Source organism: Hippocampus bargibanti, linkage group LG04 (assembly GCF_051943395.1).
Source record: "Hippocampus bargibanti isolate YZ-2025 linkage group LG04, ASM5194339v1, whole genome shotgun sequence".
NCBI lineage: Eukaryota > Metazoa > Chordata > Actinopteri > Syngnathiformes > Syngnathidae > Hippocampus > Hippocampus bargibanti.
This window is the reverse complement of record NC_142737.1, coordinates 3,579,318-3,651,406: the sequence shown is the minus strand read 5'-3', so window position 1 is coordinate 3,651,406 and position 72,089 is coordinate 3,579,318. Positions and strand designations below refer to the sequence as shown.

At 38.4% G+C, this 72,089-nt stretch overlaps 1 long non-coding RNA gene across 1 annotated transcript; it reads right to left on the bottom strand.

Moving 5' to 3' along the window:
* Positions 1–33,754: 33,754 nt before the first annotated feature.
* On the bottom strand, positions 33,755–64,110 carry LOC148898745 (uncharacterized). Its single transcript, XR_016114838.1, has 3 exons — positions 63,977–64,110; positions 34,397–34,463; positions 33,755–33,979 (listed from the first exon to the last, which is right to left on the bottom strand). It is a non-coding gene; the product is annotated as an uncharacterized LOC148898745 (long non-coding RNA).
* Between the last annotated feature and the right edge of the window lie 7,979 nt (positions 64,111–72,089).

Sequence of the window (72,089 nt, the reverse complement as noted above, 5' to 3'; positions counted from 1 at the left end):
TTTCAAGATCATACGCAAATGAAGCCAAGAGCGTGTATGGTACATAATTGTCATTTTTACTTCACTGCATTTTTCCCGCAACCCCCCCGCCAAATAAATAAATAAACAGCAACCAATCGCCTCACTCAAGCTAGCCGTATCTCACATCACAACCACTCTCATTACGCCGTGCATCCCACCCAAGATCAGTAACAAATCTAACCTTTTTTTTTTTTTTTTTTTTCTGGCGCTCTCACACCGCCGCAAACTGTTTCTATGACAACGCCGGCCGGGCTCCCGTTGCAACTTTCAAAGCCAGATGAACGCAGCACATTTTGATTAATTTAGCTTTTCTCCAAAGTAGCGATATCGATGTGCGAACCTTGGCGAAGATGGCAAGATGGTCGCGGGCGGTTTGAAAGGCTAAGTTGGGATGTTTTGAGGAAACAAATTATCATTGGGATTTGTATTTTTTCGATACATTTTTTTTTAAGATTTACGGTGTGAGGCGAAAGTCCGCTTGCTTAGGCATCAGCTCTCACGTATGAACCCAATAAGGACAAGCGCGCTAAAAAAGTGATGGCTGGATTTGACGAGGCACGCAATTATTCTGTCTCGTCACCATGGAGGTTATTAAAACATTTCGAGCAATATACGGACAAATCATTTGTCCGTGGAAGGCCCGAAGCAGGTATAGGCTACGTGACTTTTATGAAACTTGGGTCAGAAACAGCGCTAGCCTAGCCCAGACTCGACTTCTAGACTCAACATCCAGATTGGACTTCCAGACTCGACGTCCGGACTCGATGTCCAGACTCGACTCCCAGATTCGACTCCCAGACTTGACTCCCAGATTCGACTCCCAGATTCGAATGTCAGACTCACTTCTGGACTCGAATCTCAGACTCAGCTTCCAGACTCGACTCTCGGACTCGACTCCCAGACTTGACTCCCAGATTCGACTTCCAGACTCAACCCCCGGACTCAACTTCCAGACTCGACTCCCAGATTCGACTCACAGATTCGACTCCCAGAAGTGACTCCCAGATTCGACTCACAGATTCGAATGCCAGACTCAGTTCCAGGACTCATCTCCCAGACTCAACTTCCAGACTCGACTTCCAGACTCGACTCCCAGACTTGACTCACAAATTCGACTTCCAGACTCACTTCTGGACTCGAATCTCAGACTCGACTTCCAGACTCGACTTCTGGACTGGACTCCCGGACTGGACTCCCAGACTTGTCTCCCAGACTTGTCTCCCATATTAAACTTCCAGACTCAACTTCCGGACTCGACTACTTGACTCGACTCCCAGACTTGACTCCCAGACATGACGTCCAGACTCAGCTTCCAGACTCGACATCCAGACTCGACTTCCAGACCCGACTCCAAGACCCGACTATCAGACCCGACTCCCAGATCCGACTCCAAGACTGGACTCCCAGACCCGACCTCCCAGATTCAACTCCCAGACTTGACTTCGCGCTCCTTCTTGCAATCGACAGGACGATCGACTGACCACTGCGCTTGCTAAAATCTCGTCGGTCAGCCATGTTGCACATCCTTGAGAAGGCGATCCAAATTTTTGATGTTGCGTTTATCTGGAAATTAATGGCGCAAACAGATCCTGCCTGCTGTTTGGCATCGGTCAATGAGACGTTTGGTCTTGGAAGCCCATGTCAGTCATTTGGCAGTGACAGTCCAGTCCCTTTCATTACTTCAGCCCTCGGCATGTCTGCCAGGAGAGCGGCTCGGTTCAGACGCGGTGACAGATTGATGGTGCTCCTCTGCCGTAATTCCGTGGCCTTCAAACTTGACAATGATTAGGCACGCGCCGGGGAAAGTCAATCGGGATGAATGGCACTTTCCCAAATGTGATGGTACAGCTCGTGTAAATCATTGTTTGGATGCTTGTACTGAGGCAGGATACAAAAGCCTGATATAGAGTTGCTTGCCATCGGAGGCTCGTTATTGTCATCATATCAACTTTGACGTGCCTCAAACGAACAAAGTTCTTCTCGGCAAATAGCCAGAAACCCCTTTATTTATTTATTTGTCATTTATTAATTCATTTATTTATCTATTTATTTATTGATTTGTCAGTGTATCCACTTGGTTATGTATTTATCAATCTATCCGAATGTATCCTAATTTCTTTCTTTGTTTCTTTCTGTTTATTTATGTATCTATTTATTTATTAATTAATTTGTTTATCCACCTACTTATTTATGTATTCATTCATTCATTTGTTCATTCACTTGTTCATTCATTGATCCATTCATTCATGCACTGATTTATTTATCATTTATTTATGTATTTGTTTATTTTTGTATCAGTTTATCCACTTCTTTATTTATTAATTCATTGATCCAACTATTTATTTATGTATTTGTTTATTTTTGTATCAGTTTATCCACTTCTTTATTTATTAATTCATTGATCCAACTATTTATTTATGTATTCATTCACTCATTCATTGCTACATTTTTTTCATGCACATATTTATTCATGTATTCGTTTATCTTTTTATGTATTTATCCGTCCATTCACTTGTTTATTTATTAATTTGTTTATCCACCTACTTATTTATGTATTCATTCATTCATTTGTTCATTCACTTGTTCATTCATTGATCCATTCATTCATGCACTGATTTATTTATCATTTATTTATGTATTTGATTTTATTTATGTATCAGTTTATCCACTTCTTTATTTATTAATTCGTTGATCCACCTATTTATTTATGTATTCATTCACTCATTCATTGCTACATTTTTTTCATGCACATATTTATTCATGTATTCGTTTATCTTTTTATGTATTTATCCGTCCATTCACTTGTTTATTTATTAATTTGTTTATCCACCTATTTATTTATGTATTCATTCATTCATTTGTTCATTCACTTGTTCATTCATTGATCCATTCATTCATGCACTGATTTATTTATCATTTATTTATGTATTTGATTTTATTTATGTATCAGTTTAGCCACTTCTTTATTTATTAATTCGTTGATCCACCTATTTATTTATGTATTCATTCACTCATTCATTGCTACATTTTTTCATGCACATATTTATTCATCATTTATTCATGTATTTGTTTATCTTTTTATGTATTTATCAGTCTATTCACTCGTTTATTCATTAATTTGTTTATCCACCGACTTATTTATGTATTCATTCATTCATTTGTTCATTCACTTGTTCATTCATTGATCCATTCATTCATGCACTGATTTATTTATCATTTATTTATGTATTTGATTTTATTTATGTATCAGTTTATCCACTTCATTTATTAATTCGTTGATCCACCTATTTATTTATGTATTCATTCACTCATTCATTGCTACATTTTTTCATGCACATATTTATTCATCATTTATTCATGTATTTATTTATCTTTTTATGTATTTATCAGTCTATTCACTTGTTTATTCATTAATTTGTTTATCCACCAACTTATTTATGTATTCATTCATTCATTTGTTCATTCACTTGTTCATTCATTGATCCATTCATTCATGCACTGATTTATTTATCATTTATTTATGTATTTGATTTTATTTATGTATCAGTTTATCCACTTCTTTATTTATTAATTCGTTGATCCACCTATTTATTTATGTATTCATTCACTCATTCCTTGCTACATTTTTTCATGCACATATTTATTCATCATTTATTCATGTATTCGTTTCTCTTTTTATGTATTTAGCAGTCTATTCACTTGTTCATTTATTAATTTGTTTATCCACCTACTTATTTATGTATTCATTCATTCATTTGTTCATTCACTTGTTCATTCATTGATCCATTCATTCATGCACTGATTTATTTATCATTTATTTATGTATTTGATTTTATTTATGTATAAGTTTATCCACTTCATTTATTAATTTGTTGATCCACCTATTTATTTATGTATTCATTCACTCATTCATTGCTACATTTTTTCATGCACATATTTATTCATCATTTATTCATGTATTCGTTTATCTTTTTATGTACGTATTTATCAGTCTATTCACTCGTTTATTCATTAATTTGTTTATCCACCTACTTATTTATGTATTCATTCATTCATTTGTTCATTCACTTGTTCATTCATTGATCCATTCATTCATGCACTGATTTATTTATCATTTATTTATGTATTTGATTTTATTTATGTATAAGTTTATCCACTTCATTTATTAATTCGTTGATCCACCTATTTATTTATGTATTCATTCACTCATTCATTATTCACTATTCATTCATTGCTACATTTTTTCATGCACATATTTATTCATCATTTATTCATGTATTGTTTATCTTGTATGTATTTTATGTTTATGTATTTATCAGTCCAATCACTTGTTCATTTATTAATTTGCTTATCCACCTATTTATATGTGTATTCATTCACTCATTTATTGATACACTTTTTCATGCAGTTACTTATTCATCATTTATTCATGTATGTTTATCTGTTTATTTATCAGTTTATCCAGTTGTTTATTTATTAATTTGTTTACCCACCTATCTATTCATTCATTGATATTTTTATTTATTTATTTATTCATTCATTCATTCATTTACTTACTTATTTATTAATTAATTTATTTAGTTATTTATTTAAGGGTACACTCAAGGTTCTTTTAAGTGCAGTAAAACTCCGGGTTGATTCTTTTTTTTTTTTTTTTTTAACTGGCACCTCGGCAGCCACTCAAAGCACGAAATAATAATTAACGCTCGTTATTTTCAGCGCGGTTCCATCTATTCGAGTGACAAGAAACATTAGGAGCCTATTATGGGTGTGGCGGTGTTATCATTTCAATGCGGAGAGACGTCAAGATGAAAAATGACCTGGGTTACCTTGTTCAAAGGGCACGCACTGAAAATACATTTTCATTTCGCTTTCGGGCCTGTTTAATCCAGAACAATCCACATTCATTTTACGTATTGGTTATGAACAAGTTTGGATCGTTATAGATGCGCAGTTCTGTCACGCTCTGTGTTCAGAAATGCTGTTTGGCGATATACAGTAAAGTCTCGTTATATCGATATTCAAGGGAGTCCGAAAAAATATCGATATAACCGGGACTATCGATATATCCAACCCTGTTTGCATGTAATTTTCTCCGTGCGTGCATAGAAATAGTATCGATATAACCGGGACTATCGATATATCCGATATCGATATAACGAGACTTTACTGTATATTTTATGGACACCCGGGAACGGATTATTCCCATTTTAATGATTTCCTATGGGATTTTTTTTTTGAGATACACACTTTTCGCCTTACACACTCTGTCTGGGAACCAATTAAGTTCGTAAGTTGAGGTCTCACTGTATATATATATACATATATATGTATATACATATATATACATGTATATATACATGTATATATGTGAGACTAATAAAGGCATATCCAATCCAATATATCTGTTAGTTTCAGTAGAATGAATGAATGAATACATAAATAAGTCGGTGGATAAACAAATTAATGAATAAACGAGTGAATAGACTTATAAATACATAAAAAGATGAACGAATACATGAATAAATGATGATTAAATATGTGCATAAAAAATGTAGCAATGAATGAGTGAATGAATACATAAATAAATAGGTGGATCAACGAATTAATAAATAAAGAAGTGGATAAACTGATACATAAATAAAATCAAATACATAAATAAATGATAAATAAATCAGTGCATGAATGAATGGATCAATGAATGAACAAGTGAATGAACAAATGAATGAATGAATACATAAATAAGTCGCTCTGTAGATAACTAGTGAGGTAGCCAGCAACGGTGTCCACGTTCAACCGGGAATAACTCAAATAGATCAAGTTAGCTAGCTAATAGATGACTAATAGCTAGCTAGTTAGACAGCTAATAGATAGCAATGTGTACCGCGGCAAAATAAATGACTTTGACACCCCCGAATTACACAATCAAGCACCCGGAAATTGTGGCATTTTAGCCCAAATGTGCGTTGAATAGACAAGAGGCAGCAGCTTCTTTGATTTGAAAATTGACTTGTTGTTCTTTTTTTTTTCCTCTCAATTCAGTTTTGGCATCTGTCTTGTTTTTTTCTTTCAATGCGTTTTCCGTCGACAGTAAACTGCAGTGTTTTTGACAGCGCCACTCATGGGAAATATGAGTTTTCAAGCAGATGGTCTCAATGGCTTATCGGAGTTCCCCCCCCCACTTCACTTTCCTTATCTTGTTTTCACCATTTTTTCATCTTCCACACATCAGGAAGCTTTCATCTTCATTTATTTTATTTTTTACCGGCTTACTTCTAGCATATTTTGGATCTGATATCATCCGATCCAATAAGCAGTTTTGTGCATTTAACTCATATCTTCTCACATGACCAGGACTTCCCAGTTGATGGTTTATTAAGTCTCGAATTTTGTGTGGCACGCGTGGGGTTATTATATACCACTTTAGCTTTCATTTCATGTCGGTTTTTGGATTGTAACCATGGCAACGTGGAGGCACCAGGAACAATTCACAACCCCCCCCCCCCCTCCCACTAATACCTAATTAAAGGAACATTTTGAAATTTCATGTAATGGAATAGCTGTAATGGGATTAGACCCGCCATGAAAGCCATTAGCCTTATCTGCACTGTTCGGAGTATTTATTTATTTGTTTGTTTATTTATTTATTGATGTATTCATTAATGTATTTATTGATGTATTATTTTATTTATTTTGCAACACTGGGTGCCCCTTTGTGTACCCACTCTCGCGGAACAGAGTGGCTGCAAAATCTTTTATTGAAACATGAAAAGACTTAAATAAATAAATAAGTAAATAAATAAATACATAAATAAATGCATGAATGAATAAATAAAATAATAATAATAATAATAATATAATACAATAAATACATAAATAATACTAACTAAATAAATACATATATATACATGAATAAATAAATAAAATGTAAATAAAATAATAATGAAAATAAATAAATAGTAATAACTAAATAAAAAATTGCATGAATAAATAAATAAAATAAAACTAATAATACAATAAATAAACTAATAAACAAATAAATAAATACATAAAAATATCTTACAATAAATAAATAATAACTAAATAAATAAATGCATGAATGAATAAATACAATAATAATATAATACAATAAACAAATAATACCAGCTAAATAAATAAATGCATGAATAAATAAAATAAAAAGAAAATAATAATGTAAATAAATAAATAGTAATAACTAAATAAATAAATGCATGAATAAATAAATAAAATAATAATAATAATACAATAAATAAGCAAATAAACATATAAAATACATAAAAAATAATAATATAATACAGTAAATAAATAACTAAATAAATACATGCATAAATAAATAAATAACATAAAAAGAAAATAATAATATAATACAATAAATAAATAATAATACCTACATAAATAAATAAAATAATAATATAATACAATAGATATATAATAACTAAATAAACAAATGCATGAATAAATAAACAAACAAAATGAAAAGAAAATAATAATATAAAAACATAAATAAATACATTTTAACAAGGTCTTGATGTACTAACAAGAGAGAAATAAATGTGTTGAATATTTACATTTGGAGTTCTTTTCAGACAAAATAAATACTATATTAAGTCATTCACTGCCATTCCCGAATTTATTTGGGTATTGTTTTATCATGTGGGGGATGCCGATAAAGCACTGGTCAGACCTCCCCCTTTTTCCATGTTAGTTCTTTGTTCCTTCCAGCTTCAGCTGTAGTTAAAGCACTATATAAACCAATATTCGATTGGATTAGATTGGATGTACCTTTATTCATCTCGCAGTGGAGAAATTTACATTTCACAGCAGCAAGGTGATGAAAGGAAGAGGAAAGGAAAGAAAGAAGTAGAATAAAATACAGGAGCTGCTGGAAAGGCAGCCACTCTCGCGGCGCCATCTTGAAGTAAAAAAACTAAACTAAAAACAAATAATATGTATGTATTGCATTGTATATTGGACAGCCACCCCCATTTCAAGCTCAGATAACTCCAGACCCATATAACTTAGGAATTAACTTTTTTTTTGATGAACGAAAAGCGTCAAAGGTTTCTTATGCTGACTAGAATGTTTATGTAGTCCAAAAACTCAATATTCTGTGGGTACTGCAATTTGAGTGACAATGACAACAACCCTGGCACTGGAGTGGACACATTTTTGCACATCGTCTGGTAGTGAATGAGTTAAGGAAACCGCCTATGCCTCGTTTAAAATATAGATAATTGAAAATGTGTTTTTGTCAAAGCTTTTCAGCTTTGTAAACGGCTGGAAATCCCTCCAATGTGAAACTTTACTATGAGTCTGGACTCTGGATTTTATGACGTGATTACATACGTCCACTTAAGGCGCATCATTGCGTTTAATCTAGGCTTTAATGACTTCTGTAATTGAGCGCAGTTGCCGCACAGGGAGCGAAACATTTGTTTTGATCAGACTTATGGCCGAGCTGCCTCTTTTACAAGGCCCATGTGACTGTTTTTCATTAAAGGACAACCGACACCTCCGGAGAAGTTGTGTCCATAATTTGTAAAATCAATTCAAATGACTTCTACTGAGTGTATTTTACAAAGGTTCCATCGCATATAGCTATATTTTACGTTTTAAGACTCGCGCTGAATATTCAGGAAGTCTTGTTTTCGAGTTGGTGACGAGTCCGTACGTGACGTCACTAAAGGAACGCCCCTGACCGAGAAAGTGACACACAATGCATTTTGGATACTTTGTTTGGTCTGAAAAATTCGTGTTTATCCATGTTGATGGCGAAATTAGAAGGAAAACAAATAAATAACATGATGGTGAATCGTTGTGTGTTGCACCAAGACTACTATTTGATAGTAGTCCACACAAATTCCCAGCAGACAAATCAGCCCATTTCCAACAGAGCTTGGGCGCCATCTTGTGCATTTTCTGGGATGCTACATTTCAGTCCAGATGCCTCAAAATAACACGGAAGGACTTCTTTAATCGATTGCATACATTTATGCTTTCCTCTTCAGAACTATTTGAATCATATTCATAACTGGATGAGTAACAAGAAAGCATCTTCTCAGAATCTGAAGCCATTGTTTTGATTCTGGAGCAAGGCAGTTTGTGAAGGAGATTCCTGGCGTGACGTCACGAACAAGGGGGCGGGACCTTCTGAAACCCGCCATTTCCGACGTCATTTTGAAGTAGTTTTGGGACACTTTAAGTCATTTTTATTGGTGTTTTGCATTTGACTAAAAATATCAGCCTGCGTGTTTTGGGTATTTTAGGTGCCATAAAACGTTTTTCTGATGTCAGTTCGGAAGCAAAAAAATGGTGTCGGTTGTCCTTAAATAGTGTATACAAAAAAAGGTAGGCAATTCCCCGGTATGATTACATTTTAACGGTCTTACACAAATAAATAAATAACACTTCAAAAATAAATAAATATTTTTTTTAACCAAAACCCACTTAAAATGTTAATAGTAATTCAATATTAAATGAATAAATAGCAGAATAACATGTCAAGAGATTTTTTTTTAGTGCACATTTTCTCAGAAAATTGAATGAATGAATATTTTTATGTCTATTTTTATGTCTATTTTTTCCCTTTCAGAAAAAAAAGAAAATAAAAACCTATTTTTCTGAAATAAAAATGAAACATACACGTGTGTTTATTTGTCCGTAAGTGACACAGCTTCATTTTTCCCCCCCCTTTTGACATCGTCTTCATTGTGTTAGCGATGCGTCAGCGCTGTTGCAATATCTTGAGGCGCTCTGGCTGGTGATTCACACGAGTGGGCCATTAGGAAATTGATGTTTTCATGACCCCGCGAGGCGGGCAGAGCGGGTGGGTTGAAAGTCCAGGCTGTCGCTCCTACGTTGCCACCGAGCGCTAATCACGCAACAAGACAGCCAAGGATCTTTCTTTTAGTTAAACCGCGTTTGCTATCGGAAAGTTACCTTTTTGCGCGAGTTGAATAAATTAATCAATATATAAACAAACAATGAATGAAGGGGGGGGGATAAGACATGCATTTGCAGTGATACCTTGGCTTACGAACTTAATTGGTTCCCAGACAGAGTGTGTAAGGCGGAAAGTGTGTATCCCAAAAAATAATTTCCCATAGGAAACCATAATAATGTGAATAATCCGTTCCCAGGTCCCCATAAAACAGAATTTTCTACTTTCTAATTTTGTAAGCCTTAAAACTACACAAAATATACTTTATTTTATGTATAATAAATGTACTATGGTATTATAATTAAAGAAATAAACTGTACTGTATAATAAATTTGTTTTATTTACCTTTGTGATGGTCGTTGATGGCTTGATGGAATGGAGTGGTCGGTTTCATCAGCATTAAACACTTGATGAGTAACGTAGCCTTCTTCTTTCACCATCTTGAGGAATGAGCCCTTGTAGGTGCCTTCTCTGCGCTAATTTTACCTAGTTCCTCATCAATTGTGTTCTGTTTAGCTGGGTTGATAGCCTTTTGCATCAAGTGTACAGATGGCTTGTGCGGGTTATTTGTGGAGCCTGATTGATGGGAATTTTAACCTTGCAGTCTACACTCTGCCTTTGAACTATCAAAGTTGAAACTAGTCCAAATTTCACTGTTTTCCATCCATTTTGTCACTCTCTCTCTCTGTCATCTGCCTGTCTCTTTAATGTTTAAACCACCTCCCCCTCACTGCTGCATTCTTGACCAATCACGTGGCTTTAACCGAAGACTGGGGGCGGGGAATAGAGGACCAAAAACAAGCCGGCTGCCATTTTCTTTTAGGAGAACGGGCTCGTTCGCGAACAACACATCACTCATTGTGGCAGCTCCGTGTGTATCCCGAAAAATAGTTCGTATGCCAAGGTAAAATTTTCATAAATTTAACGTTCGTAAACCGAACGGGTCGTAAGCAAAGGGGTTTGTAAACCGAGGTATCACTGTATAATAAATATGACAACGGACTGCTTAGAGGCTTCTCTTTACATGACTAAACGCTGTGACAAGGATTTGATTCTACATGGCGTGTTTGTCCACCGCTTTTAGGCATTCAGCCCGTTAAGAGCTCCCAGAAAAAAAAAACACTTAGACCTTGTGAGGGAGGATGTGCTGTTGACAAAACGCCTCGGCTTTTAAGGATTTATTTATTTATTTGTTTTTTTTTTGGGTCTGTTCGCCTCAAGTCAAAAGAGCACGGGAACACTCTGAACGTCAGGTTCACAATGAACCAAGTGATGTTTTTGAGATTTCAAAAACCACAGGCTCGGATAAAGTCACATTTGCAAAGGCCAAAAACGACCAAAATAAAAATCACAGGTAATAATTGAATAAAGTTTCAGAGAGGTCAAGGTCAACACGGTCAATAACATGACATGAGAAGGCAGGTTAAATACACAGCAAGGCTTGATGGGGAGGAAACGCGGTGCAGGTGTGCCTGCTGGAGGGAATCGCCCTGTGCTCCACTGATCTTTGACATTTCAGCCTCTCCAAAGAGCATTCTTTAGCTTTGCGGAGTGTCTGTAGCTTGTTATCAAGCTGATGGCAACATTTGATATCAGCACCGCTTTTGAGTGAACGATAAAGATTAGCTATTTCACCATCCAAAATGGCAAGAAAATGGCAGCCGGCTTGTTTTGGTCCTCTATTCCCCGCCGCCAGTCGTCAGTTAAAGCCACATGATTGGTCAAGAACGCAGCAGTGAGGAGGAGGTGGTTTAAACATTAAAGAGACGGGCAGATGATAGAGAGCGAGAGTGACAAAATGGATAGAAAACGGTGAAATTTCGACTCGTTTCAACTTTGATAGTTCAAAGGCAGAATGTAGACTGCAAGGTTAAAATTCCCATCAATCAGGCTCCACAAAGCCATCTGTAAACTTGATGCAAAAATCTATCAACCCAGATAAACAGAACACAACTGATGAGGAACTAGGTAAAATTATCGCAGAGAAAGCACCTACATGGGATCATTCCTCAAGATCGTGAAAGAAGAAGGCTACGTTCCTCATCAAGTGTTTAATGCTGACGAAACCGGCCACTCCGTTCCATCAAGCCATCAACGACCATCACAAAGGTAAATAAAACGACTTTATTATATAGTACAGTTAATTTCTTTAATTATATTACCATAGAACATTAATTATACATACACTGTAAAACCCAACAAGTTGAAAGTACTCAATTTTTTTATGGCAACTGATTACGTCAAAATTTTTGAGTACAGTTTACTTAAAAGTTTTGAGTAACCTGTAACCTGTTTTGAGTAACCTGTACAGGTTACTCAAAACTTTTGAGTAAACTGTACTCAAAAATTTTGACGTAATCAGTTGCCATAAAAAATGTGAGTACTTTCAACTTGTTGGGTTTTACAGTGTAAAATAAGGTATAATAAGGTATATCTTGTGTAGTTTTAAGGCTTAGAAAATTAGAAAGTAGAAAATTATGTTTTATGGGGACCTGGGAACGGATTATTCTCATTTTAATGGTTTCCGATGGGAAAATAATTTTTGGGATACACGCTTTTCGCCTTACACACTCTGTTTGGGAACGAATTAAGTTCATAAGCCAAGGTATCACTGTACACCGCTCAACCGTTCGGTTTTATGCTAACGTAAAGGTTGCTTCGGGGTAAAAATAAAATAAAATATGGATCAACTGCAAATACGAGTGCACGTAGGCAATGATTGAGAGCAGAGCTGCCTGAATCGATACTTATACGACGACGCAAGACAAGTCCTGATGCAGCAATTAAATCTGGGGTGTCATATTTTCTTTCATAGGCGGCCAAGCTGGCATGCAAATCAACCAGAAGGCCTTATTTTATTTCTTTATTTTTTATTCCCGCTTTTCATTGCTTTCTCGGCAGTCTAGAGAATAGAGCGGGGGAGGGAAACACGTTCAAACATTTCTTCAGTATTCATGAGCTTATTGTCAGGAACTTGGGCAGAATTACAGCGTTATTCAGCAGCCCGGCGAGAGTGTGCGAGGGACAGATAGCCCGTCTCCGAGGCGCTACAGCCGTTCAACACTATGCGGGGTATTGGGGGCGGGGGGCTATCAATCAAATTGGAATAATGATCTGAGAAATGAGACGCCGTATTGTCCCGCCCACTCGTCGGTTTGGGTTGTCGGCGAGAAGAAGTGTCGCGTTTGAGGTTGGACTGAATGAAATGCATCCATCTTATTTTTTTTTTTTTACTGCATAATCTTTATTCTCAACTCAAAAACGGTGCTGATATAATAATCCAAAGCGTGTGTTGCCTCTTTGGCGAATTGTATTGGATTGGATGTACCTTTATTCGTCTCGCAGTAGGAAAAATTTACATTTCACAGCAGCAAAGTTATGAAAGGAAGAGGAAAGGAAAGAAAGAAGTAGAAAAACAAAATACAGGAGCTCCTGGAAAGGCAGCCACTCTCGCGGCGCCATCTTGAAGTAAAATAAACAACAACAAAATAACTAAATAACGAATAACATGACAACACAAAGACACAGAGAGTCATTTATTAACTATCTAGCTATCTATTAGCAATATAGCTTATCTGACTGGCTAGCTATCTAGCCTGCTATCTATTAGCTATGTTCTTGAGAGTTTTGAAAGTCGCTTATAAATAGATTATTATTATTATTATTATTATTATTATTATTATTATTATTATTATTACACGTTGAACAAAAGCCCAGGCGGGTTGGCTTCATTACACGGCGAATGGAAAGGATACCTTTGTAAGCTTGTAAATCCTTCGATTGTAAATATTCACCTTGGCGGATGGAGATTGGTCGCCGGACAACAAAGCGCATCTGTTCTCCGCAGGGCCAATTAAAGGTTTCCCTTGCATATATTTCGCCTTTCACTGCGGCTTCCCCTTTGTCCGTTTTTAACGCATTCATTGCCAGACGATGTGTAAAAATGTGTCCACTCCAGTGCCAGGGTTTTTGTCATTGTTTCTCCAAATCAAGGACACACAGGATATTGAGTTTTAGGACTACATAAACATTCAAGACAGCATTAAAAACCTGAGACTGTCTTCTTTCATCAGAAATAAATAGCTAATTCCGAATTTAAAAGGATCTGGAGTTATATGAGCTTGAAATGAGGGTGGCTGTCAAAAATACAATGCAAGACAGTGATACATTGGCTTACAAACTTAATTGGTTCCCAGAAAGTGTGTGAAAGGCGAAAAGTGTGTATTCCAAACATTAATTTCCCATAGGAAACCATTAAAATGAGAATAATCCGTCCCAAGGTCCCCACAAAACATAATTTTCAAATAAATAAGCCTTAAAACTACACACTATATACTTTATGTTATGTATAATAAATGTACTATGGTACTGTAATTAAAGAAATAAACTGTACTCTATAATAACGTTGTTTTATTTACCTTTGTGATGGTCGTTAATGGCTTGATGGAATGGATAGATTTTTGGATAAAGTGTCTCAATGAGCTCTGGGTTGTACATCTTAGAAGTTGTGATATTGCAACAGATGCAGGCAGACACATGAGAAACTCCATTAATAGCTGGTTCTCTTGCTTGTCTTTCTGTTCAAATTGTACAGATGGCTTGTGTGGGTTATTTGTGGAGCTTGGTTGATAGGATATTTTAACCTTGCAGTGTACACTTTGCCTTTGAACTATCAATGAAGTTGAAACAAGTCCAAATTTCACTGTTTTCTATCCATTTTCTCACCCTTCCACTTTTGTTTTTTTTTTGTTTCAAGCTCTGTCGTCTCCCTTTCGTGTGTGTGTGTGTTTCTGTTTCTGTAACCCCTCCCGCCGCTCACTGCTGCGTGTGCCCCCTCCCTCCTCTACCACGGATCTTGACCAATCACGTGCGGGAGAAAAAAAGGCTGGCTGCCATTTCCAGCTTCGTACCCTTCAGAAATCCAGCTCCAAGAACCGGCTCGTTCGCAAACGACCCATCACTCATTGTGGCGGTGCGTGTGTTTCTCGAAAAATAGTTTGTATGTCAAGATTATATTCTCGCGAATTTAACCTTCGTAAAACGAAAAGTTCGTTAGCTAAAGCGTTCGTAAGCCGCGGTATCACTGTACATACATATTGATTTATATAGCGCTTTAACAACTGCTTAAGCTGTGTCTGTGGAACTGTCGCGGCTTGGAATTGAAGCGGATTTACGTGGGACAGGAGATGTGAGCCGATCTCTTTTCGTCAATGGATGGTACGGCGTCATGTTTGCTTTCAACATTTAGCTTGTAGCAGACGTGCTGAAGCTGTAACAAAGCGCTTAAAAATGGAAGACTATCATATATGGGAAAATGAAGCAGTCACAAAGATAGGTGAAAGCACCACGGAGTAAAACTAAGTCTGAATCACGCTGAGTCAATTCACAACCTTAATTTTCACAGATGATAGTTCAACAATGGAACGATGGATATGGCGGAAAACCCAAAACGCACAGTGAACTTTGACCTACAGAAATTTTGACGTGACATATAAGTAGAAAGGGCACAGCGGGTTGAAAAATAATAACATCAGCGTTATGTGAAAATATTTCCTCCTCACAAATAATTTGGGCGAGACAGCGAAAGCGGCGCAGGGACACGAGCAGAGGCGTCTGTTGGCCTTTAAATGGCAACCGGGGAAAAAAAAAGCACATTTGTTTGACATCACTAATGTAGAGAGAAAGAGAGAGAAAATGACTCAACTTGTTGAGTGGACCTTGCTTGTCCACCCTTCAAGCTCACAATGACACCATTAAAACACACATTCACACAGTTTTATCACTTAACCTCTTGTGGATGTTTCTGCAGACCATCCCTAGATGGCACTGGAGACCCAGCGTAATATTTCCCCAGTGTGTGTGTGTTTGTATGACTAGTCTTGTGAGGACCACTAACATTTTATACCATACGTAGTGAGGACATTTTTGACAAGTGATGACCTTTTGGCCGGTCCTCATAAGTTTTTCATTCTAAAGTCTTCTAGAGGGGAATATATATATATATATATATATATATATATATATATATATATATATATATATATATATATATATATATATATATATATATATATATATATATATACACAGTGAGACCTCAACTTACAAACACCTTATCGTACAAACTTTTCGTCTTACAAACGTCAAATTTATGAAAATTAAACCTTATAATAAGCACTATTTTCATAATACACACCCACCACGGCTGACGGAGTGATCTTCAGCGGAAGCACACGACCGAACAGCGACCATCAAAAAGGTAAATAAAACTTTATTTTACAGCACAGTTTATTTCTTTAATTACAGTCCTCATGTAATGCGCCTGTCTTTCCAAACAGTAATTCCCTTTGATCTTCGACCTCCAACGCCATTCCATCAAGCCATAAATGACCATCACAAATGTAAATAAATACAATGATACAATGCAGTGTATTTCTTTCATTACAATACAATAGCACATTTATTATACATAGATTAAGGTATGCTGTGTGTAGTTTTTTAGGCTTATTTAGTTGAAAAGTATATTTTATGGAAACCCGGGAACGGATTATTCCCATTTTAATGGTTTCCTATGGGATTTTTTTTTTTTTGAGATACACACTTTTCGCCTTACACATTCTGTCTGGGAACCAATTAAGTTTGTAAATTGAGGTCTCACTGTATATATCTGTTAGTTTCAGAGAGGTCCTCACAAATTCACCCAAAATGATTTTTTGGTGTGTATTTTCATTTCACTTGGATACACACACTTTTTACTCACTGTGTGTGTGTGTGTGTGTGTGTGTGTGTGTGTGTGTGTGTGTGTGTGTGGTTCATGAGTGGAACAAGTTCATCCCACAAAAAGTAAAACAATATTTTAACCAAATTCACAACAGGGGTGAGGACTTTGAATGTACCCATTCAGAAACCTCACTCCTGTTGTTATTTCAGTTTCAAGTCCACTTTTTATTTGTTTGTTTTTAAAGAAGTTGAAGTGGGAAATGGGGTGACATTTAGTGTTCAAATGTAACACTAGTTCTTCTGTAAACATATCATCAACGGTAGTCCTCACTCCTTATCTGGAGTCATCCGGACCTCACAAAACCATTGAAACAGGAATGTGTGTGTGTGTGCATGTGTGTGTGTGTGTGTGTGCCTGATAGATTCAATTATTCAACACCTGCAGACCAAATACGGTTAAGCTCTTCAATGTGGTCTTCCTCCCATTTTCCCGGTTTTGTTTATTTTTTATTGTGCAACGACTTACAATGTTTGCATGGACAAAGCGGTTGCGCTCGCAAACGTGTCACCGCGCAGGCGTCGTAATCAAGTCCGGATTGGAAAAAACAAAAGATGGATGCATTGGCTGGTGTGTGGTGGATGTTTTTTGTTGTTGTTGTTGTTGTTGTTGTTTTTGATAGCCACGGTGTGCAGATGGTATTATTTCACCTCAGACTGACATGAATCTTAAATCAGTTGCCTTCCTGTCCGTGGAAGAGAAGAACTTAGTTTGTGTGTGTGTCTGTGTATATAATCCGATTATATTGTGTATATAAAGTGTATATACTGTATATATACTGTGAATACATATACAAATATACACAGTATATAGAGTGTAGTATATGTGTGTATTTATGTATGTATATACGCATATACTATTTATTTATAGATAGATAGATAGATAGATAGATAGATAGATAGATAGATAGATAGATAGATAGATAGATAGATAGATAGATAGATAGATAGATAGATAGATAGATAGATAGATAGATAGATAGATAAAACCACATTCATAGAGACAAAATATCCACTGTTGGAGTCTAATTTCTGTAGATAGATAGATAGATAGATAGATAGATAGATAGATAGATAGATAGATAGATAGATAGATAGATAGATAGATAGATAGATAGATAGATAGATAGTAGGTAGGTAGGTAGGTAGGTAGGTAGGTAGGTAGATAGAAAGATAGATAGATAGGTAGGTAGGTAGGTAGGTAGGTAGGTAGGTAGGTAGGTAGGTAGGTAGGTAGGTAGGTAGGTAGGTAGATAGATAGATAGATAGATAGATAGATAGATAGATAGATAGATAGATAGATAGATAGATAGATAGATAGATAGATAGATAGATAGATAGATAGATAGATAGATAGATAGATAGATAGATAAAACCACATTCATAGAGACAAAAATATCCACTGTTGGAGTCTAATTTCTGTTTCTCTTCTGGTTCGGAGTTCAACGGATTTTTATGATGAAATACCAGCGGGGACGATAGATGGTGAACAGAAAAAACTACTTTACTCTAGTAGAACAAAAAGGAGGACACGTTTCGTCGGAGCGGGAAGCCAAGAGCACAAAGCCCGCCTCCTCCAACTAGTTTAAACTCACACAGCAGCGATCTGTTGTCCAATCAGCTACGGACATGTGTTGGGAGAACATTAGACTGAAAGTTGATACTTGTTACACTCTGCATACGCACCTAGTTAGCTAATAAGCTACATACATACATATAGACTAAACTAAACATGCAATAATATAGTATGTACTAAACTAAACATGAAATAACATGATGTTTACGGATGCACTCTGTCATCCACATTTATATCTACATAAATATCAGCATTGATACATACATAAATACACTCACATAATATACATTAATATACATATATAGCATAAATAGTGTAGTATATGTTGTGTATTTATGTATATTTTGTTTTTTTGCGCACAACTATGAAAACGTAAACTGCATGAGAACAACCGTATTTTTTCCCCCCCACCCACCCCGCCGCGACCTTGTTTATGAACAAAATGTATGGCACGGAATTCCCTTCCGTTGCTTAGCAACGTGCCCGGTGGACTCATTACGTTGTTGCACTTTGTGGCGTATAAACTTAGCAAGGCACGGTTGCGGTCTGTAAACATATCTGGTCATCGGAATCGAATCTCATTGGGAGGCAGAAATAGAGGAACTCCGCATGTAAAATTTAGAAGAAGAAGCTTTTTACATTTAACGACAGACCAGTACGTACTTCATTTAACCTTTGCTGAATACTTAAGGTGACACCGATGGCTATTTTGCCATTATGCCGGAGCTTTGGTGCCATCTTACATCATTCTCGAGTGTTAGAGAACCAAAAAAAAAAGCATTAAAATATGGTAATTGGTGATTTTTCAGGGTAGGTTACACCCCCGAAAAAAATTAAAATAAAAAGGAAATTTGAATAATGAATGAATATAGAGGCATTGTGCTCCATGGAGGAAGCAGTAGCAAGAGGAAACAGTCAAAAAATAATCCAGTTTTCCATTCTGTTATCATGCTGCATTTTAACTCATTCACTGCCATTCACAAATTTATTTGGGAAATGAAAATATGACGTAGAGCGCCATTCCCAAATTTATTCTTTTTTTTTTTTTCTTGTTTGGGTGCTGATAAAGCGCTGGACATACCTATGACAATGCTTTTTTTCCATGTTAGCGCTTTGATACAGCTTCAGTTGTAGCTAAAGCGCTATATAAATCAATATGTATGTACAGGGGAATAAGATGTATGTATGATGGGGAATAAGAATATTTAAAAGTTTCATGCCGTTATATGCTTCGTAGACATGTGTGACTCGAATACACAATTGAAGCACAGACAACCTGGGGTCAATCTGAGGTCAACAGACAGAGCCCGTTAAACTGTCATCTTCATCTAGGAGATCTGGCCTTGGACAGAATTTAGGACTTGGGAAACTCCTTATCACCGAAGTAATTTACGACTTGAAACTCCTTCACAGGAAGAGCTCATTAGCCAGATTACAAATGTATCAGTTCATGGAAAAGACAATGTTTATTGCTTACAGCTGTTCGTGCTTAGAACTCAACAGGTGTGATATTCTAATCAAGAAAACTATGTTTTACTAATGTGTCACTTAAATTTGCATATACTGTGAATAAATAGCTTGGCAGATGGCTGCAGAATTCGGGCGTATGTCATGAATGGCTATTTCTCCTGCCAGCAGTAAAGACAATCTTTCAGAGTCCGAGCCTTCGTCCACAGTGTCCGATCGAACATCTCTGACAAGGTAACATCCGACTTATGACCCGCTAGACTGATGACCACCCATTCTTACAACCACGACCTCCAGACCCTATTTGAAAAATTGTAATTATACGCCTGGCACCGCAACGCGCTAGCAGGCCGGCAACGCGTGCGACAATTTTGGCCAGCCAGCCAGCATCTCACACTCGCACAGCAATCGACCGTGTGATGGCACCAGAGGGAGGAGTTTGCAAGTCATTTAGCCTCCGAGTCTCTATTCAACATTTTGAATGGATTTCGACTTACAACTATTTTGACTTACGATCGTTTGGTCGGAACAGAACTCAGTCGTAAGTCAGATGTTGCAATTATTTTTGCAAAATTATCAGCAATGAATAAAACTGCAATCATGTACTGTATTCTATATTGTAAATCAGCCCCTATTTCAAGCTCAGATAACTGCAGACCCATATAACTTGGGAATTAACTATTTTTTCCCCGATGAAAGACAGTCTAAGGTTTTAAATTCTAAAGAATTTATTCGGGTATTGGTTTTTCTTGCGGGGGTGCCGATAAAGCACTGGTCAGACCTCTCTTTTTTCCATGTTAGTTCTTTGTTCCTTCCAGATTCAGCTGTGGTTAAAAACCACTATACCAATATTGGATGCCTCCTTATTCGTCTCACAGTGGAGAAATGTACATTTCACAGCAGCAAAGTTATGAAAGGAAGAGGAAAGGAAAGAAAGAAGTAGAAAAACAAAATAAAGGAGCTGCTGGAAAGGCAGCCACTCTTGCGGCGCCATCTTGAAGTAAAACAAACAACTAAAAAACAAATATGTATGTATTGCATTGTATTTTTTACATCCGCCCCCATTTCCATCTCAGATAAGTCCAGACCCATATAACTTAGGAATTAACATTTTTTTTTCCAATGAAAGAAGACGGTCTAATGTTTCTTATGCTGCGTTGAACGTTTATGTAGTCCTAAAACTCAATAATCTACGGGTCCTGCTATTTGAGTGGCAATGACAAAAACCCTGGCATTGGAGTGGACACATTTTTGCACATCGTCTGGCAGTGAATTGGTTATGGTTGCAATTTTATGTGGAATGTTTTGTGAACAGCGGATAAAAGAAAGAAAAAACATAAAAAGAAAAGGGCGGCTCATTAAAAAAAAAAAAAAACGCAACAACTGCCGTGTATGCAAATTCAGAATGTCCTGTCGGTGACCCCGCCATCATTATCGTGTACCGGCTTGCATTTTACTTACATGATGGTCAAAGTGAGGAATAAAAAAAAACAAATGTGTCGGTATGGCCTAATTACTGGAAGATGACTTAACACTGTACAATCTGTATTGTTTTTTTTTCTTAGCGAAGCCGTCAGACTTCACTTCGACTTCCCGGAGACATTTAACAAAATCAGTATGGCAAGCGCCGTTAAAGGACAACCGACGTCACTTTTTTGTTTCTTAACTGACAGAAAAACGTTTTATAGCATCTAAAATACCCAAAACACGCAGTATGATAGTTTTAGTCAAATGCAAAACACCAATAAAAATTACGTAAAGTGTCCAAAATGTGCAAAAAAAAGTGGCCAGTTTCAGAAGGTCCCGCCCCCAATTCGTGACGTCACGCCAAGACGTCTTGCTTCGCTCGAGAATGAAAACAATGGCTTCAGATTCGCAGAAGATGCTTTCTTGTTACTCGTCCAATCATGAATATGATTCAAATAGTTCTGAAGAAGAAAGCATACATGTTTGCAATCGATTAAAGAAGTTGTTCCGTATCAATTCGAGCCATCTGGACTCCAATGTAGCGTCCCAGAAAATGCACACTTGGAAATGCCTGATTTGTCCGCTGGGAATTTGGGTAAACTTACACCTTCTTCATGTGTGTTCCCGCAATTGGCTGCGACACACAACAATTCACTATCGTGTTATTTATGTGGTTTTCCTTCTAATTTTAAAGAATTTATTCCATGCCATTTTGAGGTATCTGGGGGCAGGAAACGTAGCACAAAAAGAGGCAGAAAATGGCGACAAAGCTCCTGCAAGGAATTAATCATCCCGTTTCCACAGACTGATTAATTCCTTACATGGAGCTTTGTCGCCCTCTTCTGCCTCTTTTTTGGTGCTACACGAAGTTTTCAGACCAGCCAAGTATAGCCAAATGCATTGACGTGATGGAAGGACTGCTACAATGTGTCCTTTTTTCGGTCAGCGGCGTTCCTTCAGTGACGTAACGTACGGACTCGTCACCAACTCAAAAACAAGACTTCCAGAATATTCAGCGCGAGTTTTAAAACATAAATAGCCAGAAATAGTATCGATATAACCGGGACTATCGATATATCCGATATCGATATAACGAGACTTTACTGTACCTTTATTCGTCCCACAATGGGGAAATATAGTTATATGCGGTGGAATCTTTGTACAACACGCTCATTTGAAGTCATTTGAAGCCATTTTATAAATTCTGGACACAACTTGTCCGGAGACGTCGGTTGTCCTTTAAGTATGTAAGCACAGTCTGTAATCGCCCTCCTCCCTTCTTACATTTCACGTTTTTTTTTCTCCCCCCAACTCATCCGCCACGTCGTTCAGCACTAAGAGGCTTTGTGCTTGCTTTTGTCACCATTTCTTTTATTTCTTTTTTTATTTTTAGTTCCCCAAGTCTTCAAGTCTTACGCCGGGACTCTAATTGACCGCCTGAGAAGAAAATCTGAAATAATAACCGCGTGGGTCTGTTTGAATTTCAAGCCGCCAGGGGGGTTTGGAGGAAAAATACACCCCATAATACAAGTCTTTAATCTGTCAGTCAACGGGAAGTTGGAAAGACTTTTGACTCACGAAAAAATGAAGACAAAACCTCATCACGAGACGTCAAGACTAATCTGGAGATTTTTGGTGTGCTATTGTGAAAAACCTGCAATGGAGGGTATGTACCGTCCAGGACGTTTGGAATGAGATACAAACCGCGGCTAACGTGATAGCGCGGGACAGCCTGATGAAGCTTTGTCAGAAAACATCTTCTTCAGACCAAAAGTGGGTGAGGGGGTGTAGTGGTCAGAATGTGGGAAAATTGGAGAAAAGGGAGCAGCTAGATTTGATCAGCCATGAACCACGCGCCAGCGTTCATTCAACCCGGAAGTATCTCAAATAGATAGCAAGCTAGCGAATAGATAGCTAATAGCTAGCAAATACATAGCTAATAGCTAGCTAATAGATATCTAATACCTAGCGAAGAGCTAGCTAATACCTAGCGAATAGATAGCTACTACCTAGCGAATAGATAGCTAATAGCTAGCGAATAGATAGCTAATAGCTAGCAAATACATAGCTAATAGCTAGCTAATAGATATCTAATACCTAGCGAAGAGCTAGCTAATACCTAGCGAATAGATAGCTACCACCTAGCGAATAGATAGCTAATAGCTAGCGAATACAGCTAAACAACTTTTCTAGCAATACCAGGACTTGGAAAAAAAAACTAAACAAAATGAAGCCAACATAATGACTAAGTGGCAATCTTGACGTTTTTTTCCAAAAGGTTCTAACGGAAGCAGATCCGACGAACGCTTTGAGCTGATGGAATGACAGCAGGTTCAAGAAAACCAGGAGAGAGAGAGAAAAAAAAAAGCAAAAGCCGAGAGTTGAGCAAAAGGTTGCCCGGCTGAGTCATTCTCTCTGAGGAGGCACCGCAACCATGAAGATTAAACTCAAGATGTGACGGAATAAGCTGCCGGCGAGGTTCTCTGGGCAGGAGCGTTTACGTGGCGCTTTAAGAATCACGACGCAAAAATCTCAAGTTGTGGCTGGGATCTTATCTACTTGGAATTGGTACTTGGGAGTTAAAACAAAATGTGAATCCTCCAAAATGGAAGTACAGTGATACCTCGGTTTACGAACTTTTCGGTTTATAAACATTACATTTATGAAAATTTTACCTTGGCATACAAACTATTTTTCGGGATACACACAGAGCTGCCACAATGAGTGATGTGTCGTTTGCAAACGAGCCCCTTCTCCTAACAAGAAAATGGCAGCCAGCTTGTTTTGGTCCTCTATTCCCCGTCCCCAGTAGTTGGTTAAAGCCACGTGATTGGTCAAGAACGCAGCAGTGAGGGGAGGTGGTAAAACATTAAAGAGACAGGCAGACGCCAGAGAGTGACAGCATGGATAGAAAACAGTGAAATTTGGACTTGTTTCAACTTTGATAGTTCAAAGCCAGAGTGTAGACTGCAAGGTTAAAATTCCCATCAATCAAGCTCCACAAATACCCCGCACAAGTCATCTGTACACTTGATGCAAATAGCTATCAACCCAGCTAAACAGAACACAATTGATGAGGAACAAGGTAAAATTATGGCAGAGAAAGCACCTACAAGGGATCATTCCTAAGATGGTGAAAGAAGAAGGCTATGTTCCTCATCAAGTGTTTAATACTGATGAAACTCCACTCCATTCCATCAAGCCATCAACGACCATCACAAAGGAAAATAAAACAACTTTATTGTAAAGTACAGTTTATTCCTTTATTTATAATACCATAGCACATTTATTATACATAAAATAAGGTATATTTTGTGTAGTTTTAAGGCTTAGAAAATTAGAAAGTAGAAAATAATGTTTTATGGGGACCTGGGAATGGATTATTCTCATTTCAATGGTTTCCTATGGGAAATTATTTTTTGGGATACACACTTTTTGCCTTACACAATCTGTCTGAGAACCAATTAAGTTCGTAAGCCAAGGTATCACTGCACTTTGAAAACCATACACCATTGACCACGAAATTCAAAGTAAACAATTAAACCGTTTTTTATCGGGCACTAGGCAGGGACACCCTGAACCAGTATCCAATCACAGGGTGCACACAGACAAACAACCACCCGTACTTAATTAAACAACCACCCGTACTTAATCTCACACCTAAGGACAACTTTTAGAGTATTCAATCAGGCCGTCATGCATGTTTTTGGAATGTGGGAGCAACCCAGAGTACCCGGAAACAACCCACCCAAAGTCCGCACAGGAAGGACAGAGCTGGAATCGAACATGGCACCACAATCTCCATTTTTTTTCAAAGGCAAGAAATGTTATTTTATTATTTTATTATATATTATTAACAGGAAAAAGCAACTACAGTGAGACCTCAACTTACAAACACCTTATCGTACAAACTTTTCGTCTTACAAACGTCAAATTTCTGAAAATTAAGCCTTATAATAAGCACTATTTTCATAATACACACCCACCACGGCTGGCGGAGTGATCTTCGGCGGAAGCACACGACCGAACAGCACCAGAGGTTAAGTTACCAAGAGACCTTATGGAAGGTGACTCTCCTTCCATCAGCCATCAACGACCATCAAAAAGGTAAATAAAACTTTATTTTAAAGCACAGTTTAGTTCTTTAATTACATTCGTCATGTAATGCGCCTCTCTTTCCAAACAGCAATTCCCTTTGACCTTCGACCTCCAACGCCATTCCATCAAGCCATAAATGACCATCACAAATGTAAATAAAGTGACTTTATGATACAATGCAGTGTATTTATTACATTACAATACAATAGCACGTTTATTATACATAGAATAAGGTATGTTGTGTGTAGTTTAAAGGCTTATAAATTATATTTTATGAAAACCCGGGAACGGATTATTCCCATTTTAATGGTTTCCTATGGATTTTTTTTTTTTGAGATACACACTTTTCGCCTTACACACTCTGTCTGGGAACCAATTAAGTTCGTAAGTTGAGGTCGCACTGTACTCGAAACAAGCTGCGCCAGTGTGGAAAAAAAAGTAATTGCCGCCACATTTAATAACTGCTTGGGCCACCCTTTGCAGCAGCAAGTGGAACCAAGCGATTTATTTAATTGGCATTGGCTTCGATGTCGGGATATTTTGGACCACTGGTGGTGGCAAAATTTAATTGGAGTGTTTTTTGAATGTGAACAAGCCTTTTTGGAGGTCATGCTACAGTTCTGCAATCGGTTTGAAAAGGCTGGACTTCGGAAGTCGGCTTGTTGGTGTTTTTTGGTGGATTGTTATCCGGTTTTGGAAACCAACAAGGTCATAAACAAAGTCGGACATGAGAGGAGGAGTATTTTCTGGTGGAGAGCAGAATTTTTAGACATTTTTTATTTTACTATGCTTAGAAAATCTTGTTTTTCTATCCTTTCAGGTATGATAATAATGATAGTGATAATAATGATAGTGATAATAATAATAGTGATAATAGTAATAGTGATAATAGTAATGGTAATAGTAATTGACATCGACATCGACATCGACACCGACATCGAAAATGTAATTTTAATAATAATAATAAAATAATGATAATAATAATAATGATAGTGATAATAATGATAGTGATAATAATGACAGTGATAACAGTAATGGTGATAATAGTAATAGTGACAATAGTAATAGTGATAATAGTAATAGTGATAATGATAATAGTGATAATAGTAATAGTAATAGTAATACAGTAAAGTCTCGTTATATCGATATCGGATATATCGATAGTCCCGGTTATATCGATACTATTTCTATGCACGCACGGAGAAAATTACATGCAAACAGGGTTGGATATATCGATAGTCCCGGTTATATCGATATTTTTTTCGGACTCCCTTGAATATCGATATAACGAGACTTTACTGTAGTAATAGTAATAGTAATTGACATCGACATTAAAATCGAAATTGTAATTGTAATAATAATAATAATAATAATAATCCTAATACTATTTATGTTTTAGAGTTCTTTTCGTGATTGACCGGTGCTCGTAAGAGGGAGCACATACAGTAACTCCTACTCTGGTTTCCCTTTACTGGCTCTCTGTACGTTTTAGAGTTCTTTTCAAGATTGACCGGTGCTCGTAAGAGGGAGCACATTTGACTCTGCATGATACAGACTTGATCTTAGTTTTACTCCCTGGTGCTTTTGACTATCTTTGTGACGGCTTTATTTCTTGTAAATGATAGCTGTCCATGTTAAGCACTTAGTTACAGCGTCAGCTGTTGTTAAAGCACTATATAAATCAATATGTATTGTATTTTTAATCCCTCACAGCAAGTTGTCCAGGTCCTGAAGTAACAAAGCGGCTCAAACTACCCCCACTCTAACCATTTGTATATTATTATTCTTTTTTTCAGGGTGTTTCTTCGAAAAGTGATGCAGAAATTCTATTTGCAAAATTATCAGCAATGAATAAAACTGCAAATTGAATGATGAAGTCGTCATCGCGCTTGAAAGCTAGTTTAATCTCGCCACATTCTCATTCCTGGGCTTGGTGTTTTAATGGCACAACAAACAACGCTACTGTCAGTGAGTGACATTAAATCTCCAACCTGATTGGTTTTAATATCCGCGCAACGGCGCGTGGACGACTTCATCGTTTGATTGACTATTGGCTGCAATTAAATGCTCGCAGTGATTGCTGTGACGCACCTTTGCACGCGGAGCTTTTACTATGATCAAGCTACACGGCTTTAATGAGCCAACGTATGCAACAATGCAATGTTTGCGTTGCGTTCTCTGCAAAAAGCCGCGTGGACTGCTCTTTCTAAGCGCCTTTAAAAATTCTCAAGTACACTTTACAGTCACGGTATAGTCTGAAGCCAATCAGAAGCCTGTTTCGTGCTTCGGACTATACTGTGACTGTAAAGTGTACTTGAAAGTTTTGAAAGGCGCTTAGAAAGAGGAGTTCACGTGGCTTGTGGCGGTTTGCTTGTAGCTTTTGCCTTATTGAATAAAACAAATGTTTGATTTGAATTGTTTTTTTTTTTATTTTTCTTGAAGAAGTTGTCGGCCACCCGGGCCGAGATGTTTTGAAAGTTGTACGCCCCGGGCCTCTGGGCAGACGTTATTTCAAACGCTGGAATTCGGAATTAACTCTTTTTTTCTAATGAAAGAAGAGAGTCTAAGGTTTCTTACACTGCATTGATTGTTTATGTAGTCCTAAAACTCAATATTCTATGGGTCCTGTAATTCGAGTGAAAATGACAAAAACCCTGGCACTGGTGTGGACACATTTTTGCACATCATATGGCAGTGAGTGAGCTAATTTATTGTAAGGCACCCGTACAGACAATAATTTCATACTGCTACATACAATTCAATCAATGGAAACTGCATTTTTGGCAGGAGACAATATATAGACAAAACAGTGATTTAGTATCAAAGCTGTATTAAAACAAACAAACAAACAACAAAACGGTTTGTTTTGTGCCCCCTCTTCCTCGCCCTTTTTGGATGACTTCTGATTTTCAGTTGCCCAAATACATGGTGTCACAATTGTGTTTCGCAGCATCTGGAATGCCAGCCAAGTGATTCCAACATCTGGTCCAAGCAGCCATGCTTGATAAGTACATCTGGACCGTATTTGAGATTCGAAATGGGAAGTCTAGTATGTGATGCGCGCAAAGGTTTTTGATGACTCATCAACTCACTTTTATGCCAACAGCGTGCATATAGTCAGTCGGTTGAAGCGGAATCCTGACAGCAACAAGCTCGCTCGGATTATCTAGCCACGACTGTGAGCAGGTAATGGAAGGAAGAGAGAAGGGAAGTGGCAGTCAAAATTCACAAGACATCTATCGATCTATCAATCTGTCGATCTGCCCCTCCCTCATATCTATCTATCTATCTATCTATCTATCTATCTATCTATCTATCTATCTATCTATCTATCTATCTATCTATCTATCTATCTATCTATCTATCTATGGTACCTGTCTGTAGTACCTGTCCACATTATCTGTCTATAGTACCTATCTATAGTATCTGTCTATAGTATCTGCATATAATTTATATTGATAGTACCTACCTACCTACCTACCTACCTATAGTATCTCTATCGTGTCTGTCTATCGTATCTGCCTATAGTATCTAGTACCTACCTAACTATCTATAGTATCTGTCTATAGAGTCTATCGATAGTACCTACCTATCTATCGATCGATCGACCGATCGACCGACCGACCTACCTACCTACCTCTATATCTATATATAGTGTGTGTGTCCAGAGGGTAAATGGGTGCTCGTTCATCTAAATCAAGAACACATGCTCGAGTGCAGTGCAGCAGGCTGGGGGGCGTGTAGTAGTGGTTGGGGGGGTTAGCATTGTGCTGCTGTGTATCTGACTCTCAGCTCTTTCTGCGGCCTGACATTCACTCAGGTCACCTTCAAAAATGCTGTTAATATTATTCAGCCGCTTTCGTGTCCTTTAAAGTGTCTTCATTTGACCCCCAGAGTAAGGTCATTATCTAATTTGCAGTGTAACTGTAACTGATAATCTATCTTTCCAACTACAGTGATACCTCAATTTACGAACCCCTTGGCTTACGAACTTTTCGGTTTACGAACGTTAAATGTATGAAATATTTACCTTGGCAAACAAACTTTTTTTCGGGATGCACACGGAGCGCCACAATGAGTGATGTGTCGGACGCGAACGAGCACGTTCTCCTAACAACAAAATGGCAGCCGACTGTTTTCGTCCTCTATTTCCCACACCCCAGTCTTCGGTTAAAGTCACGTGATTGGTCAAGAACGCAGCAGTGAGGCCGTGGGGGTTACAGACAGAGAGAGACAGAGAGAAAGTGAGGCCATTAAACCTTAAAGAGACAGGCAGACGACAGAGTGAGAGTCACAAAATGGATAGAAAACAGTGAAATTTGGACTGGTTTCAACTTTGATAGTTCAAAAGCAGAATGTAGACTGCAAGGTTAGAATGTCCCATCAAACAGGCTCCAAAAATAACCCGCAACAAGCTATCTGTACACATAATGTAAAAATCTATCAACGCAGCTAAACAGAACACAATTGATGAGGAACTAGGTAAAATTATCGCAGAGAAAGCACCTACAAGGGATCATTCCTCAAGATGGTGAAAGAAGAAGGCTACGTTCCTCATCAAGTGTTTAATGCTGATGAAACCGGCCACTTCATTCCGTTAAGCTATCAATGAACATCACATAGGTAATTTATCATACAGTACAGTTTATTTATTTAATTATAATATCATAGCACATTTATTATACATAAAATAAGGTATATTTTGTCTAGTTTTAAGGCTTAGAAAATAGAAAATTATGTTGTATGTATGGGAGCTGGGAACGGATTATCCTCATTTTAATGGTTTCCTATGGGAAATTAATTTTTGGGATACACACCTTTCGCCTTACACTCTATCTGGGAACCAATTAAGTTCGTACATGAGAGCATATTCTAATATTGCCCAGCAAAAATTTGAGAGACACCCTCTCATTCCGGCATATTACTTTTTATTTGTTATTTTTACAAACACACCACGCTGCTTATCTGCAGTGTAAACAAACTAAAAGAAGGCGTGATTACAGACCATTTGCTTGGAACAACACATGAGTGGAAAGTGCGCCATATTACCCAGCACCCCCCCCCCCCCTCACCCCCTTTCAGCCATTGTTGAAATCGCTTAGCGGGATGACGAGTCCCGATATTGTATTTGTGTGCGACGCAACGTGATGAGCTTCTCTGCTCCCCCCCCCCCCCACCCGAAGCCACCGAGCTCCCAAACCGCAGTCTCAGTTATATATCCATTTGCATGAAGCGGCTCTCATTATTCACGTCAATTTGTTTGCAGAGAGGCTTGTGGTGTTGCACACCAGACTCGCAGCTGCCGAATCGGAAAATGAGCAGTTACTTGAGTTGTCGTAATTCCATTCCCCTCCTATCGTGGTTTTACAAACACAAATTATTCATTTATGCTCATTCGTTTTGATATGAGCATTCGAATGCACGTGGAAGTTGTCAAGCACTGGCTCTCAAACTTTAACAAGTACCACTTAGAAAAAATAAATAATGCTCTCCGGGCGTTTCATAAAAGAAAAAAAGAAAAGGTTTTATTCCCCCCCCCCCCCCCCCCAAAAAAAAAAAATATTTTGAACCAGTGTGACATGCGCAGTTTCAAGACTCTATATGTAAATAAAGAGACATGGGTGTGGATGCAGCTTAATATTCATAGAGAAAAACAAACAGCTGTTAAAGATAAACTGCAAATGACCATATTGAATCTGAAAGTGAAATAATTGGACTGCGCTAAGGCAATAAAGGAAGCCACACAATGCTAATCACCGTATGTGAGTCGAGTCCATTTTAGGTGAGGTGATGAAGAACCCCGAAATATAAATCCAAGCACCAGAGAGATCCCCAAATTGTATTTACTGTACAGTGATACCTCAGCTCACGAACACTTTAGCTAACGAACTTTTAGCCTGATGAACATTCAATTTGCGAGAATATAATGTTGGCATACAAACTAGTTTTCGGCGGATGAACCAAACCACACAGCGCCACGGTGGCTGGCGGACTAGTTTTTCACACCCCCTCTCTGAGTGCAGACGTGGGTTGTTATCGTATGGAGTACTTTTGCTATTATGGGACCAAAAAAGACCCCACCACAGGCTAGTGTTAAGCCTAAGAAGACATTAAAGAAAATTACGGTCGAGCAGAAGACGCAGCTCTTCGAACAACACGAATTCTTCTTCTTCTTCGTTTTCTTGGTCTTCTTGGTCCTTTTGGTCTTCTTGGTCGTCTTGTTCTTCTTCTTCGTCGACTTCTTCTTCGTCGTCTTCTTCTTCGTCTTCGCCGTGATTGTCATCGTCGTCATCGTCGTCTTCATTGTTGTCTTCTTCTTCTTATTATTATTATTATTGTTGTTATTATTCTTACTATTCTTATTATTATTATTATTATTATTATTATAAATACGAAAAAACACAGCTGGAAGCAGCGCAACAGGGGGAAAGTAATAAAAGGAAGCTGAAAGACATTTTGCAATGATTTCATAAGAATTTATGGACAAAATATCATTAACAATAGTACGTAATTCAGATATTTTAGGCTAGCAGAGAAGGCTTTGAAGGCCTTGACGGTCCGCCACTGCCGATAATTATTGAAATTCTATTTTTTTGGGGTGGGCGTGTGTGCTGGTATGATTTTTAGTCCGTAAACCGTGAACAGTCTTATCCAATCTGCCGCGGCTCAGTGCCCTTCAAGGCCAACTGACACCTCCGGACAAGTTGTGTCCATAATTTGTAAAATCACTTCAAATGACTTCTACTGAGCGCATTTTATAAAGATTTCACTGCATATAGCTATATTTTATGTTTTAAGACTCGCGCTGAATATTCAGGAAGTCTTGTTTTTTGAGTTGATAACGATCCCCTAAGTGACGTCACGGAGGAAACGCCCGTGACCAAGAAAGCGACACACAATGTATTTGGGGTACTTTTTTTTCGTCTGAAGACACTGTGTTGATGGCAAAATTAGAAGGAAAACCACATAAATAACACGATAGTGAATTGTTGTGTGTCGCAGCCAATTGCGGGAACACACATGAAGAAGGTGTAAGTTTACCCAAATTCCCAGCGGACAAATCCACTCATTTCCAACTGAGCTTGGCCGCACAGCTTAGTGTGCATTTTCTGGGACGCTACATTGGAGTCCAGACGGCTCGAATTGATACGGAACAACTTCTTTAATCGATTGCAAACATTTATGCTTTCCTCTTCAGAACTATTTGAATCATAGTCATAACTGGAGGAGAAACAAGAAAGCATCTTCTCCGAATCTGAACTCTCTGAAGCCATTGTTTTGATTCTGGAGCAAGGCAGTGTGTGACGTGACGCCACGAACAAGGGGGCGGGACTTTCTGAATGTCACCATTTCTGAGCTCATTTTGTGGTCATTTTTATTGGTGTTTTGCATTTGACTGAAATTATCAGCCTGCGTGTTTTGGGTATTTTAGATGCTATAAAACATTTTTCTGATGTCAGTTAGGAAACCAAAAAAATTGTGTCGTTTGTCCCTTTAAACTTCTGACCCCAGAATCGTCTCTGCCAATCACAAAACCTTGAAAATTGCATTTGTAAAGCAAAACATCTGTCGAATATCAAGCAGGTATAATACATCCTGAACTGACGGGTGTCCATTAGAGCAGAAATGAATGTTCTGCGAAGATGTTTGGCATAGGGAGTGTGATAGGACATAGACAAAACAACTTTTCAAGGCAGATAAAATGACACAGCTCCGTGTCCCTGCATCTTATCAGAGTGTCACATTCCGAAAAAAAAAAAATACAGCAGAAAGGAAGAGCGATGCTGTAAAAGCATGTGCTTGTAAATAGACGTGTTGCGCTTGTCCTTCAGAGAAGGCTCCTATCGCCGAGCCTAATTCATCCGCGTCGTCGTTGTGATTTACAAAAGTGTCGCCGGCGGGCAATCAGGTTGCCGCCTTTATCGCTACCTTGTCTGGCTAAATGAATTCCAAATGGCAGACTGGCCGGTTGTTTGTCATCGTATTTGTTATCGCAGACGAGCGACGATTTCAAACAAACATAAATCCACGGAAAACAATCGCGTGAACGAGATACACCGTAACCTTTTGAAATATCACGCGGGGCCATCACAACGCCGGAGGAGATGATTTCCTTTCTTTGCACTTTGGAATGCAAAAAAATAAATAAAATAATAATAAGATGGCGGCGTAAGTCATCTCGCGATGTACTCTCGTAATGTCACAAAGTTGAAATACGGTAGCGTAAGTATGCTGGTGTCCTTATGTTGGCACAGTGAGTTCACTAAAGCTGACTTAAAAAAGTAAGACAGAAACGGAAAAGAGATACTCCCGGGAAATGAATGTGTAAAGGACGAGGTTACAATCTTGGATTTTATTAGATCACGGATGATTTCTTCTGGCGGGTATGAAATGTAATAAGATACTACCTAAGCAACGGGGACTCAGAATTCAATATGAAAGAAAAGGGGCAGTATTTGAACGATTTGAATGCTCGCTTATATGTCGGATTTAAATCGGAAATTTTAAAACTACAAAATGACCGCTTCTGGATGAGACTCACCTGGACCTCTGCGGTCGAGCTGATTCAAGAAAATAGGCAAGATGGTACCGTATCGTGTGTAGTATTAAGCCTGAGAAAATAAGAAAGTAGAAAATTGTTTTATGGGGACCTGGGAACGGATTATTCTCATTTTAATGGTTTACTATGGGAAATTAATAGTTGGGATACACACTTTTCGCCTTACACACTCTGTCTGGGAGCCAATTAAGTTCATAAGACAAGGTATCGCTGTATATGAAAAGAGTGAAAATACACCATTCATTAGGGTGCGCCTTATACTTCGGTGCGCCTTATACACCGGAAAATACGGTATACAGTAAAGTCTCGTTATATCGATATTCAAGGGAGTCTGAAAAATATCGATATAACCGGGACTATCGATATATCCAATATCGATATAAGGAGACTTTACTGTATTTAAATTTTTTTTGGTCTGCTAGTTAGCAATTCGATTTCACCATGCAGTTGTGTAGGGTCCAATACCAACCTTCCGATGTTGTGCGCGTGGCTGTGTGGGTTTTCTCTGGGTACTTTGGTTTCCTCCTCCGGCGCGCCTTATATATTGAAAAAAATTGGAAAAAAACATAATTCATTGGGGGATGCACCTTATACATGGAAAAAATAAATAAATGCTGCCCCTTCGCAAACATTGCCAGAGGCCATTGCCAGCGCTTTATCAGCACCCAAGCATGAAAAAAACAAAACCCGAACAAATTCGGGAATGGCGCTCTACGTCATATTTTCAATTCCTCCAAAAATATATTTGGGAATTTAAAAATGCCACGTGGAGCGCCATTTCTGAATTTGTTCTGGTTTTGGTTTTTCTTGCAGGGAGTGCCGATTAAGCGCTGAACAGAACTCTAGCAATGTTTCTCGTTTGCCTTTTGTCCATGTTAGCGCTATGTTACAGCTTTAGTTGTTGTTAAAGCACTATATAAATCCATGTTTTGTATTGTATTTTGGACAGAGACCCCCATTTCAAGCTCGGATAACTCCAGACCCATATAATTTAGGAATTAACTCTCTTTTTCTGATGAAAGAAGAGAGTCTAAGCTTTCGTATGCTGCATTGAATGTTTATGTCATCTTAAAACTTAATATTCATTCTGTGGGGTCCTGGAGTTTGAGTGACAATGACAAAAACCCTGGCAACTGAAGTGGACACATTTTTTTTTTATCTGGCAGTGAATGAGTTAAGATGATTTATGAGCACATCGGACCGTATCCTCAAATGGAATCTCACTAGTCGCCACCCCCCGAGTTAAAAGGTATTTGGCTTTGTGGAAAACAGAATGTTGATTCATGATAAGGGATGACCACACGTGGGAGCCTTCTGGAAATGAGCACGTGCGCCATTTTATGATTTGCATCGATGTCAGTGCACGCTAGCCTGTTTGTGTGTGTTTGTGTGTGTAGCTCAGGAGTGGCCCCGGTGGCTGTGAGTGGAGGTGGAACTAATCTCATGACAGCAAAAGGGGTTCTCAGTCTGCAGGGTGCCATCAGTCACCGGTGCATGCAGATGACACACAAAAAAAAAACGTAGCGGATAGCACACGACGCTATGGGGGGGCAAAGCGGCGTGACATTTTTACCGGGGCGGAGCGTCACTCTCGGGGCGGGATGCGCTTTCACCGCGGTTGCATCACGGCAGAATTGGTGATCACTCGCCAGCGAGCGATCAAATGCGTCGACGGCGGCGACCCCCCCCCCCCCCACCGTCCCTACCACTACCTCCAATTCCCCAAAGCGACGCCTTGATATGTTAAACGCGGTAGCTGTCGCTGTTCTCTACCCACTTTGGTTGTTATCAAACAACAAAGATTCCATCTGTTTGGGGTCATGAAGTGACTTAAAATAGCTCCGGAAACTAAAGGGACGACGCTGAAACGGATACAATTGGGGATAATTAAATCTTGTTTAAGCTTCCGTTGTTTGCCAATTCCTCGCGAGCGAACAATTGCATTCGTCGAGCGGCTTTGATGACGGCGTATAAAACGGCGACGAGTTAAACAATAGAACGTTGTCATCTTCCTCTTCTGGATTAATCGACTGCCAATTACATATGCGCCCTGAACGGATTCCCGGTTATAAGGTGAATGTCTCAGAAGGTCGTAAAAAGCTTCTTGGAGAGAAAAAAAAAAGGTGTAGGCAGTGTCTGAAATAACGTCTGCCCGGAGGCCCTGGGCGTGCAACTTTTACATCGGGATGAGAAGGTTTCTTCAGCCGTCATCTTTACTTTTTGGAAGGTCTCGGCGTTTCGCTTCTTATCCAAGAGGCTTCGTCAGCAATTTTTTTTGCTGGTAGTTTTGGACCTGTATATATATATATATATATATACAGTAAAGTCTCGTTATATCGATATCGGATATATCGATAGTCCCGGTTATATCGATACTATTTCTATGCACGCACGGAGAAAATTACATGCAAACAGGGTCGGATATATCGATAGTCCCGGTTATATCGATATTTTTTCGGACTCCCTTGAATATCGATATAACGAGACTTTACTGTATATATATAGATCCCTACTGTCCAGATGTGGCGGTGCCAGACTCTGCTATTATTGGTCCCTGCTCTCAGGTTGGGGGGAGCAGAGGACTACTCCCTGCGGCTACACTGATTACTTCTATTGTCCTGACTGATTACTTCTATTGTCATCTATTGTAAATAAATAAATAAATAAACAAACAAATAAATAAGTAAATAAATAAATGAATAAAAACATGGATGAATGAATAAATAAAAATAAGTAAATAAATAAATAAACAAAAGAACAGACAAATAAATAAATAGCTCAATAGATACATAGTTAAATAAATGCACATATAAATAAATGAATAAACGAATGCTGGAATAAATAAATAAATAAATAAATAAATAAATGAAAACAATAACTGAACAAATAAATGAATAAATAAATAAATAAATAAATAACTGAAAACAATAACTGAACAAATAAATGAATAAATAAATACATAAATACATAGATGAATAAATTAATAAATACATTAATACCAGAAAATACAGTACTTGTCTTGCGCCTTATACATGGGAATTTTTTGAAAATACTGTACACCATTCATTGGGGGTGTGCCTTATACACCCAAAAAAAATTAGTAATTTTGTATTTTTGATGCGAGGTACAATTTGATGAGAAATCAGCATTGGTTTTTTTCACACTGGCTTAAAAACATTTTAAAAAGAGTCACTTTTCAACAAGTCACTTTTTTTAATGTTCATCTTTTCAATGACTAATCGAAAATACCGAAAACCAACAGATTTTTCACATAGCAACAGATCAAAGAATAATTATCGCTTAGAATGAACATTATCATTCTTCTTCAGAACCCGAATCATTTATTTTGGACAGCCGTTTACCAATATGTAGTTTTTTTTGCGTGCAATTTCTGCAACCTACCCCAAAAAAAAAAAAACCTCACCGGGAGGCTCTTTAACCCACTTTGCCCCGAGGCGTCGGTCATTCAAGCTTGAGCGTGCGTGGGAGCCCAAAAAAATAAATACATAAAATACAACTAAAAAAAAGCTCCAAAAGAATGCGAGAAGGACTCCATGCTGGGAACGCGGCTTCGGCTCAGGTTCACAAAGGTCGAGTAAACAAGACGATAGAAAGAGCCATTGAGACGAGAGCTTCGAACAATACAACAGGCAACAAAAATGATTACGGCTGCGGCGCAGCGAGCGTTCCAAGTGTGATCCCAATTATTAAAGAGAATAGCGCACCGAAGAACGTGGGACAGATTATTTATCAGCACGTCAAAAAAAAAAAAAAAGAAAAAAAAATCCCACGCTGAATGTTTCATTCAGGGCACGAGAAGACGCGAGAGACAATTTGCGATTGTTTCATCATGACAACACGCTTGCTCATATTTTTGCTCAAAGTTTTTTTTTTAAATAATAATAATAATAATAATAATAATAATAATAATCCATTTCATTTCACTCAACCCGGAAGTAACTCAAATAGCTAGAAAGCTAGCTAGCTAGCTAATATATAGCCAACAGATACATAGATAGCCAGTCAGTTAGATAGCAAATAGCTAGCTAGATAGATAGATAGCAAATAGCTAGCCATAAAGCTAATAGATAGCAAATAGCTCGCAAATAATAATAATATTAATAATCCATTTCATTTCGAAGCGCTTTTCAAAACTCTCAGGGTCACTTTACAGTTACAGGATCAGTTTTTTGCTGTGGGTGAGCAGTGGCAGTCACACTATCTAGCCAGCTATCTATTAACTAGCTGGCTATCTAGCCAGCTATCTATTAGCTAGCTGGCTATATAGCTAGCTCTCAACAGTGATATCTCGGTTTACGAACCCCTTGGCTTACGAACCTTTCGGTTTACGAATATTACATTTATGAAAACCTTTACTTGGCATACGAACTTTACCATAGCATATGAACTTTTTTCGTACACGGACCTGCCTCAATGAGTGATGTGTTGTTCGCGAACGAGCCCGTTCCTCTAACAACAAAATGGCAGTCGACTGTTTTTGTCCTCTATTCCCCGCCCCCAGTCTTTGGTTAGAGCCACGTGATTGGTCAAGAACGCAGCAGTGGGGGGGGGGGGGTGGTTTAAGCATTAAAGAGACAGGCAGACGACAGTGAGTTTCAACTTTGATAGTTCAAAGGCAGAGTGTAGACTGCAAGGTTAAAATATCCCATCAATCAGGCTCCACAAACAACCCGCGAAAGCCACCTGTACACTTGATGCAAATAGCTATCAACCCAGCTAAACAGAACACAATTGATGAGGGACTAGATACAATTATCACAGAGAAAACATCTACAAGGGATCATTCCTCAAGATGGTGAAAGAAGAAGGCTACGTTCCTCATCAAGTGTTTAATGCTGATGAAACCGGCCACTCCATTCCATCAAGCCATCAACGACCATCACACAGGTAAATAAAACGACTTTATTCTACAGTACAGTTTGTATCTTTAATTGTAATACCATAGCACATTTATCATACATAAAATAAGGTATATTTTACGTAGTTTTAAGGCTTAGAAAATTATAAAGTAGAAAATAATATTTTATAGAGACCTGGGAACGGATTATTCTCATTTAAATGGTTTCCTTTGGGAAATTAATTTTTGGGATACACACTTTTCACCTTACACACTCTGTCTGGGAACCAATTAAGTTCGTAAGCCAAGGTATCACTGTATTAGATATCAACTAGCTAGCTAGCTAGGTTTCTACTGATTTGATTTGTTCCGGGTTGAGTGAACGCTGGAGCGTGTTTGCTGCCGCTGCTCACCCACAGAAAAACTTATCCAGTGACTGTAAAGTGACCATGAGAGTTTTGAAAGGCACTTAGAAATAAAATGTATTATTATTATTTTTGTGATTAAAACACATTCAAAGCATAGTTCACTCCTGACCTAACGAAAGAAGAAGGAGACAAGCTAAGGATATTTCACCCCTTATGTAGCACAGCCCTTATACAGGCAGAGCGCAGCGATTTTAACAAAAACAGAAAAGTGGAAAATGTTCAAATGGCAAGATGACCAAATTAAAATTCACTGGAAGCTAGACAGAGCAGGACGCTGGTTGGAGATTGACCGCTCGCGGCGGTGGCAGCAGTGGCCATAATGTTCAGTGAGATGGGACTGAAAAAGTGATTGTTAAATAAACCCGAAAAGCTCTGGGCATTTTATTTTTCCCATTAGTGGTTGGAAGAAGAAAAGGAACATTAAGCAACAAATGCTATAGCTAGCTAGCTGCTGTTCATGTTAAGTAAGGTTAAGGTTCAATTATGTGTGAAAAGATGAAAGGATGGGATTATTTGTTGTATTTCAAATACATTAGATACAATACATTTTCAAATACAGTAAAGTCTCGTTATATCGATATTCAAGGGAGTCTGAAAAAATATCGATATAACCGGGACTATCGATATATCCGACCCTGTTTGCATGTAATTTTCTCCGTGCGTGCATAGAAATAGTATCGATATAACCGGGACTATCGATACATCCGATATCGATATAACGAGACTTTACTGTAGTATCGATATAACCGGGACTATCGATATATCCGATATCGATATAACGAGACTTTACTGTAGTATCGATATAACCGGGACTATCGATATATCCGATATCGATATAACGAGACTTTACTGTAGTATCGATATAACCGGGACTATCGATATATCCGATATCGATATAACGAGACTTTACTGTACATACATTAGAAGCGGAGGGGGAAGAGCAAATAGAGTAAGTGACAACTTCTTCGCAAGAGCTTTCTCAGCACTTAGCTAAAGTTTTCACCACAGCAGTCCCATTTTCGGATATACAGTGATACCTCGGTTTACGAACGCTTTAGCTCACGAACTTTTCATTTTATGGCCATTGAATTCGCGAGAATATAATCTTGGCATACAAACTAGTTTTCGGCGGACGAACCAAACCACACAGTGCCACAGTGGCTGGCGGACTAGGTTTCCACATTCCCTTTGAGTGTAGATGTTGTTTCCTATCGAGTGGAGTACTTTAGCTATTTTAGGACTGAAAAATACCCAACCACAGGCTAGTGCTAAAACGAAGAGGACACAAAAGAAAATTACGGTGGAGTAGAAGAAGGTGATCATCAAAAAACACAAACTTACTACTTAGCGCCCCAGCACCAGTGTGCTAAGTCGACCATTGCTACGTGTGGCTAAGGGTGTTTCTGTGTTGTCTAAGCAACGGTCTCAGGCAATAGAAGAGGTTGAAAAACTTCTGTTGATTTGGATTAATGAAAAGCAGCTAGCAGGGGACAGTGTGAGTGAGGGTATTATCACCAAGAAAGCACTGCAACTTTACTCGGATATCATCAAGAGGCAACTCCATCAACGACCATCACAAAGGTAAATAAAATGACTTTATTATCTAGTACAGTTCATTTGTTTAATTACAATACAATAACACATTTATTATACATAAAATATGGTCTATTTTGTGTCGTTTTAAGGCTTATTTAGTCAAAAATTATGTTTTATGGGGACCGGGGAACGGATTATTCTCATTGTCATGGTTTTTTATGGGAAATAAATGTTTGGCAGACAAACTTTTCACCTTACACACAATTTCTGGGAACCAAATAAGTTCGTAAGCTGAGGTATCACTGTGCTGTATTCCTATTTGTGTTTTGTAGCTTTTCAATTGGGTTGCAGATCAAATGTGATTTATATTATGCGTTTCATCCATTAAAATATTGCAATATAACATGGTGCGCTTGTATAGCTAATTTGTGTAATATACAGTTAAATATGTATCTATTTATATTACAAATGTCCCCATTGTGGGACTATTAAAAACATTCTAATTCTGATTCTTGTACTTTAGGCTTAAAATTACTTTTTTTTTTGAAAGGCTTGAAAAGTTATTTAGAATCAATGTAGTACTCTCCGAGCTCCGATTTATCAAACATGATGTTTTTTTTTTTGTCTTCTTTATTCAGACGTAATCACATCCAAGCACTCCAAAAGCCCAAACTAGATCAAGTTCATTCCATTAACAAATAACAAATAAACAGGTGGCTTTAAGTGGGAACATTGAGGGTTATGTCATGTTTTAAATAATTTTTGCGTTGACATTAGCGCAAACCTCACAGGTAATACTTATCAGTTTTGCTCACACGTCCCCAGCTTGTGTTCCTTCCCTGCTCAGTACATTATATTAGGCTTGATGAATGGAGGGCGGTAAAATGTGGGTTGGGGGGGGGAGAATTAACCACCTCATTATGGGGGACCCAATCGGCATCGGTGCAAGTGAGCGCTGCGTGCCGCTCAGAGATTCTGACTCATTCCAAGGTGTGTTATTGCTGCAAATTAACTGGCTCCTGTCGTCTGAGCAAATCAGAGGCAAGCATGTAGCGGGGCACGTCCTTGGTCGCCTGTCTTAAGGGGAACATTTTGTGTGTTCTTTTTTTTTTTTTTGACTGAGATTTATCGGGCCGATGGGTGAGGCAAAGTCATGTCAAATAGCACCGAGTCATATTGCGATGCCAAATTGTGATCATAAAAAAATGGCGATTAAAAAAACAGCGGTGTGTTGATATACGAGTAATGGGAATTTATTGTGTGGACTTTTGTTGCTTTGACTTACAAGCAGCAGACCACCCAATAAATAAATAAATACATGAACAAACATATATTATATTTCTATCGACCGAACGACCGACCTACCTACCTACCTACCTACCTACCTACCTACCTACCTACCTACCTACCTACCTACCTACCTACCTACCTACCTATCTATCTATCTAACATCCGACTTACGACCAGGTTCCGTTCCAACAAAACGGTCGTAAGTCAAACGGTCGTAAGTTAAAATGCATTCCCACATTAACAAAAACATTCCTTTTTGGTGAGCTATCTAGCTATCTGTCTACCGAACTAGCTATCTATTAGCTATATATCTATCTATCTGGCTAGCTGTGTGGCTAGCTAGCTATGTAGCCGGCTAGCTGTATATTTTTCTAGTTGGCTGGCTAGCTACCTAGCTGACTATCTATTGGCTATCTATTAGCTAGCTAGCTAGTTTTCTATCTATTTGAGTTCCTTTCGGGTTGAGTGTGGCTGCCGCTGCTCACCCACAGAAAAACATATCCTGTGACTGTAAAGTGACCTTGAGAGTTTTGAAAGGTGCTTATAAATGAAATTTATTATTATTATTATTATTACCATTATTATTGTTATTTTTATTATTATTCAAAATGGCTGATGCGAGGTTTATACAACAGGACAGTATACAATGTCAAGCTGCTGTTTTTAAGCGTTTAATGTTTTCGATTGAATTCTATTATATACCAAAATGTTGACAGTTCATTTATAAATCTCATAACTTTTAGTGTCATTTTAATCATTTTATACAGTAAAGTTTCGTTATATCGATATTGGTTATATCGATAGTACTGCTTATTACGATACTATTTCGATGAACGCAAGGAGAAAATTTACATGCCGCAGGATCGGATATATCGATATTTTTTCAGACTCCCAAGAATATCGATATCACGAGACTTTACTGTATTTCGTATTATCGATCTTTATTACTGTGTCGGCTCAAACGCTTTCCGCTGACCCAAATACGCACGGCTTCCCACACACGCGAGCTGTTGACAAATCACTCTCCCTGCTAACGGATAAGCCAAAAGAGGTCACCCAACACACACGCTCGGACTGAGGCGGACGCCGAAGCAAAAAAAGTTCTACAGGTTGCCCTCTCCCCGGCCGTACCCCGCGCCGATGTGCCGCCCGACCCAGGGTCTGTCTGCAACGCCGACTCGCCCAAACCACCACCTGGCCGTCACCTCGCCGAGAAGCAGAACGATCCCACCCGCTCGAGCTGTATATACGTATATGATGTATATGCTGTATATACATATACTGTATATCCTGTATATACTGGATACATATATACAGTAAAGTCTCGTTATATCGATATCGGATATATCGATAGTTCCGGTTATATCGATACTATTTCTATGCACGCACGGAGAAAATTACATGCAAACAGGGTCGGATATATCGATAGTCCCGGTTATATCGATATTTTTTCGGACTCCCTTGAATATCGATATAACGAGACTTTACTGTATATGTGTGTGTGTGTGCGTGTAAGTGTGTGTATACACTGTCCTTGAAGCTCGTTCGCTCCCCTGAGTAAATGAACAAGATAAATATGTTTCTAGGCACAGGTGTTTTTTTTTCCTTTTTTAATTTTAAGAAAGAGCATGAAGAATTCCTTGAGGAGTATCCTCTTGACAAATCCCCCCCCCCCTCATTAGGCTAGCTAAAAAGCATATTGAGCTTATCAGCGTGACCCAGATAGATGGTTCGACAGGCGTTGCAAAGGTCGCTCGTGTGCAATTGCACTAAGTCATGTCCACTCAAGAAAAATGGAAGCATTTTGCAGCGTTACATCGGGTTCACAAGACCCCCGGCGCCCCTTGAGAATTCGCTGGGAACTGAAGAGAAACGTGTTCCCATGGTGGTCAAAATTACTGCTTAGAGGAGACAACGCACAACGCTAACCATTCGAGGCGGCGGCTTTTGTGACAAAATAGGTACGCGTTAACACGAAAACTCGCTCCAGAATGTACCGGTAGGGGTAAAGCTAACCTGTCTTAATGAATCTGCTTGCAAGGTTGCCTCCTCAAGCGTGCGCCAGATGAGTTGAGTACAAAGTTGCCTGAAAGGGATGCGCAGCGACTGTAGCCTGAGCATGTCGTGCCACCCTCTCAGTTTAGTGATGTCAAGGAAGGGGAGTTTTTTTTGGGGGGGGGGGGGGGGGGGGGGACTCTGAGGCGAACAACTTGTGACGTGAATGAAAATGTTGCCCCAAAGTGAAAAAGAACACACTCTTCATCTCTGAGGACTGAGACGCGGGCAAATTGACATTGCCATGACTCGTATTAAAGACCCGACATTGACCCCATGCACAAAAAGCAAGTCTTGAGACATTATCTGCATAGATCAAGCAAAGGAATGAGAATAATAATACAAATAATAAATTTAATAAGTACACACTCAACCACATGTCCATTGAGCGTGTGCAGTTTATTTCGCACTTTTCGCCGGTAAGATGGAGTTGTCCTATTGACCCATGTTTGATTGACCGTCCAAATCAGGGATTGGCGATTTATATATTAGAGACAGCCACAGTTTTTCTTCAATTCTAATGGGCGCCCATGTAGCACGACACATTCCCCCAAAGAAGATTATGACAAAAAATCCTAGTGAATAAGTGCAAAATACAGTAAAGTCTCGTTATATCGATATTCAAGGGAGTCCGAAAAAATATCGATATAACCGGGACTATCGATATATCCGACCCTGTTTGCATGTAATTTTCTCCGTGCGTGCATAGAAATAGTATCGATATAACCGGGACTATCGATATATCCGATATCGATATAACGAGACTTTACTGTATGTCATTTCTATATTCTTAACATAGAAATATATTGACATAGCGTATTGTCCTCTGTTCCTTACATGTGAAGTCAAATTGAGCCACAACAGGTGTCACAACTACCATCAGCAGTCACCGACTCCATTTTCTCCCTGCAGAAATGGTCCGTCACCCCATCCTCTATGCTACTGTAGCGCCTTATAATGTGGTGTGCCTTCTATTTGGTAAAGTTTTATATATTGATATATTATATTTGGAAAACTTTTTTTCATTCATTGAAGGTGCGCCTCATAGTCCGGTGCGCCTTATATATGGAGAAAAAAATGAAAATACACCATTCATTAGCGGTGCGCCAGTGCACCGTATACAACGGAAAATACGGTAATTTCTTAATGTAACAGTAATTGAGGTCAATAAACTCAACACTGCCTCTTGCTCTTTAATTTGGATCAAACGAGGGACATTATTATACAGTACAATTTATTTATTTCATTACAATACAATAGCACATTTATTATATATAAAATAAGGTATATTTTGAGTAGTTTTAAGGCTTATTTAGTCAAAAATTATGTTTTATGGGGACCTGGGAACGGATTATTCACATTTTTAATGGTTTCTTATGGGAAATAAATATTTGGCAGACACACTTTTTGCCTTACACACACTTTCTGGGAACTAATTATGTTCTTAAGCTAAGGTATCACTGGATAAGAAAAAAAGTTTGAAAATAGTCTATTCATTAGGGGTGCGCCTTATACTCCGGTGCACCTTACACACTGGATGGTAATTTCACTAATTTTTTTTAATGTTGCACTAATTGAAGTCAATAAACTGAGCACTGCCTCTTGCTCCTAATCACATGCATGTTTTGTTCAAACGAAGGACAGCACAAGTGCGCTTTTCTGAAACGACTCCTTCACTCTCAACACGGGATTCAAACACTGGGGAATCGGTCTGAGACACTCCAAGAAGCTGGAGGCACAGTAATGTGCATGATGAGCACATATGCTGTAAAGGTTACTGTATAAGTCGGGCAAGTTTCAGTTTCAGTGTATGATGAACATAGGCTGGAGAGATCGTTAAAAAAAAAAAAGAGCCAGTGGGAGAGTAGTGGTGAAAAAGAGAACAAAGCAAACACCAGGGCAGTGACTGCAGCACAAGCTTTTCTTTAGGGAACAAGAGAGATGTGATGGAAAACAAATCGGAGGCCACCAAGGTGACTGCACAGCTCAACTCTTGCACTCCCCGGCCATCTAATGTGTTGCTTATTTACCGGATAACTTTCCACTGCAATCCCCCGCCGATGCCATAACATTTATTCCCGCCTGTTTTGATGAAGGCCAGAAGCGGTCAGCCTTGGCCGAGCTGATCGAACGATGGCCTCAAGCTGCGTCGGATCAACTGGAATCCGACTGGGCGAGAGGCGCAACGTAGCTCGTTAGGCTACGCCCTTTGCCTCTTCGTCTGATATCAATGTTTGGCTTCAGCTAAGCTAAAAATAAGCACAGTTGCGGGAGTTAACGGTTTGCTTAGTAGAATTAACAACAACATGATCGCGGTTGAGAAGTAAGACTTCAATGTGGTCAAAGGCCATGAACACTTTCAGAAACACCAAGCTCCATATATAACCTATGTAATATGAATGCTATTATTGTATTTATCACTGTCCATGTCCATTATCTATCTGCAGTATCTATCTACTGTATCTGCAGTATCTATCGCCGATATCTGCAGTATCTATCTACTGTATCTGCATTATCTACAGTATCTACTGTATCTGCAGTATCTACCCACTGCATCCACAGTACTGTATCTACCCACTGTATCCGCAGTACTGTATCTACCCACTGTATCCGCAGTATACACCCACAGTATCTGCAGCATCTATCCACGGTAACTCCAGTATCGAGCCACTGTATCAGCAGTATCTACCCACTGTATAGGCATTACCTACCCACTGCATGTTCAGTATCTACCCACTGTATCCGCAGTATCTACCCACTGTATCTGCACTATCTACCCACTGCATCTGCAGCATCTACCCACTGTCTCTGCAGTATCTAGCTACTGTATCTGCAGTATCTACCCACTGTATCTGCAGTATCTACCCACTGTATCTGCAGTATCTATCCACGGAATTTGCATGATCTACCCTCTGTATCTTCAATATCTACCCACTGTATTTGACAATAAAGCTGACTTTGACTTGACTTTAGCTGTATCTGCAGTATCGACCCACTGTATCTTCAAGATCTACCCACTGTGTCTGCAGTATCTCCCACTGTATCTGCAGTATGTACCCTCTATATCAGCAGCATCTACCCACTGTATCTGCAGTATGTACCCACTGTATCTTCAGTATCTACCAACTGTATCTACAGTATCTAAAGCATCTACCCATCCACCTTGACACCTAGCTAACTATAAATTAAGTTGTCTAGCTAGCGAGCAAGCTAGCTAGCGTGCTTAGATGGATGGAAGTTAGATGGATAGCTATATAGATAGCTCGATAAACAAAATGTTTGATGAGTTTTCACACAATAATTTTTTTTTTGTCAACTCCCAACTGCCATATTGTGACTCCAACTCAGTCAACTTTCATCTTAGAATGTAAGGCCCACCACCTCAACCGCATTTTCATCAAATGTGAGTCACTGCTCATTTCACAAGTCAGAAAATTGCATCATTTAAAAGCAGAAGGAGAGAAGTTCTCATCGTGTGTGTTGAGGGATGTTCCCTCAGAAAAAAAAAGGCCCTCAGCTGCAAGTTAATAAAGCGGCAAGGCAAAGGGTTGGCGTGTGGGGTGTGTTAGGCGTTTCAAAGACGTTCTCACTGGTGCAGCATGCGGAGAAGGATACTGGCTTGCGGGGGAGATGTGTTGGTGCCGCCATGACATATTTAGGGCAGCTGCGAGACTTCACGCAATTGCAGATGTTAGCTATTATTCTTTTAAAAATGAAATAATAAAACCACACGGGCAGAATTTTTCAATTAAAAAAAAACAAACGTCAAAGATGGTCCATGAAGCATAAAACTATATAAGATATTAAGTGTAAAAAAGTGCCGATGGTGGGCTGGCCTGCAAAGCCTTCTCTGCTGGCCTAAAAATATCTGACTCACAGACTAATGTGAATTATATTTTCTCCATGAATTCCGAATAAATCATTCCAAATTGTCTTTCAGTTTCCTTTCATTGTTTTTCCCCTGTTGTGCTGCTCCCAGAGTTGTGTTTTCGTATTTAATCCTTTAACCAATCAAATGTAAACCAGCATTTGTTACCAGGGTCATAATTCTACCCTTACGCCTTCACAATCAGTTCTGCAGGCCCGGGAGTATAAAAATCAGTGTCGATGAGACTGTTTCTTTAACCAATCAGATTTCAAGTTGCCAACCCAAGGCCTGCTGGAAGGCGCTGGAAACTTCAGAGTTTTCGCAAACTGTGATTGGCAAGTCACATGATTGGCTACTCACTAGCCAATCATCGTATCACTAGCTGCTAATGAAGAGCATACGGGCCAGAGCTAGCAGGCTCTATCTGTAGCAAGCATTTTTGTGTTGATTTAATAGCGGTTTTGTCAACCCACAATGGCTGAAAGAGGAGAAGAAATCGATTTGGTTGCAGATATACTGTTAAAGCGATTTTCAAGAATTGATGGACATCATTATGGTTGGACAGGTCAAAAGCGAGCAAAAATAGCAAATAACATTGCAATTTAATGAGGTTATAACTAATCCACACGTTCATAGTCAAGATTTGAAGTTTAATGACAGTATTTCTTAAGTTACTTCAAGTCACAAGTTATTTCCTGACTCGCAGCTGATTCAGACATAGCACGACTGAAGGCCTAGAAGTGACATGCATGGCCCGCCATTGCATAGTGCTCTGTACAGTGATACCTGGTTTTACGAACCCCTTGGCTTACAAACTTTTCGGTTTACAAACGTTAAATTTATGAAAATTTTACCTTGACATCCGAACTATTTTTCGGGATACACACAGAGCTGTCACAATGAGTGATGTGTCATTCTCAAACAAGCCTGTTCTCCTCACAAGAAAATGGCAGCCCCAAGTCAACGGTTAAAGCCAGGTGATTTTCCAAGAAGGCAGCAGTGAGGAGAGGTGGTTTAATCATTAAAGAGACAGGCAGGCGACAGTTTCAACTTTGATAGTTTAAAGGCAGAGTGTAGACTGCAGGGTTAAAATATCCCATCAACCAGGCTCCACAAACAACCCACACAAGCCATCTGTACACTTGATGCAAAAAGCTATCCACCCGGCGAAACAGAACACAATTCATGAGGAATTAGATAAAATTATCACAGAGAAGGCACCTACAAGTGATCATTCCTCAAGATGGTGAAAGAATGTTACGTTCCTCATCAAGTGTTTAATGCTGAGGGAACCAGCCACTTCATTCCATCAAGCCATCAACAACCATCACAAAGGTAAATAAAACAACTTTATTATACAGTAGTTTATTTCTTTCATTGTAATACCATAGCACATTCATTATACATAAAATAAGAATTTTGTGTAGTTTTAAGGCTTAGAAATTTAGAAAGTAGAACATTTGTTTTGAAAAATGTTTTATGAACACCTGGGAACGGATTATTCTCATTGTACTGGTTTCCTATGAGAAATTAATTTTTGGGATACACATTTTTCGCCTTACACACTCTGTCTGGGAACCAATTAAGTTCGTAAGCCAAGTTATCACTGTAGTTTCCTTTCTAAAGTAATGTACTGACCTCTCATTTTGAACAAATAGTCCCCTGCCACTCCCATTATGAAAGATATTTCATGTTTGGCCCACACCCTTGCCCCCTCACTATTTTGTAGCCTTGTTTTTACGCATGAATAAATAAGTGAGGTGAATGTGCAAAGATTTTCTTTTGCACCCTGCTGGTACACGTTTCTAAACGTATTCCAATCCAGGCGGCGAGGGTTGTCTTGTTTATGCTCGTTCACCCACAAAGGTCTAAATTACACAACCACCTCTGCCACTTGGGTCTCTTTGTGACATTGTCACAAGTTTGTGTAATATGATAATCAGTTTCCACCCATCATGTAAATTTAAGACTCAGGGAAATGACACCTGTTTTTTTCTCCCCTGTCTGAGTCATAATAGTCACAATCTTTTGATTTTTCGGAATGCAAAATAAGTTGGGGGTAGAAATAAATATATCAAGAAAAGGTGAAGGTATTTTATTTGTTGTTTTCGTCTTGGTAAAATTTCCACCTGCCACATGGCGAGAAATGAATATGGGCAACCAGTGTTCTCCCCCATGGTTTTTTTGTTTACATTAGCGATTTTTTTGAATTTCTAACGGTAAGATTTGAAAGATGATCCAAAAAACAGCTCAAACTTTGGCGTAAAAAAAAAAAAAAAAAATCCGAATAATTTCTCTTGTTTATATGTTGACATTCCTTCTGGATGCTTGAATACGGCTGCTCCCTATGGACCGCTTGTCCAAAAGCCTGTGAGATAAAATCCTGTTTTCCTTCACTACACAAACTTTTTTTTTGGGGGTGTGCAGCCATACAGTGTTAAAAAACTGAAAGACAGCACGGTGCTCTCACGTGTTAACTCCCTCAACTCTCAGGCCTCTATTTGCAGGTACTAGGCCGAAATAAGACGATGGACAGTTTTAATAGAGCGGCACGTGCCTGCTGGGAAGGTGAATGGAAAAGCCCTGCAGATATTATAGGCGGCGATATGAAACACATCCATTTCTTACAGCCTGAAGGATGACGTGACGACACAGGCGGCCTCCGAAGAGGTTTGTTGTTGTTGTTGTTGTCTTGTCTTTTACGCGGCTCCCCTTGAATTACACGACCCTCGAATCGCCCCCTAATGTCAACGCGAGATGAATCTGGAGCATTGATTTCATCCTTTCAGTCTATAGTAGCGTCAGCGCAGAGCGCCGATGCGTATGTGAAACTGTCGTCGCTTGGAATTGAGGTGGATTTATGTGGGACAGGAGACGTGAGACAATATCATTCAGTCAATGGATGCTATAGCTTCGTGTTTGCTTTCGACATTTCACTTGTAGTTGACGTGCACGTTCCACCATGACGTGCCTGATCCACTGCTGAAAAGAATGCTTTGATCCTCTCCCCTTTCATCTAGAACTGCTTCATGTCACAAAAACGGTACAGCAAGAACAAATGACTCTGTGTCTTTGTGTTGTCATATTATGTGTTATATTTGTTTTACTTCAAGATGGCGTCGCGAGAGTGGCTGCCTTTCCAGCAGCTCCTGTATTTTGTTTTCTACTTCTTTCTTTCCTTTTCTCTTGCTTTCATAACTTTGCTGCTGTGTTACTTCCGGGTAGAGTGAACGCTGGCGCGAATGGCTGCCGCTGCTCACCCGCACAAAAAAAAATATCCTTACTGTAAAGTGTCTGTAAAGTGTCCTTACAAAGGCACTTAGAAATTCAATGTATTATTATATAATAATTCTATTATTATTATACAATAATACACGTATTATTATATAATAATACATTTCTAAGCGCCTTTCAAAACTCTCAAGGACACTTTACAGTCAAGGGATAACAACATTTTTTTTTTTTTTTTTTTTGTGCAGGTGAGCAGCGGCAGCCATTCGCGCCAGCGTTCACTCTACCCGGAAGTAACACAGCAGCAAAGTTATGAAAGGAGAAGGAAAGGAAAGAAAGAAGTAGAAAAACAAAACATAGGAGTAAATGTATTATTATCATCACTATTATTATTATTATTATTATTATTATTATTATTATTTTTGATTCTTTTTGCTTACGGCAAGCACATCCATTCGGCATCTGTGCGGCAGAGAGAAAGCCGCATCGGCAAGTGAAATAACGGTTGCCGCCGGGGGCTTATTTTCTGACTGCGACTGTTTGACATTAGCTTTTCCTGCTGTGTTGACAAAATGAAGAGTGAACTCGATTTGGACAGGTGACTGATCAGTAGAGAGGCGGCAAAAAGCGCACCTCACTAGAGGTTGAACCTTTTGGCTTTGAAAGAAAAAGCACTCAAGTTGACGTGTGCACTGTCAAAAAGATATTTTCTTGAAACACAAGAGCTTTTTATTTTTATTTTTTTTTGCTGAAACATTATAAATGTCTTCTAGCGAATCAGGTGATGCCAAATAATACCGTTTTACGTTTGTTGAGGTTTCATGAGGGTTTTTTCTTGCCGTCTGTCAACAAGGAGGAGACTAGAGCAGGCTAAAAAAAGCAGTCGTGTGGCGGCCATGTTGGTAGGGGCGAGATTCCCCATGAACTCATTAGCTGTCGTTCCGGAATTTATTCGGGAATTGACAAGTGTGACGTTTAGCGCCATTCTCGAATTTGTTCTGGTTTTGGTTTTTCTTGCTGGGGTGCCGATAAAGCACTGGCCAGACCTCTAGCAATGTTTTTTCCTTCCCACGAGGAGGCAGCATTTGCCTTTTGTCCATGTTAGCGCTGTTGTTTACGTGCTATATTAGCTAGCTAGCTATCTATTAGCTATCTAGTTGGCTATCTGTTGGCTACATGGCTGGCTAGCTAGCTAAAAGGAAACATATTGGCTATATAGCTAGCTATTGGCTATCTATTAGCTGGCTAGATAGCTTTCAATCTATTTGAGTTACTTCCGGGTGAGTGAACGCTGGCGCGTGTGGCTGCCGCTACTCACCCACAGAAAAACTGATCATGTGACTGTAAAGTGACCTTGAGAGTTTTGAAAGGAACTTCGAAATGAAATGTATTATTATTATTATTATAGAAATCAATATGTATGTATTATGTTGTACTTTGTATAGCCGCCCTCATTTCAAGCTCAGATAACTCCAGACCCATATAATTTAGGAATTAACTATTTTTTTCTGATGATATAAGAGAGTCTAAAGTTTCTTACTCTGAATTGAATGTTTATGTAGTCCTAAAACTCAATATTCTGTGGGTCCTAGAATGTGAGGGACAATGACAAAAACCCTGGCACAGGGAGTGCACACATTTTTACATTTCGTCTAGCAGTGATTGAGTTAAAAGTCATGGTAAATCATCTCATGACGAATGACTCCTTCAGCTTAAATAATAATAAAAATAAAAATAATAACAATAATAATAATAATAATGAATCACACTTGTCCCCAGCCGGCATCGAAGCGTTCGGCGTGTTAAAAAGTTTGGACAGAACAATATGCCACAAAAAAAATAATAATAATAAAATGCTGCATAAATAGCGATTTCGGCAGGAACAGGAACATCTGGAGCCATGTGGATGAAAGCCGTTGTATATAAGTACACTAAAAAGATTTTTTTTTACTCATTCACTGCCATTCACGAATTAATTGAAAATACGACGTGGAGCACCATTTCCGATTGTGTATGTGTTTTTTTTTGGGTGCAGATAAAGAAATGGTGAGACCTCTGGCATTTTTTTCCCCTTCCACAAGGGGGTAGAATTTTTTTTCCATGTTAGCGCTTTGTTCCAGCTTCAGCTGTTGTTAAAGCACTATATAAACCAATATGTATCTATGGCATCGTATTTTGGACAGTGGCCCCCATTTCAAGCATAGATAACTCCAGACCCATATAACTTAGGAATTAACATTTTTTTTTCCTGATGAAACAAGAGATTCTAAGGTTTCTTAAGCTGTTTATGTAATCCTAAAATTCAAGATGATGTGGGTCATTGTATAATAATAATAATAATAATAATAATAATAATAATAATAATAATAATAATAATAATAATCTTCTTCTTTTCCTTTCGGCTTTTCCCTTGAAGGGGTCGCCACAGCAAATCAGTGTCCTCCATCTTTAGAGGTTTGATCCGCATGTTTGTTTTGGCCAAGCTTTTACGCCGGATGCCCTTCCTGACACAACCCTCTGTATTTATCCGGGCTTGGGACCGGCACAAGAAGACTTATGTCCCTTTGTGGCTACAGAACAAGCAACTTGCTCAGTAAAAGGCTCCCAAACACAAAATGGTCTTTGTTAACTAACTACCAAATAATAATAATAATAATAATAATAATAATAATAATAATAATAATAATAATACATTTAATTTACAAGTGCCATTCAAATCACCCGATGATGCTTTACAATTAAAATAACAAAAAACACCAGAACAATAAAACCATAAATGAAAAGATGAATAACAGTAGCTTCATGTGCTAAATTACGATTAGAAGAATGCCATGAAATAAGGAAAAATATCAAAACCGTCAGTCACATAAATGTAATACGCCAACAGATGAACGCCGTCCTTAACAACATCCACACAGTCACTTCTCTCATTCACTTTTTTTTTCCATTTCAGAGCATCCTCCGCCACCTCTGTTATTTGTGCTGACAGTCAGCTAAATAGCTCAATTGTCCCAGTGATTCTTGGCCGAGGCATTTTCTTTCACAGTGCAACGTTTCAACACCCCCTCCTTCTCTTTGTCGAGTCGCTTGTACTTTTGAATGGCGGCTCCAAACAAACGAGCGTACATCAACCGAGATCAATAACAGTTTCCGCCATTCATATGATCTATAACCCGTATAAGTTGATTGAAAAAAAAAGGGGGCGCGAATAAACAACTGACAGCGCGAATGTGGTTGCCTAAGTGTGCACATCCTTTTATAAAGATTAGATCATTTTTATCAATCATATAATTACAGTAAAGTCTCGTTATATCGATATCGGATATATCGATAGTCCCGGTTATATCGATACTACAGTAAAGTCTCGTTATATCGATATCGGATATATCGATAGTCCCGGTTATATCGATACTATTTCTATGCACGCACTGAGAAAATTACATGCAAACAAGGTCGGATATATCGATAGTCCCGGTTATATCGATATTTTTCGGACTCCCTTGAATATCGATATAACGAGACTTTACTGTAGTTCTATGCACGCGCGGAGAAAATTACATGCAAACGGGGTCGGATATATCGATAGTCCCGGTTATATCGATATTTTTTCGGACTCCCTTGAATATCGATATAACGAGACTTTACTGTATATAAATGTTATGTTTTTAACTCATTCTCTGCCAGACGATGTGCAAAAATGTGTCCACTCCAGTGCCAGGGTTTTTGTCATTTTCACTGAAATTCCAGGACGCACAGAATATTGAGTTTTAGGACTACATAAGCATTCAATGCAGCGTAAGAAACCTTAGACTCTGTTCTTTTATCAAAAAAAACCCAGTGAATTCCTAAATTATCTAGGTCTGGAGTTATATGAGCTTGAAATGGGGGTGGCTGTACAAAAGGTAAATGTTGCCCCCTCGTGGGAGCGAAAAAATATTGCCAGAGGTCTGACCAGCGCTTTTTTGGCACCCACCTCCGCAAGAAAAACCAGAAGAAATGGCGCTCATGCTTTTCAATTCCTGAATAAATTCAGGAATGTCACTAGATTACCGTATTTTCTGGAATATAAGGTGCACCTTCAACAAATGACATATTTAAAAACCGTTTGCATACATAAGGCGCACCGCATTATAATGCGCATGGGAAGCTTTTGAAAACATATTTTCCTTTAGGTGCGCCTCGTAGTGCAGAAAATACAGTACAGTGATACATTGGCTGACAAACTTAATTGGTTCCCAGACAGAGTGTGTAAGGCAAAAAGTGTGTATCCCAAAAATTAATTTCCCATACGAAACAGTCACTTTACAGTCACTGGATAAGTTTTTTCTGTGGGTGAGCACTCAACCCGGAAAAACTCAAATTGGTAGAAACCTAGCTAGCTAGCTAGCTAGCTAGCTAATTGATATCTAATACAGTGATACCTTGGCTTACGAACTTAATTAGTTCCCAGACAGAGTGTGAAAGGTGAAAAGTGTGTATCCCAAAAATTAATTTCCCATAGGAAACCATTCAAATGAGATTAATCTGTTCCCATGTCCCCATAAAACATAATTTTCTACTTTATTTTCTAAGCCTTAAAACTACACACAATACACCTTATTTTATGTATAATAAATGTGTTACGGTATTATAAATAAAGAAATAAACTGTACTATATAATAAAGTCGTTTTATTTACCTTTGTGATGGCCGTTGATGGCTTGATGGAATGGAGTGGCCGGTTTCATCAGCATTAAACACTTGATGAGGAGCGTAACCTTCTTGCTCCATCTTGAGGAATGATCCCTTCTAGGTGCTTTCTCTGCGATAATTTTACCTTGTTCCTCATCAATTGTGTTCTGTTTAGCTGGGTTGATAGCTTTTTGCATCAAGTGTACAGATGGCTTGTGCGGGTTATTTGAGGAGCATGATTGATGGGATATTTTAATCTTGCAGTTTACACTCTGCTTTTGAACTATCATAGTTGAAACGAGTCCAAATGTCACTGTTTTCTATCCATTTTGTCACTCTCTCTCTGTCATCTGCCTGTCTCTTTAATGTTTAAACGACCTCCCCTCACTGCTGTGTTCTTGACCAATCACGTGGCTTTAACCGAAGACTGAGGGCGGGGAATAGAGGACAAAAAAAAATGTCGGCAGCCATTTTCGTTTTTTGGAGAATGGCTTCACTCTGTCTGTCACCCCCCCCCCCCCGCTCAATGCTGCGTTCTTGACCAATCACGTGGCTTTAACCGACGACTGGGGGTGGGGAATACAGGACCAAAAAAGCCGTTTCATTTTAGGAGAACGGGCTCGTTCGCGAACGACACATCACTCATTGTGGCAGTTCCGTGTGTATCCCGAAAAACAGTTCGAATGCCAAGGTAAAATTTTCATAAATTTAACGTTTGTAAACCGAAAGGTTCGTAAGCCAATGGGTTCGTAAACCGAGGTATCACTCTAGTTAATTCCCTGTACAGCATATTGCTGGCAGTTTCGTTTTCCTTTTCCCCATGAAGGATCCTCAAATGAACCGGCGCTTCCCGGAATGTGACGCAGGGCATGCACCCAATTTCGGAAAATATTTAAATCCAATTCCTCGTGTGTGATTCTTTTTCACCAAGACTTTTCAGTCTGATGTAACAGCACTGTAGGTGATCTTAATGAGGAAAGCATGTTTTTTTTTAGTCTGCAAACAAACAGACTCTAAAACAATTCACGTCAGATTATTTTCCGTCTCACAGTTGGAGAATAATTTGCTTAGTGAAAGGCATCATCACATGTTTATAAAACATCAAGGTCACTGGAAAGAAGGAAAAAAAGGTTTTATTCGCCGAGTGGGTGAAGTTAGTTAAATTAAGCAAGGTACAAACACAATCGGGCTGAATCAGAGCAATGTGTCTTCTTTCTGATCAGAAGTCTCGTTGTTAGATGTCTTAACAATATTTGGGTGTCACATTGAGAGTGATTGTGTTAAAATTTCACACTATTTAGGCGATTTTTAACAATTCATTAAAGGGGCGAGTGCAAAGATGTGAATGTAGTCTTATTTTACGACATCTGTTATCCTCCACCAGACTCTGTTTGCTCATCTGGTGCCCAGAGAACAAAGATGGGCATTTTATTATTTCCCACATGTTGATATTGCGTCATCGTTTCAGAAAATGCTCCTGAAGCCAAAAGCTAATAAGTCAGTTTGAGGATACGGTAGTGAGTTCGTTTTGCGTGTGCAAATGAATGACATATATATTTTTTTATGCATCCTGTCATGTTGTTGTTTTTTAATCTAAATTTAATGTCCCGCAGAGCTCATTTATTTTTTTGGAAAACAGGCAATTTTACTGACAGCAGTTACAAATGACAGCATTTTTTTTCTCTAACTCCAAACTCCTTGCCCTATATAAATTCATTCACTGCCATTTTATATATATATATACAGTAAAGTCTCGTTATATCGATATCGGATATATCGATAGTCCCGGTTATATCGATACTATTTCTATGCACGCACGGAGAAAATTACATGCAAACAGGGTCGGATATATCGATAGTCCCGGTTATATCGATATTTTTTCGGACTCCCTTGAATATCGATATAACGAGACTTTACTGTATATATATATATATTATATATATATATATATATATATATATATATATATATATATATATATTTCTAAATGTCTTCTAGTGATTCCTGTGGTGACAAATAATACAGTTTTCCGCAAATACAGTAAAGTCTCGTTATATCGATATCGGATATATCGATAGTCCCGGTTATATCGATACTATTTCTATGCACGCACGGAGAAAATTACATGCAAACAGGGTTGGATATATCGATAGTCCCGGTTATATCGATATTTTTTCAGACTCCCTTGAATATCGATATAACGAGACTTTACTGTAATACCGTTTTCCTTTTGTTTAGCTTTCATGTGGGGTTTTCTTGCCATCTGTAAACAAAAGCTGTAAACGAGCAGTAGACTAGAGCAGGCGAAAAAGCGCAGTGAGATGGCGGCCATGTTGGTAGAGGCGAGATTTTCCATTACACATTCGTGCGACGGTGGATGCCGTTCCCGAATTTGTTCCGGTTTTGTTTTAGTTTTTTTTTTTTTTTGCCGGGGTGCCGATAAAGCGCTGGACAGACCTCTGGCAATGTTTTTCCCTTACATCGGGAGCATCATTTCCCCTTTGTCCAGGTTTGCATTTTGTTACAGCTTCAGCTGTTGTTAAAGCAATCAATATCTATATAACTTAATATTCTAGGGGTCCTGCAATTTCAGTGAAAATGACAAAAACCCTGGCACAGGAGTGGACACATTTTTGGACATTGTCTGCCATTGAATGAGTTAAAAACAAGCCATTTATATAATTATAAATTATATATATAAAATATATATAAATTATAAAAAAATTATAAATATATTTATAAAAAATACATAATTTTTATAAAATTGTGTCCACACTTTGGCAACCACATTAGCACAGTTTTTTTTTTTATCCATGCAGCCTTTTTTTTCAATCAACTTATACGGGTTATAGGTCATATGAATGTCTTTTGTCCATGTTAGCGCCTTGTTACAGCTTTAGCTGTTGTTTAAGCGCTATATAAATCAATATATTTGTATTGTGTTGTATTTTGTACAGCCACCTCATTTCAAGCTCAGATAACTCCAGACCCATATAACTTAGGAATTAACTCTTTTTTTCTCAGGATAGGAGAGAGTCTAAGGGTTCTTACGCTGCATTGAATATTTATGTAGTCCGAAAAAAAAATCAACATTCTAGGAGTCCTGCAATTTGACTGAAAATGACAAAAACCCTGGCACAGGAGTGGACACATTTTTGGATATCGCCACGCAGTGAATTATCCCTTTAACTCATGATCTACTCACAGTATTGCTTTCCAAATATAAAGACCACCGTGCAATGTATACGTTGTTTTTTTTACATGCAATTATTTGAAGCAACTAGCCCATAGGTGCGCTTCCAAGCCAACACTCCCCGTCCCCTGATCCCCCTCCTCCCTGCTGCTTTTCAATTAGTAGCCAACATTGAGTCATAACAACACCCCCCCCCACGCCTCCGTTCAACGTACAATTAACCGAATATGCCCAGTCGATACCTTCATCTGAAATTTGCATGACTATATTCCGAGGACAGCGTTTGTCTCATGTGTTTAGCTCTCAGATCTTCAAATCCCTTGTTTGGCATGAGCGGCACCCCTTGGGTCCATGTGTGGTGGTGGTGGTGGGTTGCAATCTGGAGGAACGTGTGTTTGTTGGCTGCTGGAGCGAGATGAGAGGCAGTTGGGAGGCCAAGGGAGGACCAGTAGGAGGACTGAAAAGCGCCACTCCCTCTGCGGTGTTCATCAGGTATTCACAAAGGCGTCTCTCTCACGCCGATCTCATCAGGACGCTTCAATCCCTGTCACAAACACCCCGTCCCTCCCATTCCCCAACCCACATTGCTGGTTGGAATTCAAAAAGAGGAGAATGCGGTTTTGATGCTTGTCCACCCCCCTGCCCGAATCCGTCTGTTAACGCATGTTTTCGTTGGCTGGAATTCAGCTTGATAAACACTTGCTTGTTTGTGATGTGACGCGGTTAGACCCCCAAAACATGTTACAGCATTTGTACAATGCTGTCATCGAATCGATCCCGTCTTCTTCCATCACGGTTCAGTTCAGGGCCGCTACAAAAATGGACAAAATACGACTTTAATGGACAGTTTAGAATGGCGGAAAAAAATCATTGGCACTACCCTACCCACTCTCGAGGACTGGCACACTGTAAGAATCAATACAAAATCCGAATGGACCCTCTGCACCCTGTTCACCACCTTTTCCAGCAACTCCGATCTATGCGCACCAAATCCAGCAGACATTTAAAGGACAACCGACACCTTCGGATCAATACAAAATTCGACTTGACCCTCTGCACCCTGGTCACCACCTTTTCCAGCAACTCCGATCTATGTGCACCAAATCCAGCAGACATTTAAAGGACAATCGACACTTCCAGACAAGTTGCGTCCATAATTTGTAAAATCACTTCAAATTATTTCTACTGAGCGCATTTTACAAAGATTCCACCGCATATAGCAGAATTTTCATTTTTAAGACTTGCGCTGAATATTCATGAAGGCTTGTTTTCGTGTTGATGACGATGTCCTAAGTGACGTCACGGAGGGAACGCCCCTGACCGAGTAAGCGACACACAATGCATTTTGGGTACTTTTTTCGTCTGAAAACACCGTGTTGATCGCAAAATTTGAAGGAAAACTACATAAATAACGCGATGGTGAATCGTTGTGAGTCGCAGGCAATTGCGGTAACACATATAAAGAAGGTATAAATTGACACAAATTCCCAGCAGTCAAATCAGCCCATTTCCAACGGAGATTGGGCACTATATTGTGCTTTTTCTGGACGCTACATTGGAGTCCAGACGGCTCGAATTGATACGGAAGGACTTCTTTAATCGATTGCAAACATTTATGCTTTCCTCTTCGGAACTATTTGAATCACATTCATACCTGGATGAGTAACAAGAAAGCATCTTCTCTGAATCTGTACTCTCTGAAGCCATTGTTTTGATTCTGGAGCAAGGCAGTTTGTGAAGGAGTATCGCGGCGTGATGTCACGAACAAAGGGGCGGGACTTTCTGAATATTCCCAGTTCCGAGCTCATTTTGTGGCAGTTTTGGGACACTTTAAGTCATGTTTATTGGTGTTTTGCATTTGACTAAAAATATTAGCCTGCGTTTTTTGGGTATTTTAGATGCTAGAAAACGTTTTTTCTGATGTCAGTTAGGAAACAAAAAAATGGTGTCGGTTGTCCTTTAAACAGCTTCTTCAACCTGTCACCTTGAACTCTATAAACAGTAACCCAAATCTAACTGTATAGTGCCTCTTCGCATTTTTGTAATGATGATACTCAATAATAACCAATAAAGATGATTCAGATTTTTTTCTGACTCATAAATACATACCACGCTTTTTGTTTTTTTTCATTTATCAACATTGTCACTCATCATTTGTTTGATTTCTTTGATTTCTAGCAACACTACTGCAAATTTTTACACAACAATCAATCAATTAGCACCTAACAAGAGCTCGAAACAGGATGATCTTGGGGGGTGGGGTATGACGTGCAAGGAAATAGATGAGTGCGCATGTGGAGGAGGAAAAAAAATAAAAATAAAAATCTCGGCATGCGACCCTCTAGTGATGCATGAGCGAGGTTGAAGTGAATGCAGTTTTCAGTGTGACCCTTCCTCCCGAGAGACCCATGGAGTCACGACACATGTAGCGTACAACACAGCTGTCACCGCTCCACTATGCCTTCAAAGCACCGCGGCGATCTAAGTCGCTAGCGACGACAACAAAAACGTGTTTCAGGGTGTCTAAGAATTGCGCCTGTTTCTGCGCTGGACTGTGCTTGAAAATAAAATAAATAAATGAATAAATACATAATAATAGCCGAAAGGTTCACTCATTCACTGCAATTCTCGAATTCATTCGGGGATTGAAAAGCATGACCTGGTGCGCCATTCCCATATTTTTTCGGGTTTTGGTTTTTCTTACAGGGTTGTGCAGATAAAGCACTGGTCAGACCTCTGTTAGGGCTTTGTTCCGTCTTCAGCTGTTGTTAAAGCGCTATATAAATCAATATGTATGTATTACAGTAAAGTCTCGTTATATCGATATTCAAGGGAGTCCGAAAAAATATCGATATAACCGGGACTATCGATATATCCGACCCTGTTTGCATGTAATTTTCTCCGTGCGTGCATAGAAATAGTATCGATATAACCGGGACTATCGATATATGCGATATCGATATAACGAGACTTTACTGTATATTGTATTTTGTACATCTGCTCCCATTTCAAGCTCAGATAACTCCAGACCCATAAAACTTAGGAATTAACTTTTTTTCCTGATGAAACAAGAGAGTCTAATGTTTCTTAAGCTGCATTGAAAGTTTATGTAGTCCTAAAACTCAATATTCTGTGGGTCCTGCAATTTGAGTGAAAATTACAAAAACCCTGGCACTGGAATGGACACATTTTTGAACATCGTCTGGTAGTGAATGAGTTAAAGGATGAAAAATGTTGGACTTACCGGTACACAATAATCCATAAACCACTATAATTAACACAATTCAGACATTTTTCACCAAGTGACGTGCTGAGCCGGAAGAGTCGACAGTTTGGCTTCGTTTAGCTTTGATTTTAGCCTAGCTTAAAGCGAGGGGTTCAAATTTATTTTTTGCTGTGAGCCACATTGCAATTGTGGTTTCCTCCCAAGGGTTTTTATGAATTTGGGGAAGCCATTAGAATGTTTCAACCCATCCACATATTATATATAGAGTGCACAATAAATGAATGAATAACTAGTTTTCAAATTTGAGGTAAAAAAATAATGACTGTTATTGTGGTTTAAATGTGAAAATTTGAAATTTTGCTTCGGACTTTAGCAAGCATCATGGAATTTCACAAATGTAATTTGCTTTCATGTACCGAATAAAATAATGTGGTGGGCCAGATTTAGCCCTCGGGCCTTATCTTTGACACATGTGGTTCAAAGGCTAAATGTGGTTAGCTTAATGGCAGTTGTCTTTCATGACGGTCATTAAATAATCCTATAAATTGACATCGCATATTTTTCAAAATCTGTTACTTCAGAGTATTAACATTAAAAATGGACCCATCAACTAGTTGTACAGTCATTAGCATGCGATTTCTAGCGTTGCTAAGTGTTCAAGAGTACCTTGAAAAACTAAATAAAAACACTAACTGCAGATTAGGTCATTCGAATTGGGGAACAATGTGCCTTGAGATGTGCAGAAAAAATATAGTGAGACCTCAACGTACAAATACCAAATCTTACAAACTTTTCGTCTTACAAACGTCACATTTATGAAAATTAACCCTTATAATAAGCACTATTTTCATAATACACACCCACCACGGCTGGCGGAGTGATCTTCGGCGGAAGCACACGACCGAACAGCACCAGCGGTTAAGTAACCAACAGTCCTTACGGAAGGCGACCATCAAAAAGGTAAATAAAACTTTATTTTACAGCACCGTTTATTTTTTTAATTACAGTCCTTCTGTAATGCGCCTCTCTTTCCAAACAGCAATTCCCTTTGACCTTCGACCTCCAACGCCATTCCATCAAGCCATAAATGACCATCACAAATGTAAATAAAGTGACTTTATGATACAATGCAGTTTATTTATTTCATTACAGTACAATAGCACATTTATTATACATAGAATAAGGTACGTTGTGTGTAGTTTAGGCTTATTTAGTTGAAAAGTATATTTAATGGAAACGGATTATTCCCATTTTAATGGTTTCCTATGGGAAATTATTTTTTGAGATACACACTTTTCACCTTACACACTCTGTCTGGGAACCAATTAAGTTCGTAAGTTGAGGTCTCACTGTATTTTGATATGTTATTATATCATTATTCCATCCTACAGGCTACAATTTTTGGCAAACGGAGAAGCTCGTGCAGCATAATATATTTATTTTCTTTTTATCACACACGCATGGGCTCCCCTTCATTTTGTACTTGATGATATGATTGCCCTTATTGAACGTAGTCCTTCCCCTTGAGTATGAGACCTATATTTACATTTGGTCTAACGCATCGTGAAGGACATTTCCAGACCACTTTCAAGCCTGGTGTTCATTTCTATTCCACTTGATATGTGTCTCCACAAGAAAAAAAAATGTTGATGCCCGACAACCGCAACACACAGATTGACAGTCACAAGGATTACCTTGATAAAGCAGCGCAGCCGCTCAAAGTGATAGATGTCCCCCGATCCTCGTTGGATGATACAGCAAAGCATCAGGGTATGGTTTCCATTAACCATAGCGTCGGGCGAGTGAACGCGGCCAGATTACACTTCGGCTAAACCTGAAGTGACAGGAGCAGAAGAGCATCACTCATTGATCCAAAGCTTTGTGATTGAACTTGATTTACTGGATGTTTGAAAAAAATAGCAACAATGAAACTGAGCGCAATTATTTTGGTCAAGCGGTGGAAAAGTATTAAGATCCTGCAAGCAGTATCCTCTTTGATGAATTTCGTGGCAAAAATGCTGAAAAACAAATCGTATTCATTTCACATGACAAACAACAACTCAAAGTGATGAAAAAAAAACACAAAAACAACAAAAAAAAAACACAATAATAGGATCTTGGCGCCATCTTGGACTTGACTAATGCTGGATACCTTGTAGAGATGAGTTTAATTTGAAATTTCTAATAATTTATAACGGTTCCATTCGGACAGGGGGAAAAAAACTGGGCTGAGATTCATATGCTAAGCTTCCAGTTGTGTGGCAGACGGAGACGCACGAACGAGGTGTCACGGAGCCGCTGTCGTTTTATGGAATTTAAAATTTAATAAGAGGCGCGAATGCTCCAGATGAAAATTGGAACTTTTGTTTCATGGCGTGTCAGCAGGAATGCAGTAAAAAAAGGTTACAGAAGAACACAGTTCTCTTGTAAAAATGGCCCCTTGTTTAGTAGCTCATCAATCAGATTGAAACAAATTGGATTCCGGGCACTAATTAGCTTGTTGTGTCACTGGACTAAGACACAAACACACAAACACACACACGCACGCACACACACACACACACACACACACACACACACACACACACACACACACACACACACAAATGTTGATAACCTACGCCGCAGTAGCGGTGCTTACGACGTGTCGTAAATCACACAAGTCCCCCGAAATGTAAATGAGTAAAATATGAGTTGGAATTCGTCTGTAAAAATTAGACTGGCAATAAAACTCCAGAGGTTCCATGTTGAAATCATGGCTCGTGTAGGCGTGCATCGGGGCCGCCACAAAAAATGGAAAACGGACAGTTAGAAGGGGGGAAAAAAAATCATTGTCATCGCCCGAACCACTTTTGAGAACTTGCACACAACAACAATCAATACAGGGGCTCGGAAAATCCCACTGGACCCTCCATACCCTGCTCACCACCTTTTTCCACTGACTCCCCTTCGATTAGAATGACTGTGTGTATGTGTTGTCATATTATTATTATTATTATTATTATTATTATTATTATTATTATTATTATTATTATTATTATTATTATTATTATTACTTTATGTTACTTCCGGGTTTAGCGAACGATGGCGCATGTGAATGCCGCTGCTCACCCGAAGAAAAAATATCCTGTGACTGTAATGTGTCCTTGAGAGTTTTGAAAGGCGCTTATAAATGATGATGATGATTATGATGATGATGATGATTATTATTATTATTATTAGATTAGGCTTTATTAGTGTCTTATTTGCCATGCCTTTTTTATGATACTAGTGCAATTCTAGACAAATTCCCTGTGTGTCCTACATACGTGGCCAATAAAGATGATTCTCAGTCTAATTTTGCCACACTATTGTACTGTAAATGCATTTGAGTCTCGCTGGAAAGAGAACCAGACGCTTATGAATATTGAGCAGCAAATTTTATAGAGCATTCAGTGTCAGGTTATTGTTTTGTTTCACCCTGTCAGGTTTCTTTCATCTCATATTTTAATCGTGGTTTTGTTTGCTACTTTGGACGCTTCTCTTCCTGCTTACTTTATTTTAATACAATTTGTCAAAAACAGTGATACCTCGGCTTATGAATGCTTTAGCTAATGGACTTTTCGCCTTACGAACGCAAAATTTGCGAAAATATAATCTTGGCATACGAACTATTTTTCGGGAAACACACGGAGCGCCACAATGAGTGATGTGTCGTTCGCGAACGAACCGGTTCTTAGAGCTCCTGAAATGGCAGCTGGCTTTTTCCCCCTCTATTCCCCTCCTTCAGTCTTCGGTTAAAGCCGCATGTGATTGGTCAAGATCTGTGGTAGAGGACGGAGGGTACATACTCAGCAGGACACACGCATTGAGCGGGGGGAAGGGTTACAGAAACACACACACATGAAAGGGAGACAACAGAGCTTGAAACAAAAAACAAAAGTGAAAAAAAAGTGGGAAAAAAACAAAAGTAAAATGGTGAGAAAATTGATCGAAAACAGTGACATTTGGACTCGTTTCAACTTTATTGATAGACTTTAGTTTGCTGACGAAGTTTCTTGGATAAGAAGCGAAACGTCCGACACCTTCAAAGAAGTACAGATGACGGCTGAAGAGACCATCACAAAGGTAATAAAAACGACTTTATTATACAGTACAGTATATGTCTTTAATTACAATACCATAGTACATTTATTATACATAAAATAAGGCTTATTGTGTGTAGTTTTAATGCTTATTTAGTTGAAAATGATGTTTTATTAGGACCTGGGAACAGATTATTGTCATTTTAATGGTTTCCTATGGGAAATTAATGTTTGGAATACACCGTTTTTGCCTTACACACACTTTCTGGGAACCAATTAAGTTCGTAAGCCAAGGTATCACTGTACACTCTGCTCCTTCCTCCTGCCTCGTGACAATCCACGCAAATGTGTACTTTCCAACACGCTAAATGAGAAATTAGCCAGCGTGAACCCCGGGTCGATGGCTGTCCACCTATGTCCGCTTCAGCTAATGTGTTTTTTTCCCACTTTTCTTTCACCTGGTAAATGGATCCACCGGTTTCGCCTCTTTAAACACATTAGAGTGCTTTTAGAACCGCTCTAAAAAAAAAAAGCCCAGAGGTAACTTGTGTCATATTTTTTCAGCTGAATTAATTAAAGCAAAGTGAATCGTTTGGCTGACACGGTTTATGCAAAACGGTCATGTATTTGGTTGTCACTCAGCCACGCCTACTCAGTCGCATTCTGGTATGATGACTCTCCTCATCATGCGCAGCGGAGGGGAAAGAAACAATATTGATGATAATGATAAATAATATGTTGTAGGAGAAGGTCCGGAGTGTAATTAGTTGCATGATAAAACATAAACGGCATGGTCACGCCCTCCATGCTAATATCAAATGAGCGTAATTAACTGCAGCCAAACTCATTTTGGGGCGATCCCCATTGACGGCAAACCGATTAAGGCGCACCTGCTGCGGTTTCTGGTGGCGAAATAGAAATAGAATGACAGCCAGACGGACAGAAGAGAGAAAATTGCGGTAGGCGACCGGTCAAATTAACTGGAGCTGCCAGACAAAATCCACCCCAATGTGACATTAAAGTCAGCGAGCCAAAATGTGAAGCATTGAGGCAATTTTAAATCCAAGTCTTTTCGAATCACACCACACGGTGAGGTTGAAAATGTAGTCAATTTTCCATGTCACTCGTGAAATTCCCCAAAACTGCTTCATTGTTTTCATGGATTGAAACTCATATTTGACAATATATATAGGGGGGAGTAGAGGACTACTCCCCTCCAACCAGAAAGCAGGGACCAATCAGAGCACCACCACGTCTGGACAGTAGGGATATATATATAGGGCCAAAACTACCAGCAAAATATTTTAGTTCTCTGACGAAGCCTCTTGGATAAGAAGCGACACATCCGACACCTTCAAAGAAGTACAGATGAGGACTGAAGAAACCTTTTCGTCGAAGATTTTGAGATATTGTCGATTTCGTTTTCGTAATTAAATATTAGCAGTCATGTCAATTATAAGAAATATCGCTACTCGTAAAAAGCAAAGTCGATCACCGAGAAAACAAGTCAGTGTGAAAAGTCTCGAGAAGAAACCCACAGAGGACCTGGTCCTGTGACTGTAAAGTCACCTTGATAGTTTTGAAAGGCACTTAGAAATGAAATGTATTATTATTGTTATTATTATAACACAAAATCATTTTTTTTTGTTGTTGCTATGGACAAATTCAATTTGTCCACAGAAAAATTAAAACTCATCTTTGACAAAATGAAATGTTTGACAAAATAAAGAAAAAATACATTACTGTGGCACGACGGAAATCATCCGTACTGGAGTTTTCAAGCGATGACTTTGGACGGTACTTGCACTCTCCCGTTTCTGGGCTTCAACTAGATGAGTCACATCGAGGTTACTGTAGAACCAAAAGTAGGTGTTGTGTCTTCCATCTTCTCCTGTCAGGAACGTATTAGCACTTTCACATCTCGTTCCCTAGCCGGCAGTTTTCTTCAGGGTCCAAGAAGGAGGCGTCATTGCTGAGGGTCATTCAATCAAGAGGTCTGATGATTCAGGCCGTTTTTGAAGGGTTAGCATCGAAGAAGCCAAGCTGCTGATTGCGTGCCGAGGTGAGTGTTGAACTAAAATGTTGGTCGACTTGGGGCGTCCCCAAAATGTTTTTTCCCCTGTTTTCGTTATGGCAAACGCTTAGTTAAAAAAAAAAGCCAAAAATAAGTCGCCATAAGCGACATCCGTGAAGAAGTCAGCCTCATGACAGGTTTTCATCCTGACGAGTCGACGAATGTTCAACAGCCATTATTGGCCACGACGTACAACATACCTAAATTTAGCCCCATATCATTAAATTAATTGTTCGCCCTCGAAACGGGAATTTGAAATTAATTGCAAGAAGTCGAAATCTTACCTGATGCGCCTTTAGTTCGGCTATCCTCAAACTTTGAAAAACCGGAAACAGTTCCTGTAATTCTCAATGCAATTCTCAAACGTAACAGCAAGGGGCACAAGAGAACAAACAAACATGGAGTCTTTCGCAAATTCAATACGATGTAATTTTACCGTCGTGGACAAAAGCTCATTGTTTTTGTATTACAGTCAACTTAGAATTTTGACTATTACAGTCAAGTTTAATGTCTGTGTGTGTATCTATCTATCTATCTATCTATCTATCTATCTATCTATCTATCTATCTATCTATCTATCTATCTATCTATCTATCTATCTATCTATCTATCTATCTATCTATCTATCTATCTATCTATCTATCTATCCACCCATCCATCCATCATCCATATGATTGCATATATTATGCAATACAATGAAACTGTATTTGATAATTGTCCATGTTAAGCACTTTGTTTCAGCCTCAGCTGTTGTAAAAGCGCTATATAAATCAATATGTATTGTATTGTTTTGTATTGCATAAGACTGTAAGATAGAATGAACCCAAAGAAGAAATAGTGCTTCTGTTGCAAATGTAAATGTGGCAAGCTGTACACCGATGAGACATTGTTCAACATGTTTTATAAGTAGAGGTGGCACATAGATAGGAATGACATAAAAACAAATGTATAGTTGGTTTGATGTTGACTGGAAATTAATAGTTTTTTTTTTATTGCGTTCAAGTTTTTGTGTTTTTGGCACTGTGTTATTTTTCAGTTTTTATGTGGTGTTTGAACGTTTTTGGCACTCAGTTAATTTTACTTTGCTCGGGTCTAATGTTTTCTAGTTTCCCAAGCTCTTTATTGAGTAATCAGTCAGGCGATAATTCTATTTGAATCTACATCACATTGTTTTATTCATAATGGGTTTTTTTCAACCGAGTCTGTTTTTTGCACCTGGTCACTGCAATCGACATGGGCACAATATATGTCGAACAAAAACAAATCGAAGACTTATTTGCTGGTGTGCGTAACCATCACAGGACTTTTTAAAAAATGTCATTTTGAGAAGGTGCCACAACATCATAATCTTGGGACGTGGAACAGCTCCTGCTAATTGAAACAATTCATCAGTGTGTGACTGATATGTTTTTACCGCAGTGTAGCACAGCGGAAATATGTGTAAAGAAAAAACAAAAAAACTGAACCCGCTATTTTTGGACTTATAGCACACAACTGCATACTCTTGCCCGTATCTGCCCATGTCAGGTGGCCACACTTGGGGAGCACAGCAGGACAAATGTGAGAGCCTGCCCACACTCGTACTAGGCTGTGATGAACGAAAAGTTAAACCACGCCAAGGGCAAAAGTCAATGGAGTATATTCCATCACAGCATACAAAACAAACAAACAAACAAATTAATTAATTTAAATGAATAAATAAATAAATGCACAAACACCCACATAAATACACAAATTAATAAATAAACACCAAAATAAATAAATATGCAAACACAATAAAAAAATGAATAAATACACAAACACCCACATAAATAAATTAATATATAAACACCCGCATAAATTAAGTATTTAATTCATACACAAACACCCAAATAAATAAATAAGTGCACAAACTCCCACATAAAAATAAATAAATAAACACCCAAATAAATAAATACACAAACACCCAAATAAATAAATACACAAACACCCACATAAAAAATAAAAATAAATACACAAACACCCACATAAATAAATAAATACACAAACACCCACATAAAAAATAAAAAAATAAATACACTGACACCAAAATGAGTAAATGCATAAATATACAAAAACCCACATAAATAAATAAAAAATAAATAAATAAATGAGTACACGAATAAATGAATACATGAATAAATGAATACATGGATAAATGAATACATGAATACATACACAAATACAGAAATTAATAGATGCATAAACAAATAAATGAATAAATTAATAACGGAATAAACAGACATATGCATAAATAAATTAATTCATAAAGGAACAAACAAACAAACAAACAAATAAATAAATAAATAAATAAACACACAACACCCCAATAAATAAATACATGAATAAATAAGTGCACAAACACCCACAGAAATAAATACATTCATCAATAAATTAATACATACACAAGTAAACAAAGAAACAAATAAATGAATAAATACACAAACACCCACATAAATAAATAAGTAAATAAATAACAAAATCATAAAATAACAAAATCATAAAATCACACAATCACAAAATCACAAAATCACAAAATCACAAAATCTTAAAATCTTAAAATCTTAAAATCTTAAAATCTTAAAATCTTAAAATCTTAACATCATAAAATCAGAAAATAATAAAATAAGTAAGTAAATGAATTAATGAATAAATAAATAAATAAATAAATAAATAAATAAATAAATAAATAACATACACATTGTACTGCGAGAGAGTCCACAATAACTAACAAGCAGATACGGTTGTAAGCTTTGATTTCTTGGCCGTTGTTTTTTTTTTTTATTCCCAAGCCAATCCTGACGACCGCTTATTTAACAGAAAGCTTAGCAAAGGGCGGACAGGTTTGTCCATCGAAAATAAAACCAAGCCCAACATATTCCTGTTCTGATTCTCTTTTGATTTGGATGACATTGGTCGGACCGTTGTGTTGCTGCGATGTTGTTTTTTAGAGGCAGTTGCATGTTCTTATAAGCTTTCACTTTTCATCGAGTCATTTCTGCCTAAACCGCTTCCGCTGTCAACACAGGGAAAGTCACACCTTGCTGTTTCATATTTCTGCCTTGCCATCCCAAGGGTGGCATTTGCACGCCAGCGAGACACGCCGATCCTGTGTTGACCCCGTTTTTTTTTATTTTTTATCATCAAGCGATCTTGTTGTCATAAACTCATTCACTGCCTGACATGTGCAAAAATGTGTCCACTCCAGTGCCAGGGTTTTTGTCATTGTCACTCTAATTGCCGGAGCACAGAATAGTGTGTTTTAGGAAGAATAAAATAAAAATTTAAAAAAAATACATAAAGTGATATGTATAAAAAAAAATCAAAAAAAAATATATAAAAAAGTTTTAACAAATATTTAATATTAACTTATTCACTACCAGATGCGCGCAAATGTGTCCATTCCAGTGCCAGGGTTTTTGTCATTGTCACTCAAATTCCAGGACCGACAGAATACTCTATCAATGCAGCTTTAAAAACCTTAGACTCTATTTTTTTGATGAGCAAAAAAGTGTTAATTCCTAAATTATATGGTTCTGGAGTTATCTTAGCTTGAAATGATGGCATCTGTACAAAAGGTAAATGCTGCCCCCTCGTAGGAGGGAAAACAATTGCCAGAGGTCTGACCGGAGCTTGATCCGCACCAGCAAG